The 72,089-nt window shown below is 43.0% G+C and overlaps 1 protein-coding gene and 1 pseudogene across 2 annotated transcripts; one reads left to right on the top strand and one right to left on the bottom strand.

Annotated features, from left to right (window-relative positions):
• Window positions 1-2,273: 2,273 nt before the first annotated feature.
• LOC310815266 (protein NLRC3-like) lies at window positions 2,274-6,606 on the bottom strand (annotated as a pseudogene). Its single transcript has 5 exons — window positions 6,522-6,606; window positions 4,629-6,338; window positions 4,296-4,444; window positions 3,824-3,994; window positions 2,274-2,394 (listed from the first exon to the last, which is right to left on the bottom strand). The product of its transcript is annotated as a protein NLRC3-like (transcript).
• A 13,002-nt stretch (window positions 6,607-19,608) lies between these two features.
• LOC310815267 (tyrosine-protein phosphatase non-receptor type 4-like) lies at window positions 19,609-44,766 on the top strand (the record flags this gene model as incomplete). The annotated part of the gene is made up of 26 exons (XM_083685003.1): window positions 19,609-19,746; window positions 21,593-21,700; window positions 22,004-22,046; window positions 22,136-22,214; window positions 22,406-22,450; window positions 22,748-22,800; window positions 23,923-24,043; window positions 24,462-24,549; window positions 24,792-24,880; window positions 25,261-25,324; window positions 25,752-25,924; window positions 31,253-31,321; window positions 34,385-34,519; window positions 34,667-34,822; window positions 36,564-36,714; window positions 38,326-38,409; window positions 38,491-38,547; window positions 38,840-38,996; window positions 39,244-39,410; window positions 39,859-39,949; window positions 40,065-40,126; window positions 40,334-40,480; window positions 40,670-40,798; window positions 42,184-42,332; window positions 42,829-42,964; window positions 44,683-44,766. The coding sequence occupies 26 exons, from the start codon at window positions 19,609-19,611 to the stop codon at window positions 44,764-44,766; spliced, it is 2,775 nt and encodes a 924-aa protein (XP_083541129.1).
• Between the last annotated feature and the right edge of the window lie 27,323 nt (window positions 44,767-72,089).

The raw sequence follows: 72,089 nt of genomic DNA on the forward strand, positions 1-72,089 counted from the left end.
GCAAGAATAAAATAACTTGGTAACTCAAGCCTGATTACTTTGGATAATCCTAAATATGAAAAGCTTGAGAGCTAGTATAGCTCTCTGCCCTGACCAAGTTCTCAAATACATAACTTTACATAAAATATGTCATGAGAGTTATTGGCCACCAGATAGAAGCATAGACTATTTGCAAATTGCGTCAAAAATTCTGACTTTAGAATATTATATGAATGTTTAACAAAGTGCTTCCTCTCCAGTACAATGTCAATGCCACTCCCGAATGGATACTTATTCAATGGGGCAAACAACAGTTTCACCAAAAAAACTGATGGAAACAGCTTTGGTGGAATAAGGAATGCAATCGGGTACAACGGCAGAGGGTGGATAGTCTAGAGAGAGCGGTGGGAGAACAAGACATACACAAGGAAAAGTCTCAAACGAGGACTCTACAAGAACTGTGTAGCTTACTGTTTGATGGAGAGGGGATGAGATATTTTACTACATCCCTGCTTAGTGCACAAAAAAACATACATCGTTCCAAGACAGCTTCATTCACAAAACAGGGAAACAACCAGTCCAGACCCAGAAACATATTCAGAGACATAGCGAACTTTCAAACCATCCTGATCAGCATGATCCTGGCAAACACTGTGTACTTTACCTAACATATGTCTTGAGAGTTATTGGCCACCAGATGGAAGCATAGACTATTTGCAAATTGTGTGTGTGCGTGTGAGAGAGTGTGTCAGGGTGTCAGGGTTGAGATGAGGAATAAGGTTAAGGATGAGGGCGAGGGTAATGTTAGGTATAGGGCTATAATGGTTAGGGTTAAGGTTAGAGATAGAAATATGGTAAGGTAGGGTTATGCTTTAGGGCTAAGGTTTGGGTTAGGGTTAGACTAACCTTAGGGTTAGACTAACCTTAGTGTACACTTCAGGAGCAAATCAAACCACAACCCTGGTTGTCATGGTGTGAGTGAAGGGAAGGTATAGACCTGGGTGTTCACATGCATCAGTGTATGAGGTGTAGTCTGTGTCCTTGATGATGATGTGTAGGCCTAGAGCTGTTTCATGTCATTCAATCATAAACACGTAGGCTAGGCCAAGCCACTGTAGAATATCCACATGATATTACTGTGTCAAACAGTTTTTACTATAGCTGTCTGTCCCTTTATCCAAATACCAACACAATCAATGCAAACACAAACAAGGTCTTACAGATTAATAGTTAAAATTGCATATTTTTAATAGCATACATTAATATTTGAATCTAGTGTGTATGGAAGTAATGCTGTCGTAACATTCCAGAAAATGAAATCTAAATGATTGGCACTGAAGTCAAAACATAATTGCGAAATATAAGTCAAATGACATATTCAATATAAAAACACATGTCTGTAGATAGGGAACATTATCTGACAGGGGAACCATGACCCTGTCCAGCTAAAGGAGGGTACTTCATAAACACCCCTGCATGTCTCCGGTGGGCGGTGCTGGCCTCACTGTGCCTGATGTGCTGTGCTTTCTCTCTCATATCCACCATCACTGTTATGTACAGCACTGCCCAACGGGCCAATTGCCATGTTTTTAGGGTGAGCTAACGCCATTTGCAACGTAACTGTACATGTTCTGCTACAAAGACCATCCAATGTGATTGGACTTGGAGGAAAGTGTACAGACCAATGCCCTTGTGGACAAACTCCAGGGGTTAATGTCACTGCACAGCAGTGTATCAATAGCTGTTGTAAAGAATATGTCGGACAGTGTTCTGACTCAGACAGAGAAGCATGCAATGGTATGCTCTGAGCTGGTCTATTCCTTTGCGGAAGAATCGGTGAAGCATTTGCTTCTTCCCCTGATTGTCCCTGCCTCATTTCAGTATATAGTATAGAACACATAAACCAATGACATATTAACCAAACTAATGAAGGATTCTATTCTGTAGCTATAGGCCTAGTGAAGCTCATATGAACTCTTTCTAGAACCCAGCACAGTGCCCACAGCTGTGACGACTCCCCATGAGGAAAATGGAGCTTCTAAGACACAGAACTCAAGAGGATGCTCACGGCTGCAAACAGACAATCAATAAAATATGATTCCATTCCATTCCTTTTGATTGTGTATTTTTTCAGATCTTATGAACTTGTTATGCTGAGGATTGTGTAACTAGATACTAATAAACGTAACTACAACCGCGATTACAGCAAAGATGATTGTAATCATCATAAGAATCATATACAAAGTCATATGAAAAATCATTAGAAATATACATTAGCTAGAATCATATATTGCTCAGCAGTCTCTTGTGACCTGCACCGTGGCAGTAGGAATGTCCATCTCCTGTCTCCCTTCCATGGCCATAAGCAGTGCACACTGGGTAATCAGGCTGCCCCCACTGTCCCCTGTGACCAGGCTGTGTTGAAAAGGTCAAGTACAGTAGAACTAACCGCCCAAGTAGTGTACACTCTGTTTGAAGCACTTAACTGTCCTCTCTGTCTTCTAATACTGTACCAGGAGCTTTGTACAAATAAATCATGCCTTTAGATATTGTGTTTACATTTGACACATTTCATTTGTATTGTATAGAAACAGACAAGATGTACAATAGAGTTACAATATGATAGATCCAATATAACAGGTACAATATGACAGGTACAATATGACAGATACAATACGACAGATACAACCATGTTCATGTTTTGACCAGAGTAGTGTCCTGGTTTCACATGTATCTCATGCTTGAGAAATGTTCTCTAGCAGGAATACTCAATTACTTAGCGGGGGACCATTTTTCGCCCAAGCAGTTGGTCTATTTCTTTCTTTATTTTTTTATATCAATAATTGACTACGAATTGACTAAATTTGATAAATATTACACTCATTGTTTAATTTCTAAATAATAGCAGTTTTGCAGAGAGAGGTGTCTGTGTCCTGTGTTTGGGTCCAGTGTGAGCTCACAGGCATCTGATGAGGAAGACCATTCAAGAATAAGTTCACACAAAATATTTCTGGTTCGCTAGCTTTTAGTCTTTCAATATCAACTACTTTACATGTGAGAGCGGAGTCTGAAGGTCATGGTATCAGCACTATGCAGACTACTGTACTGTATGTCACAGTATTTTCAAGACTAAAATGTTACACATCCTTTCACCTCAACAATCAAAACATACATTTCAATGAGTCGCCACTATGATCCTCACTGTAAAAAAAAAGATTGATATAAAGGAATGATTTATAGGGTAGCCAGAACTGTACATATTGAGGTGATTTTCAACAACAAGTTTTAACCTGAGACTCTCCACTTCAGCAGGATAGAATGGGTTGTGGTGCCTCAGGTCCAGGTATCTCAGGTCGGAGGGGTTTGAGTTGTAGGCTGAGGTCAACATATCACAGCTCTCCACTGTAAGACCACATGTGTTGAGCCTCGTAAAACATGTATCATTGAAGTGTTCACTGATTATAACATTATATATATATCTATATGTCTATATCTATATCTATATCTATCTATAGGAGGGAAGCTGCTCTATTTCTATTTCCTTTGTCAAAACAATCCCAAGTGATTTATATTCCCTTACACCACATTCTAATATACTCTGGCGCGTGAGACATACTGCAAGCTGTGAAGGCTGTCCTGATATGATCCTTCAAATGGTATTCAAAATGGAGTGTTTTGACGGACGCTGCTGATTAGGACACCCAAACTGATTATAGTGGGAGATCTATTTTTCACCTCAATGCTCAGTTGCAACGTGGGTAATTAGGATGTGCTGTTAGCCCATGACAAGAAAGACAAAAGTACTGTTATTTTATGTATCAAAATGTTTTATTGAAATGCTGACCTCTGTGTCTCCAGTTTGCAGTCTGGACTCTCCAGTCCAGCAGAGAGCAGCTTCACACCTGAGTCTTGTAGACCGTCACTGAGGTCCAGCTCTCTCAGGTGGGAGGAGTTTGAGCTGAGATCTGAGGCCAGCACTTCACAGCAACTCTCTGGGAGGTTGTATCCACTCAGCCTGAATAAGAATTCAATAAAATGATGCAGTCCGATCAAAAACAATTACAATATGTAGCCTAATAACATTGAAAAACCACTGCAAAAATCGACACTCACAAAGGTGGTAGGTGTAGCCTTTACCTTGATTCCTCGCTTTAAAAAAAATAATTTACATTGCTTTTTAAGTCTACATAAAAATGTAATGGTAGAGGTGCAATCACTATCTGTTTTGCATATTTCAACTTGTTGGGATATTCAAAATGTAATAAATTGATTAAAAGTGAAATACTGGAAAAGTATTTTCCTGTATTTCTACTCACCTCAGTTTCTCCAGTTTGCAGTGTGGACTCTCCAGTCCAGCAGAGAGCAGCTTCACACCTGAGTCTTGTTGACTGTTGTTACTGAGATCCAGCTCTCAGACTAGAGATGTTTGAGAGCTGATGCCAATGCTTCACAGCATCTACTCAGCCTGAATAGAAAACAAACATGTATAACAATTGTACGATATCTGTAGTATTAGTTCTATGGTTCTATTGTTCTTTTCTATTAACATCACTGAAAACAGCAAAACTCAGGGTGAACATGTATTGTTTGTGTGCAAAGTTTTCATTGTTGATAGCAGAAAGCTATTTTTCTTTTAATGAGATACTCACATGGATGTTTTTGAGTCTCGGAACACTGGCAGTAGCCTCAGAAGACCCTCCTCTGATCTGGAATATTGTCTGTCAAATGTATCCAAGTTCTGTCCAGTCAGCAGCATAAAGACCAGAGCTGACCATTGTGCAGGTGAGAGTTTGGCCTCTGAGAGACGTCCTGAGCTCAGGTAGTTTTGGATCTCCTTCAACAGAAGACAGTGGAACAGACTGATGCACCTCTCTGGAGAGGGATTCTCCCTGATCTTCTCCTTGATGTACTTGATTGTTTCCTTTTTGGTCTGTGAGCTGCTTCCTATCTGTGTCAGAAGGCCTTTTAGGAGATTCTGATTGGACTCCAGTGAGAGGCCCAGGAGGAAGCGGAGGAACAGGTCCATGTGTCCATTCTCACTCTGCAAGACCTTGTCTACTGCAATCTTGTGGAGGCTGATGGCTGCTGTCTCTCTGATTGTGGATGGTGTGTTTATAGGATTGGTACTGCTGTCATTGAATGTGAGGAACACATACAGAACAGCTAGAAACTCCTGAACACTCAGAAGCACAAAGCAGTACACTTTGCCTGGGTGCAGTCCCCACTCTTTCCTAAATATTTGTATGCACACTCCTAAGTACACTGCTTCTCTGACGTCAATTCCACACTCTCTTAGTTCCTCCTCATAGAAGATCGGATGTCCCTTTTCCAGCTATGTGAAGGCCAGTTTTCCCAGTCTCTGTATCCCAATCTCTGTCATGGTCACCCAGATACTTTACATTTCTCTGTTTGGTCTGATACACCAGGAAGTGTGTGTACATTTGTATCAGAGTCTTGGGTATTGTTTGACTGTTTCACCCAACAGTCTCTCTAGAACAGTGGCTGAGACCCAACAGAACACTGGTATATGGCACATGATGTGGAGGCTCCTTGATGTCTCAACATGTGAGATGATTCTGATGGCCAGGTTCTCATCACTGATTCTCTTCCTGAAGTACTCCTCCTTCTGTGGGTTGTTGAACCCTCATACCTTTGTCACCCGGTCAACACACTCAGGAGGGATCTGATTGGCTGCTGCAGGTCGGGAGGTTATCCAGAGGAGAGCAGAGGGTAGCAGATTCCCCTTGATAAGGTTTGTCAGCAGCACATCCACTGAGGTTGACTCTGTGACATCACAACATTTCTTATTGTTTTGGAAGTCTAGACGAAGTCGACACTCATCCAGACCATCAAAGACAAATAGAACTTGTGTGTCATAGTTGGAGATTTCTGATGTTTCCATGTAGAAGTAATTGAGAAGTTACAACAAACTGTAGTTTTTGCTGTTGCATAAATTCAACTCTCTGAAAGGGAGTGAAATATGAACTGGACATCCTGATTGGCTTTTCCTTCAGCCCAGTCCAAAATTAACTCATGCACAGAGACAGTTTTTCCAATACCAGCGATTCCCTTTGTCAGCACATTTCTGATTGGTTTGTCTTGTCCAGGTGAAGGTTTGAAGATGTTGTTGCATTTGATTGGTATCTCCTGTGTTGCTGGTCTTCTGGATGCTGTCTAAATCTGTCTGACCTCATGTTCATCATTGACCGCTCCACTTCCACCCTCAGTGATGTAGAGCTCTGTGAAGATCTCAGTGAGAACTTTTGGGTTGCCTTGCTCAACTATTCCCTCAAACACACACTGACAGATTCTCTTATGGTTGAGTTTTATTTCAAGTTGGCACTCCACAACAGGGTCCCCTGACAGAAAAAATTATAACAAAATGCTACAGTATCTCATTAACCATTTTATAACCTTTAAACACACAATCATAGTCAATAAAAACAGGAGAAATATAGTATTTTTGCGCCACAGTCCTTTTCATCGTTGATATTCAGTAAAACTAGTGTACACATGGTAGACGAATAGTAGGAAGCTCTTACTCTCCAGTAGGTCAGCAAGCTCCATTTGGTTCACGGTTCTTAGCATGTGCAGTGTGATCTGTAGAGTCGCCTTCCTGGCCCCCATCCTCTGCCTCTCATCCTCTCCATCCCTTCCCTGGCCATCAGGGTGAGTCTGGTCTTCTGCTTCTGCTGCTCTTCTTTGACAAAGTCCACAACCTTCTGTTCAAGCAACTGAAAAAAAAAAGAAAACCGTTTTTCAAACAAATGGAAAAATGTTTTTTTACTTGTTGTATAGCCATATGGAGATGGAGTCACGATTTTAACTCTAGAAGGCCAGCAAGGCCTCTGTTCTTTACTAAATCAGTCACTCAATACTAGTAGTATTACTAGAATAGTCATCACAGTCGCTGCTGTCCTTGTCTGTTCTGAAGGATAGAACTGAGATAGGGAAAATATATTTTTCCCATAATGCCCTCTCATCCTAGTACACGCTTCAGGTCCTAAAGTCAGGGCCTGTTTTTAAGACTCTGATCAACAATGTTTTGATAGCTGCAGTTGTTTTCTATTTCATAATGTATTGGTGACTTCTGACACTTTGTATTTTTGGAACATTTCATGTACACACTGCTACTTTCCTGTTTTGCCCTCTTTCCAGGTTATCCTTGCAAAACCTCTTACCTAGTTAAATAAAGGTGAGGTAAATAAATAAAATATTTTATTTGTTCCTACACTGTGGAGCCATTGCATGGACCCTGATTAGGTATGCTCTATGACTGGCTTTAAAAATATTAAACAAGACTCACCTCAAACTGAGGATAGGTCAGGACCACTGGATTGGCTACTGTGGAAAAAAAAAAATCTTGTCACAATGTTGCCATTGTGTAATATTCTTGCTTTTGGTTGTTCAGAATACTTATGAATACTTTGTATCATTCATAGGTATGGTGTGCTCTATTCCATAAACATTATTAGAACTGTAACTGTAACCAGATATTCCATCCATATGAGTAGTGTAGTTTGGGTTATAATCATGCCTGCTGAGGCAGGAGTTCCTTTAGAGGTCTAACAGAATTAAAGGGATATTAGTGGTTGTGAAGAGGATGTGATATTACCTTTGCTCAGTGTCTAAGTCTCCTTCAGAAAAGTTTTCCGGCTGGACTATTGACCTATTACTCTTCATGGATACACAGCTGGGGTCAGAGGGGCTACATCCTGATTTGACAGTGCTGTAACAAAAGACAGGCCCTCAATCTGTGACACACACACACACACACACACACACACACACACACACACACACACAGTTCTCTACATAGTGCATTTTATATGTAGAGGTTGTGAGGTGAACACATGATATTACCTTTGCTCAGAGTCAAAACATACACACACACACACACACACACACACACACACACACACACACACACACACACACACACACACACACACACACACGTAGAGGTTGTGAGGTGAACACATGATATTACCTTTGCTCAGTGTCTAAATCTCTTTTGGAAAAGTTAATTGGATCACACACTGACTGATCACTCTTCATGGATACACAGCTGGGGTCAGAGGAGCTACATCCGGGCTGATATATATTGACAGATTCTCAATCTGTGAGTCAAAACACACACACACACACACACACACACACACACACACACACACACACACACACACACACACACACACACACACACAGTTCTCTACATAGTGCATTTTAGAGGTTGAGAGATATTCAATTCTCTCTCTCTCTCTGATGTGATGTAGATGTGTACTTTGGGTTATAATCCTTTCCTTAGGACCTTTCTTGTTATCTTTTTGACTACAGACTACAGTCTGTGTGTAACTTCTTCATACTGAATTCACATATTGTACTTCATATTTCACATTAACTTGATATCCAGGACAGGTCTTACATGCACCTGCTGCTATCCATCTGCTGTTACATAATGTACTGTCCTGGGGATCAGCCAAGGTGACATGCCAACATTTGTCATAGTATTGCCATATCATTTTGCTACCACTAGGGGGTGAAGGAGAGGCATGATACACATGTTAGTGTGTGGAGGAGAGGTAAAAACAGCTCAGTGCTGAATTGATATTAAGCAGTTTATCTGCCCATTCATGCCCTAGCCACCAGTGAAAACATATTGGAAGAACATACAGTAGCTGTGTTCTTTGTCTCAGTCTCCAGGTGATGGATCGCCCTGGTGACTATGTAGAGCCCACCATCATCACAGGGCTGTCTCATGATGCTCCCATCGTCCACACTGAGACCTTCATACCTGTCCTCTACGTCAGTGTTTTTCAACCTTTTTTGAGCCACGGCACATTTTTTACATTGAAAGAATCTTGCGGCACACCACCAACCAAAAATGTTACAAAATGACACTCTGTAGCCTGATACAATAATATCCGTAGACTCATCAAGTTGCAACGCAAATTTCCTACTGATGCGTATCTTTCCCAAAACATGACTTTCGATGTCTGTAGACATGTCATCAATACGCCTGGCAATTGTGTTATCTGAGAGCGGGACTTTAGCTATGTCTTTAACCGCGTCAGGGCCGAGCATCTCGTTGACAATGGCTTTGCAGGCAGGTAGTATTAATGTCTCTGCCACAGAGTGGGACTTTTTTGATTTAGCTACGAGTTCAGCAACTAGGTAACTAGCTTTGAGGGCTTTCTCATTTACCTTTGTGGTTTTTCCTCATAAAAGTTTCTCTGTGTTTTCACGCAGGCGAACAAAATAGTCCATCGCCTTGTTTTGAAGCGACGGGTGTTTTGTTTGGAGATGGCGTTTAAGCTTGCTTGGCACCATGGCGCTGTTGGACAGCTTCTCGCCACACACCAAGCATAACGGAGTCGGTGTCGTCTCATCCCCGGTGAAAGTAAATCCGAACGAAAGATAGCTTTCGCTGTATTGCCTCAAGCTCACCATCTTTGCTTTCTTTTTACCACCACTCATACTAGGGCCTTTACCTGGGTCAGAATCTTGTCCAGGGCCCAGTTCGGAGTTTGCATTTTTCCTTTTTAAAAACTTCTCCATCACTGTCACCACGACCTGTCGCATGCGTCACTAATTCTCTTGTCTCTAAGAAGGAACAAGGCAATTAGCTACCTGCTGCCACCCGGACGAATATTACATTACTCTGCCAGTCACTATATTACAGCACAGACACTCGACAATGGCATATTATTTGCAGATAATAATTAATAAATGTGAATAAAAAAAAAGTGAAATTGGATAATTTCTCACGGCACACCCAACGATCTCTCACGGCACACTAGTGTGCCGCGGCACAGCGGTTGGGAAACGCTGCTCTACGTCCTCAGGTTCAAGGTAGGAGGGGCCTGTGTTCACCTGCACCCTCACCTGATAAAGCCTGCCCCACATGTCAACTCTCTGGTTTGGACAACAAGTTACATCTGATTACATGGCTGAATTTCATTATTACAATATTTGTGGTATGATCAAAGTATAATAACTTCACCTTGCAATTCACTGTACACTTTAAACAGAATGTGAGGAGTTTCTGGTGAAACTCCGGAAGTCCCCTCCATGCTAACTGTTGTCTCTGCTGTCCTTTCAGACGGAGGAGGAATCCTTGTCTGGAACAACAAGGTGAAGCAGGGTCTGTCCAGCAGCATCTTCACCAGGGACTTGGGACGCATCTTCCACTGGCCTTCGGTGAGATAAAGATGGCTGCTGTAGACAATCGTATTGTTGGAACGTGCCGGTTATTGTCGTTCAGAGAACACAGCTCCACAAAGTATGCAGTCAGGTATTGTAAAAACACGGCTAGGTTAAGCCACCTTGCTAGATAAGCAGCTATGGATTTGTCCCGTAACCCAAAATTAGGTTATAAATCATGTATGAATGTAATTTTATCATAGTCAATTCATAGTCAATTATTGATTAAAACTGTTTTGGCCCTACAACCGACTGCTGACGTGAAAAATGGTCCCCCACTTAAAGTAAAGTGTCCCTGCTAGAGAACGTTGGGGGAACGTTGAACATGGGGTACAGCTGAGTTACCAGGACACTACTCTGGTCAAAACTTGAACATGGTTGTATCTGTTATCTTGGATCTATCTTATTATAACTCTGTTGTACATCTTGTCTGTTTCTATGCAATACAAATGAAATGTGTTAAATGTAAACACAATATCTCTTTCCAAAATAAAGGCATGATTTATTTGTACAAAGCTCCTGGTACAGTATCAGAAGGCAGAGAGGATAGTTAAGTGCTTCAAACTGAGTGCACACTACTTAGGGTTGTTAGTTCTACTGTACTTGGAACAGAGTGTGCACTATACAGCTACTTGTATATACTCTATACTTTCTATACAGCCTGGTCACATGGGGCGAGTGTGCACTGCTTATGACCATGGAGGGGAGACAGGAGATGGACATTCCTACTGCCAAGGTGCAGGTCACAAGAGACTGCTGAGCAATATATGATTTCTAACTAATGTATATTTCTAATGATGGCAAGCTAGCTCCTCAACAATGCAACAATCAACAATCAAACAATCAACAATGCAATGCAATGCAATATTAATAATCATAATAACAATAAACAATAACATAAGGTGACATAGTATTAGCAGCAGAAACACAACAACAATATGAACAGTATGTATGTGTGAATGCATGTGCATGTGTGTGTGTGCAAATGTGCAATGTGCAATGTCATTGGAGAATGACGTTGAACTGGGGGGGGGGGGGGGGTCTGGATACACCGGTACTGTTTGCCAGATGGTTACAGAGAGAACAGGGCGTGGCTGGGGTGGCTGCGGTCCCTGATGATCTCCCCAGCCTTCCTCTTGCACCTCCCGATGTCCTGTACGGCTGGGAGCTCACGGCCTGTGATGAACTGCAATGGCAGAGGGAGGATAGACTAGAGAGAGTCGTGGAAGAACAACACATACACAAGGAAAAGGCCATAGGACTACAAGAACTGCATGGCTTACTGGATGATGGAGAGAGGATGAGATATATGCAAACATGAACAAGTTGAATCTAATGTAATCTAATCTAATTTGACTACATCTCTGCTTAGTGTACCCAATTAAATAACCCAAACCCAACCATCTTTCAACAAATAAAAAAAACATACATCGTTCAAAGCCACTTCATTCACAAAACAGGGAAACAACCAGGCCAGACCTCGAAGCATAGAGATAACGCGAACTTTCAAACCATCCTGATCAGCATGATCCTGGCAAACACTGTGTACTTTACATAAAATATGTCATGAGAGTTATTGGCCACCAGATGGAAGCATAGACTATTTGCAAATTCTGTGTGTGTGTGTGTGTGTGAGAGAGAGGGAGAGAGAGAGAGAGAGAAAGAGAAAGAGAGAGAGAGAGAGAGAGAAAACATTAGGGTTGAGTTTAGGCTTGGGTTAGTGTCAGGGTTGAGGTGAGGAATAAGGTTAAGGTTTGAGATGAGGATGAGGATAATGTTATCGATAAGGCAAAACTTGTTTGGGTTTGAGCTAGAAATATGGTAAGGTAGGGTTATGTTTTAGGGCTAGGGTTTGGGTTAATGTAATCTCGGAACCCAAACTCTTATCTGATTTAGAGAGACTAACCTTAGTGTACACTTCAGGAGCAAATCAAACCACAACCCTGGTTGTCATGGTGTGAGTGAACTGCACTACTTACTGCTCATATATTGCACTACCTGTATATACTGTTCATTACACTTTCTGCTATTTTGCACTTCTGGTTAGACGCTAACTGCATTTCGTTGTCTCTGTACTTGTACTCTGCACAATGACAATAAAGTTGAATCTAATCTTAAAAAAAAATGGTGTGAGTGAAGGGAAGGTATAGACCTGGGTGTTCACATGCATCAGTGTATGAGGTGTAGTCTGTGTCCTTGATGATGGTGTGTAGGCCTAGAGCTGTTTCATGTCATTCAATCATAAACACGTAGGCTAGGCCAAGCCACTGTAGAATATCCACATGATATTACTGTGTAAAACAGTTTTGACTATAGCTGTGTGACCATTTATTTCAATGCAAACATGAACAAGGTCTTACAGATGAATACATTCAAATATGCATATTTTGAACAGCCTAAAGTATATGGGAATAACGCTGTCATAACATTCCAGAAAATCTGGAATACAGTCTAAATGATTGGCAATGACAACCCACACTGAAGGCAAATCATAATTTAAAATATGAGTAAAATTACATTCAATATAAAAATCAATAACCGTAATAATCATATTTGGAAGACTGTCACCTGTCTACCATCATTGTTATTTTACGATAATTTGCATTAAATGACTCACACACACACACACAAAAAAACACATTCTGTCTGTCGATAGGGAACATTATCTGACAGGGGAAGACAGGTTGTTCATACCTGACCCCTGTCAAGCTAAAGGAGCGGTACTCCCTAAACACCCCTGCATGTCTGTCGATAGGCAACATTATCTGACAGGGGAACACAGGTTGTTCATACCTGATGCCTGTCCAGCTAAAGGAGGGTACTTCATAAACAACCCTGCATGTCTCCGGTGGGCGGTGCTGGCCTCACTGTGCCTGATGTGCTGTGCTCTCTCATATCCACCATCACTGTCACGTACAGCACTGCCCAACGGGCCAATTGCCATGTTTTTAGGGTGTCTTTTTTTCATTTGGGTGAGCTAAGGCCATTTGCAACGTGACATGTTCTACTACGAAGACTATCCAATGTGATTTGACTGGGAAGAAAGTGTACGGACCAAGGAACGAGAGAGATCCTTCCATTTTTGCGTGTGTGTCATACCACCGATGCTCCTGCGCATTACAATGGTTGCATCCTTTCTTGCCGTGTGCAGGAGTCCACTGTAGCGACCGGAGACCAGGCAGTGTGTGTGTTGGACCGATAGCGAGCGTCCGGCCAGGATGAGGTGTCTGTGGGTCTGCAGTGGTGAATAATTACCCCACCAGCCTCCCCACGCGGATCCCTTCACTCTTATTGGTATCGCTCAAACCTGGACTCTGGAGCTATTTATGAAGGTAAGCACTTCATGTCATAACAGTAGCTCCTACGCGACACTGAGATGGAGTGTCTGGTATTGGCTTGCCGGAGCCTGCGACTTAATTCAAATGTGCTTTACCCGTCATGACCCGAAGCCACGGATGGAAAACTCCAAACATGGCACTCCGCATCGCACTTGCATTTCCGCTTCTTCGTTTGCAATTATGGCGTTTAGCCAATCACCCTCAGGTTTACCTGCACACTACTATGTGGAAATGCAGAGTGCCATGTTTGGAGTTTTTCAATGTGGCTTTGGGTAATGGCGGATATTAAGTTAATTTGTATGGCTATAAAGCCTTTTAGATATTTTGTGGGGCAGAAGATCTCAGATGATGGAGAATACACTATACTAGGAACACTATACTAATACTGGGTAGGGCCTCCCTTTGCTCTCAAAACAGCCTCAATTCTACATTGCATTGATTCCACAAGATGTTGGAAACATTCCTTCTGGTCCATGATGACATGATTGCATCACGCAATTCCTGCAGATTTTTCAGATGCACTCTCAAGCTGTGAATCTCCCGTTCTACCACATCCCAAAAGGTGTTCTATTAGATTCAGATCCGCTGACTGGGAAGGCCACTGAAGAACACTGAACTCATTGTCATGTTCATGACACCAGTTTGAGACGACTATTGCTTTGTGACATGGTGCATTATCATGCTGGAAGTAGCCATTAGAAGATGGGTAAATTGTGGCCATGAAGGGATGCACATAGTCAGCAACAATGCTCAAATAGGCTGTGGCATTTAAGTGATGATTGATTGGTATTAACGGGCCCAAAGTGTGCCAAGAAAACATTCCCTACACCATTACACCACCTCCACCATGAGAAGGTGTACAGGTGTTCCTAATAAACCCCCCCAACCCCCCCCCCCCCCCCCCCCGTTCCGGAACAGGTCTGGATACACTGGTACTGTTTGCCAGATGGCAATGGAGAGAACAAGGCATGGTTACTGTACAGTGGAAACCTAAGAGAGTAAAATCTGATCAAAGTTCAACTGTGATGGGTGAGTCAAGAAGGCCGTGCCATGGAGTTGGATGACCCAGCTAAGGGAGGATACAGGGTAGGGAGTCTCTCTGGCCGAATCATACAGTAGGTGACTGATGGGAATATGGTGCCTGAAGTTCTGAATCAACACTAGAGACACGACAGGATGAATTCAAAGAATGAATATAGTTACGATCATTTGACAGTAGGCTATGTGCTATGATCTAGACAATCTCAAATGTCTCATTGTATGGAGACAAGAGTGTCATTAGCCTATGTTATATTATCTTGGAACCAAAAGGAGAGTAACTTGATTGAACAGACATTTTATAATGTTTATGCGCACAATGAAGAGGTTTTATTGCACAGATTTCTATGATTAATCAGTATTCTACCTGCTGCTACTAGCTCTTACTGAGCGAGCTTCACAGAAATATCACTTTCCCCACTGATGTCATAGCATTCCCCTCTGCCTCCTGTGTGAGAGCAACAATTTGCTATCCTACAATCTTCACTAGCTCTGTTGTTAGGCGCTGTCGGGCTAGTGGAGAATGAAGAGGATCATTGTATATCCACATGATTTCAGCCAAAGCAGTGTTCCTTTTTAAGAGACTGGATCAGTTATTGTCAAATGCATGCACAGATTTTCCCAGCAGTGTATGTGAAAGTGATAGAAAATGGGCCTACGGTGTATGTGATGGGGGAGGGTAGTGGGCTTGACCAGTCGGAACTAACATTGTACTGCAGACGTAAAAGTGTTAAGATGACATGGGCACAAGCTGTTGAATGTGATGAATCCCCAGGGCCTCGTCCCCCCCTCCACTGCTGGGGGTGGTGAGCTACACTGTGGCACAAGAACAAAAATAGATGAATGAAATCAGAAACAACTCCTCCTGGGCTTTCAGAATGGTAGAGGATATACTTTTTTATCAATGGTATTGGTAACACTCTAGCTCACAGTCATTGATAATCTCAACTGTGTTGTTGCTACATACTGTAGACAATTTTGAAATTGCACCTGAGTGCAGCTTAATTTAATCAGCCAGCAGCCTCAAATCTGACTTGTTTTTTAGGGAGGGGGGGTTAGTTTGTTTAGTTTGGAACAGACCTGGTTGTTAGTCCTAAGTCCTTCACCTGATGATGTTGATGTCAGTGTGCCACACTCTAATCCTGGAATGTTTCAACAGCCTAAGTTAGATTTAAAGAGGCTTAGGCTATGTCCCTTGGCTGTCATAACAGTTTATAGTACCCAGGTATGATTGGCTTTGACTTGGAGATGAATGTAAGTATATTAAAGGATTTCCAATTATCCAGAGTGATTACTGTATCAAACAGTTAATGCTGTGATGTACTTGAATAGAAAATACTGTAGTTTGGCACACAGCATATCAAGTTGGGTGCCAAATGAAAGCTAAGACTACATTTTTTACTTTTATGGAAATACATTTCTCATCCATTTTCCATCATAAGAATCAGGATAAGCAACGGCTTTGACTTCTGGTCAAATATATGGAAAAACATAAGAAAAAATCTACCAGAAAAAGTCTTTAAAGGTGTAGATAAAAACATCAAACCTCATTAATGTTCAAGAATAGACCATAGTCAAGTAATATTAACACTTATATTTAGTATTGAGGAAATGGTTTGGCTTCTGTTAGTTTAAGAATCATTGCCTAGTCTCTGGGTCATTCTGTTACCAAAAACCCACATACGTGTAAGATATTTTCAAATGTCTCTGCCTCATGAGGAGCGAGAATAATGAAAGTTAGCAAAGTAAGAAGTGGGGCTGCACGATATATCTCATATAACTATTGTTATTGTGATTGGAACGTGCAATATTATTCAAGAGGCCTAGAGTATTTTGTTTTTAATATTAACAAAGTAGCTCCAAAGAAATGCGCTTAACACTCACTCAATGTGTGTGCAGAGTGCAAAGCTTCCCTGTAGAGTGCACAGCATAGGAGAGAGAATAGTCCACACATCTGCATTTGGCACATTCACTGGCAAGTCGTTATAATGAGTACAACTGATAAAGAGGAGACTGCTACCCGTCAATGATAAAAAAAAAAAAAAAGCCTGTTTCACTCCCTTTCTATCCACAAAGCAGACATCTCTCTTGGAAGGTTTTCTAGTGCTACTGTGTATTCCACAAGCTCCCGCAGACATAAAGACCAGATAGTAATTACACGGCACAAGATAGATCACCAGAGAAGATACTCAGCGTCTGGTGGGATCAATGGGTCACAGACTTCAGGCAGTTATTGCATGCAAAGGATTGTCGACCAAATACTAAACTTGAGTACTTAATTTTGACATTTGATAAATCTGTCCCATCACTTTTGGTGGCCTCAAATAGGGGGACTATGTTTAAAAAGTGTTGTAATGTCTGTTTTTTTTTCATTTCTTATTTTAAAGTCCAACTTGGGACTAATGCTGAAAATTAGCACAAGCTAAAGCATGATGGTGCAATGCATCTGACTCTTGACTACTCAATGTGTCAATGTTTAATTGTATCTGTCCCTATTCAAATAAAATGTTATTTGATGATGGGAAACAGTTTAATCATAGGCCTAAATAAAATATATTAATTAAGTACGAGGTACCAATAGGTACAAATGGTGTGTACTGAATACTCTCCAATATGTGTAGAATCCGTTTTTCTTTTAAAAAAAACACAACCTTTAGAGTAAATAATAAAGTTGTCCTGCGAAAGGGAATGGAGGTGGGTTTCATATGGATACAGGCTATATGAAAATACAGGCTCTACAGTCATTACTTACGCACACCTGATCAGTTGTGTCCCTGCCCATAGGTTAATGAGAGCCCATAGCTACTGTTTGCAGTGTTGCAGTCAGATCAAACTCAACTTGGCTGTTAAAAGCTTTACTATAGCCGATTTAAAGGAGGTGACTGTTAAAATGCTGCATTGCCGACACTGACCTGGAATGGTTTGTTGCTTGACTATTCCGAGCATAAGCTATGTTACCACATCATGTGACATGAAAAAACTACTTTAGAAACAGAATCTTGGATTCAATTGAAATAAAATAAAATAATTATTAAAAAAAATTGGCAGCTAAACCCTGGGAAATGTTTTAAAGGTCAAAGTAGATATTTATGGTACAGTATGTCCACTACGATGGCAATGTTTTGTCCTACACTATTTGTGAACTCTAACTGCATAGCTGGTGCTCTTGGACAGTAACTTTGTTTATCAAAAGAGTAGATGCAGGTTATGTCCAGTTTTAACCTTGGGCCCAGGGGCCAGTGTGAGGGTAGCTTAGTTAGTCTCCTGTTAGTTAGTGCTATGTAGCCTAGTAAACACAAGTCCTAAGTGGACAAAAGACAGAACTGTAGGGTTCAAGACTCTGACCGGTGGCTCTTCAAGACTGATGGCCCTTCAATCTAAAGATATTGGTTAGTTTGACATTTTTTAGTCATGTGAAAACTGACATACTGTAGACATAGGCCCGTACATGTGCATGCATGGATAAGCTTATGGTATTATATAGGCCTAGATGGAATGAAATGGTTATTAAACACAACAGCCAAAATGTCGTTTCCTGACCCGGTAGACTTAAATGGTTAAGTTTCATCTCTCTCAAACATCATGTTTGTTCAATATGTAATGTCAGCTTATTGGCTATGATTACACAAACAGCTTGTCATGTTGAAGACAAAGGGTGGCAAATGGCAATCATAAACATGCTTGAAACAAAAAGGATTGTAGCGAGTGGTTTGGAAGTCTCTACTCCCCCTGATTTGCCTTCTGAGAACCAGACCCGTGACAGAGCATGACCCATGTGGGAGTTCTAGAGACACTGCCATTATGACAGCGCCCTGGCGCTTCATTGTGCATTTCAGTGACATTCACAGGAAGCCATTGTCATAGACAAAAGCTCTGCTGCTGGTGTGGGATGTTTTATTTCTAGACCTTCCATAGCAATGGATGATGTCATGCACTAAAAAGGTCAAAGGCGAAAACATGCAACCCTAATCTTGCCTGTTATTTTGTTTATGTGTGTTCTTTATTGTGTTGACCCAGATATTACAGTGACCTAATGTACTCTCAAAACCAAAGATATTATGAAAAGTGATATTAAAGCCACCCTTTATAGCCTATTCCTGTAGGACAACTAGGCTACACTATTCTACAGTACGTTCCCTAAATTGCAACTCTTGCTGTCTCAACAAGACAATATGCCAAATATTAGAATATTACTTTCTACGTTGAGGTAGTCTCACTAAAATGCAGTGTCTGATGGTAGACTGTGATGCATGTGGGGCCGGAAGGGCCCCCAAATTTTCTTTCAACCAGGAAATTGGATGCACACTGATCACCTACGTAATGATGGTATTGAAAACAACTCCAGGCGGAAGGGGAGGGGCATCGCGAGCGACTCAGGTGGAGCTACAGCAAAAACTTTAGGGGGTGGAGTTGTTGCTGACAACTTCCTGTTCCGAGTGTTCCCTTCCTGCAGTATGGCTATGCGAGACTAATTCCACTCCAATAACCTCTTCCCTAATATTATTACATTTAATTAGCTGACATAGTAACTTTAAGACCTATCAGCCCGACATGCAACATAACTACATTTAACGATAAACCTCAGAGCAGTGCACTAAAAAATAAGAAATAAACTCTTCAATCATCATTCAATTAGTTCAATCCTGAGAAGAGCCTGTTTGTTTTCCTGCCCCTTGCCCTAGCTGTATAGCTTGCAGAAAGCTCAGGGACCAGGTGAGGTAGTGCTTGGGTTAAAGAGCTGGTGTGGGGAATCCCTCTGTGTTCCTCAGTGTTCTGTGGTGATTGCTCGCCCTCCAGGGAAGTCTTCTGGTCTACTTGGTCATTGTTTTACTGTACTGCAGTGCACGCTGTCAGAGGATGGCACATGAAGGATTAAGGGCCATTTGTCAATAAATGTCATTACAGAAAATGCAATGGTGAAATAGGCTACAGTATGCGTGAGCCGCAGATTAAAGTTTTAGTGCGTAGTCGGACAGACGGTTTTCCAGAGCATGGTGTAACATCCTCTCCTGCTGTTGGCCTCTCTGTTGCAGACCTTGTGTGGACAGTAATGACCGCACGCTTCCGATTGCCCACCGGCAGAAACTACAATGACCGAGCGTCAGAGCTGGCACAAGACAGGCAGCACACAGAGGTGGTCTGTAATGTTCTTCTCCTGGATAACACAGTCCAAGCCTTCAAAGTTAACGTAAGTACCACTCCACCCTACACACCTACTGTGCCTCAACATACTGTAGGTAGTTTCTAGGGCTAGGGCTAAGACTTCTCTGTCTTACCAATGCTCTATCAATACACAGTGAAATACAATGTAAACAAATCGCTGTGATGCAGACAAGCAGCTGTGTCCTTCGCCCCTGTTGTGGAATCTGAGGGCTTCCATTAGACAGCTCAAGCCAGGGGCCTGGTAGGGTGGGAGAGGGGGGCAGGCAGGCTTAGCTTTAGTGAGGTCCCCTCTGTGATGTGCCCTAATTACTACACACAGCAGACACTGAACACACTGTGCACCTCCAACTGACCCCATCCCTCTCCGCTACCCTAAGACACTTTATTCTCTGGGAGAGAGAGAGGGAGAGAGAGAGAAAGGGGGGGGGGGGGAGATGCGCCATCCTCTGACAGTGTTGTCTCTCTCTCTCTATCGATCTATCTGTCTCATTGAAATTTGTAGCAGTCATTAAATGGTTGTGTACAGTACATGTCAGTGTGACCTTCTCCACTTCTCCCTTCCTCATTGGCCGATCCTGTTTGACATTCTTATTTAGTGAGTTGGGCCCACCTAGACTTAAGTGCTGAACTTATTCATAACATACATCATGTTTTTAGTCTTTATGCTTGTCCTCTACATGATTAATGACCTTGTGCTATTGACTTGTGCTCCTCGTACCCTGTAAATAATGCATGGGCTCTAGTCTAGAAAGCTTGCATTTGCATGTTGCCCTGACACATTTAGAAAGCTGGCTGTGAGAGCTTGTTATAAAAAGCCCCACTCCAGACTAGCATTACAATTAGGTTAGTTTCCAATGGTAGTTCAATCACTTGCTTGTTTAGGCTGGTCTTATTTGTTTACTCTCTGAGGTTGCATCTTCCCCACCTTGTCTCCTTTCCTCTCGTCATCTGAATGATGTTTTACTTATTTTATTTCACCTTATTTTATTTTATTTCACAAGTCAGTTAAGAACAATTTCTTATTTACAATGATAACCTGTCAATGGGCAAGCACAGCAAGGATACGATCAATGTAAGATCAAAATGTGAAAAAACCTGATAGATGAAAGCTGCTTCTTCACACCACATACTGTTAGAAACCTTTCAGAGCAGGAGTGTCAAACTCGTTTTGGTTGTGGGCCGCGTTGGACCATATGCAACCTCACGCAGACCGGAAAAAATTATATATCATAAAAATAAACAGATTATAAAATAAGCAGTCCACTGCTGTGCGCACCAGCACCTCATATTATTACAATACTCAAAATCACAGCAGCCGATACTCAGCCTACACTCAATGCCTCACAGAGCTCAATATTACAGTGTTACAGTAGCCGTCTCAAACTCAGACGGGGTCAAGATGGGTTCATTCTGTGGGCATCTGAAGAACTAAAAATAGATTGAATAATTCATTAAGCAATATACTTAAGTCCCATTACAAGCATTTTTTTAATATTACATGTACCTTACCAAGTACAAGTAGGAGTCTAACTTTTTTCTTATCATGTTCTCCAATCAGGGGAGGGACTGGTATGGATTAAATAAAAAAAGAAGACATTATGCAAGCAATGCTTTCTGATAAAACTTAATTGCTATCTTTCCATTTCCCATCTGTCCTTAAAAACAAATCGCCCATGGGCCTGATTGGACCACCCAACAGACAGGTTCTGGCCCACGAGCCGTATCTCTGACAGCCCTGTATTAGAGGTTCCCCTTGAGGCCTGTAGGAGGCAGACATCTGAAGTGCCACAGAACGAAGATAGTGAAGGGAAGCTGTATTGGAGTCAAAATGGTGCGCAGGAAATCATCTGGGTCTTTTCTCTCTCCTGCAGAAGCACGATCAAGGACAGGTCCTGCTGGATGTAGTGTTCCAACACCTGGAGCTGACGGAGAGAGATTATTTTGGCCTGCAGCTGGCTGATGATTCCTCAGACAGTCAGGTGAGTTTGTCTCTTATAGCTAGCAGCTGTCAGGAGGAAACTAGAGTATTTCTACACCAAATATAGATATGAAGATTATGGGTTGAAACAGGGGTCAGAGTACAGTATTGTATAGTATAGTCTTTGATTTCAGAGGGTTTGATAATTACAGTGCAATTATACACTTATGTATGTTAAAAGTCATACGCTGTGTAATTTTTTTATGATGCAGTAGTCTGGTTTCTGACTTTTGTTAGTGATTTGAGAAAATGCTGCTATCTTTTCTTCTCTCTACCATGTCTGAGTTGTTTGAGTATTTTACAGCGGTGGCTGGATCCAACCAAAGCTATTAGGAAGCAGTTGAAAAGTAGGTTCAACACATTCTCATATTTTGTATTTTCAGAATATTTATCGCAATTTCAGTTCCAGTACATTAATCTCCTCTTTTGTTTTCAGAGGGGTCTCCACACAGTTTGAACTTCAGAGTCAAATTTTTTGTCAGTGACCCTAATAAACTTCAGGAGGAGTACACAAGGTAAGCACTCAAAGGGCCCACGTCTTCATTGAGAATAACAACAAAGGCCTGTTGAGTAATGAAGCTATCAACATAAATGTTCATCTTCATAGGCTGTCTACTCTCCATAAACACAGTGTGATGATCACAATGGGCATAACTGTAACTGTCAATGATTTGTGTTGATCTTACCTTTTTGGGTATTTTTTTAGGTACCAGTACTTTTTGCAGATTAAACAGGACATACTAAGTGGAAGGTGAGTATGGCTTGATAAGCATATTTTTTTTAAAGTTATTTTTGTGGGGCAGCACATTTTTATTGGATATAGACAGTAGAGAGTAACAGGAAAGTAAGGAAGAGAGGGCATGTCAGCAGGGCATGAGCCATATTCAAACCCATGCCAACATGTGTGTTCACTGTAGGCTGCAGTGCTAGACCACCGGACCACTCCAGGCCACTTGATAAGCATATTTGCGTGTTTTTCATAACATGGTAATCCATTTCATTAGATGAAGTTGAGTGTGACTAAATCTACCCCTCATTTCACCTCCAGGCTGCCCTGTCCATACAATACAGCCACTCTTCTGGCCTCATATGCGGTTCAGTGTAAGTACATGAATGTTATCAGTGAATAACGGTCATATTTGCTCAGCTTCAAACATCGAATTAATGATATGAACTGTCCAGCAGTGTGTATTTATCTTTGTCTTATATCCAGCATGTACTTTGGAGGATATGGGGGTGCAAGGATTAGCTATGAAGGCCTACACAACTCTGTAGTAGCACTTCACACCTACTTAATGGTCCTCCTTTCATCAGTTTGGCTGTGAGATTTTGTTTACAAATTGACCCCAATACGGTTCTGGGGGGCGGGCGGAGGGAGGGGGAGGGGGAGGGGAGGCAACCAGGCTGGCAGCAGCAGACCCATTGGTTGTTTACTTAAAGGGACGGCTGCCCTCCCATGGGACTGTAAACATGCTTTGTGGGAGGTATATAGGTCAGAGAGGAAGTGGTTGTGGCAGTCTCACATAAATAAATGGAGCCATGTAGAATATTTCAAATTTTTCCAGAATGTCACAATTGTGAGGAGGAAATGGAGCCTATGATGTCTTCCCACTGTTTTCAGATTCAGATTTATTTGTCTTGTGTCCTCTTGGGTGTGGTGTACACTGCACCTAGAGTTACTAATGGGGTAACTACAAATGCATTCAGCTACAGCCAGGGCGAACACATACATTATTTTGATTACATGTCATCATATGAAATAATCAAGTAGGGATGTAGCCCCCTTCATCTGAAACAAATATTATTTTCTTGACAAAATATTTTTTTGTTATTTTTTTTGTTTCTATTTGTTATCCACTGTATGAAGTGGTGGTTTAGCGGCGCTCTATGTTAATGAATTCTGTTTACTGTGTTTCATCTGGCTCCTCTCGTGTCTCACTGGCACTTTGCTACCGCCACCTCCTCTCGTCAGTTCTCTTTTCATTATGGGAGACAGTTTATACACTGTGGAACACTCTGATGACACGGACCTGTCTTCCTCAGTCGCTTTTCAAGCATCATAGACAGCCAAATGTTTGGCTCTCTCACAAATGTGTTGCTTCTTTCTTATTGCACAAAGGTGAAGTTTGACTCGGAAAAGAGTGAATGGGAGCTGTGCTTGTGCAGGCCTTGGAGAGGGTGAAGGGCTCATTGTGCTCACACACTGTCCTCTTTGTGTTGCAGCCGCGATGGGAGACTACAGCCACACTGAGCTCTTGCCCGGCTACCTCTCAGAATACCGTTTCATCCCTGATGCGCCACAAGACTTTGAAAAAGAGATTACAAAACAGCATCAGCAACACACGTAAGCCATCGCTCAACACATGAGTGACATAAAGATACAGTAGTGGGGAAGGAATATATGTTGATGTGAAATGGAAAGTAGACATTATAAAAAGACACAAACACACACACACACACACACACACACACACACACACACACATACACACACACACACACACACACACACACACACCACCACCACACACTCACTGACTGCTGCTGAGGCTGGGCCAATTTTGTGCCCATGTCAGAACAAGGCAGTTAATTGTTAGCTTCTCTCTGGGAGTGGGCTTGGTATCCTCTCTATGCTCTGTCAATGGGCTGCATGGAGCCGGAGCCTGCTTTGTCACACAACTGAGAGCACTCTCTCTCTCTCTCTCTCTCTCTCTCTCTCTCTCTCTCTCTCTCTCTCTCTTTATCACTCCTCTTCCTTCCAGGGGACTGTCTCCTGCCCAGTCAGAGTTCAACTATCTAAACACAGCGCAGATGTTGGAGCTTTATGGAGTTGAATTGCACTACGCAAGGGTACGTTTTCAGCCAACCTCTTTGCCCAGTAACTGTACCTGGTTAATACATACTACACTCCCCATTCATCCTAATTCAACTGGTTTTCACTAACAATTTTTACAGTCAGATCTAACTCAAGAACCACGTCCCACCATGAGGGATTTATGTACAATCCAACCCTAGGAAGGCAACAATGATGATCTTTATTGTGACGGAGAATGCTTCCCAAATCCTCACCGTCCCCTGTGTTCTCTCCTCAGGATCAGAGTAACACAGAGACTTTAATGGGAGTGATGTCAGCTGGGATTGTCATATATAAGAACAGGGTACGAATTAACTGCTTTCCATGGTAAGTATGTCTCAAGAATCAAAGCAAAAGTGCCAAAACGATGTTTCGTTGTCTCTCAGGATTGTGATTATCAAAATCAAAAGTACTTAGGGAGGGTTAAAGGAATGTTCATACTGTACCGGTAGCTGTCATTCCAGACACTAGACATTTCATTTGTAAGAGAACAATATTGTTTACCCTACAGCTGCTTATTGTACATTACAAATGAAGAGTTCCCTGCTGTTTTGTCTCGCCATAGTTCCTTGTATAGTATAGTACGAGTACTCTATGACTTCTATTGAAAGTAACAGAGTAATTGTGTCAGATTGTAATAGTACACTCTATATTTAGATGGTCTCTGAGTCATGCTTTAAGTCATGCCATTTATGTTTTTCTTTCAGGCTGAAGATTGTTAAAATATCATTTAAATGTAAACAGTTTTTTATTAAACTCAGAAGAAAATCAGTAAGTATAATTTTAACCGTTTTCACAGCCATCATTTACATATGTTTCTTTTCAATTGATTATCTTTACTGCACTGTATGACTTTCATGACCATTTACGTCTATCACCTTAGATAGGCTTGCATAAAATCAAATGCCCTGTGTCAAATATGATCGTTCTCTGAGAGAATCTCTTCCTTCTTAGTCAACTCATGTTCATGTTCTGTCATTTTCATGTTTCATTAGTCAGCTTTGCGTGACAAATCAGTGGATCCGGTGTGATAATCCAGGAGCCCCATTGAGACCAACAACCCTGAGCTGTCCTGTCTGTCCTGTCCCACACAGACTGAGCAGGCCATTGCTGTTGCTAGGCCAGTAAGCCTGTGTGTGCTGAGCTCACCAATGACCTCTCTCTCTCTCTATTTCTCTCTGTCTCTCTCTCCACCCAGCATGAGAGCCGCGACTCACTGCTGGGTTTCAACATGACCAGCTACCGGGCCTGCAAGACTCTGTGGAAGGCCTGTGTAGAGCACCACACCTTCTTCCGCCTGGAGCGGCCCCTGCCCCCGCAGAAGAACTTCTTTGCACATTACTTCACCCTGGGTTCCAAGTTCCGCTATCGGTGAGTGGGGTTTACTGACTGGGGTCTCCTGAGCAGGGCGGGGAGTATTTATTTGCAGCAGAGACCTATTGATATGCCCCAAGTCACACACTGCATTTGTAGTGGCTACAGTAGGTCAGAGTTTAAAAGGTTCATGCTTGTGTAATGATATCGCCGGGGTACCGCAGCAGTAAACTGGCTTCCTCCAAACATTTTATTTTAGGTATACAACCAGCAGGGGGCCATACAATTATTATTATTATTATTATTATTATTATTATTATTATATATTATACAACCACCATCGTTGAGCAAATCTAATGGATGGGCTTGTTGTGAAACAGTAGCCAATATCTGCGTCTTCACTTGCGCAATTTGTAAGATGATATTGATTGTAACTTTTAATTTAATTCGTTTTATTGTAATTCCTTTTTTTCATTCTGAATTAACAATAATGGCAGCCTGGATTCATTAAGTTAAGAGTGTCAAGGGATAGTGGGAGCAAGCAGCTGGGGCTAGACTGAGGGACAGCGAGGGAGAGTATAGCAGATCAGTCCTCCTCATCTACTGTGATCAGTGAAAGTAAGCTGTCATGTTGACATGCTTGTATTCATACAGTATTATTCTGTAGGCTATAGCCTAATATAAACTCACAACTGTTAATCTGTAAATAAAATATATTTTCACAGTTTTACTGATCATATCCAATGAGTCATTTGTAGTTGCCTAACTGTCTATATTTGACCGTTCTTTTTCTTGCCCCTGTCCGTCATATCATGTATCATAGTTTACATTTACATTTACATTTATGGCATTTAGCAGACGCCTTTATCCAAAGCGACTTACAACAAATACATTTCTTTAAGTAAGTGAATCATCTATCCATCAGTCATCATAAGAAAAAGCAATCTATGGTAGGACCAGGGGCTATTGGCAGTCACAATGCTAAAAAGAGATAAACTTGTACAGGGGGGTAGTGGGGATGAAGAGGTCTTTAGGAGGGACAGTTAAGATCTAGCCTGAAGAGATGGGTCTTCAATCTACGGCGGAAGATAGGTAGTGACTCTGCAGTTCTGACAGCAGTGGGAAGCTCGTTCCACCAGCGGAGCGCCAGGACAGTGAAAAGCTGTGACCGAGTAGCGTGGCTGCTGTATCCATGTAGAGGTGGCGGTGCCAGGCGGCAGTGCCAGGTGGAAGAGCGGAGTGATAGCCCCCAAACCCCTGCTCTGACCATTGCTTGCAAGTAGGGAGGGGCTGTTCCCTTTGCCACCCGGTAGGCGAGCACCAGGGTCTTGAATCTGATGTGAGCTGCTACTGGGAGCCAGTAAAGGGTGCGAAGGAGGGGAGTGACTTGGGAGAATTTGGGGAGATTGAACACCAGACGGGCGGCAACATTCTGGATGAGCTGCAGAGGCCTGATGGTGGAGGCGGGGAGTCCGGCCAAGAGTGAGTTGCAGTCATCAAGGCGAGAGATCACAAGTGTTTGGACCAAAAGTTGGGCTGCTTCTCTGGTGAGGAATGGACGTATCCTTCTGATGTTGTAGAGGATGAATCTACAGGAGCGTGCTGTTGCTGTGATGTTCGCCACACAGGATAAGTGGTTGTCAAGGATCACCCGAAGGTTCTTGGCTGTATGGGATGAGGTCACAGTAGAGTTCTCTACTGTGATGGAGAAGTCTTGGAGAGGGCAGGCTTTCCCCGGGAGGAAGAGTCATCCGCAGACAGGGAGAGGGGAGGAGGTGGGTTGAGGAGTGAGGAAAATGTGGAAAACAGTTTCCTTGGGTCAGAGGCAGCGGATTGAATTTTGGAATGGTAGTAAGAAGCTTTAGTAGCTGATGCAGATGAGGTGTAGTTGAGGAGAGAGAGATAAGGTTCTAGGTCACCAGGGAGGCCAGTTTTTCAGAATTTCCTCTCAGCTGCCCGGAGTCCTATTCTACAACCTTGCTTTCAGACAGCCAAGGAGCGCGTGGAGAGGATCGTGCTGGCCTTAACGTCTGTGGACAGAGAGAGTCGAAGGATGAGGAAAGAGTGGACAGGAGGGTGGAGGAGGCATCTGTGGATAGAAGGGAGAAGGATTCAACAGAGGGTAGGGAGGATAAGACAGAGGAAGAGAGAGCGGTGAGTGAGAGGGTACGCAGGTTGCGACGATAGGATACAGTGTGGGTAGAGACTGACTGGGATTGTGGGATTGGGAATGTGACCACTTAGGTGAGATGAGGAGTCCTGTTCCTCCCCCTCGACCAGAGAGTCTAGGGGAATGAGAAAAGGAGTAAGCATCAGAGAGGGCTGCCGGAGTAGCTGTGTTTTCCGGGGTAATCCATGTCTCTGTGAGGGCAAGGAAGTGGAGAGACATGAAGCAGGCATAGGCTGCGGTCTGGAAAGCCTCTGCTTTCCGGACCGCAGACTGGCAGTTCCAAAGTCCTCCCGCGACAGTGAGGTCGTGGTCAGTGGAGCATGGTGGGTAGATTCAATTATAATGGTTGCGAGGGGAGGTGTAGCGTCGGTGTGTCCTCCTGAGGGATGAAATAACAGGAATGGGGAGAAAGCACATTGTGATATTTGCCGGTATAGAGAGAGAGGGTTTGTGGGCAATACAACATGCTCAATACACACAGAGTAGTGAAAAAAGTAAACTAATAGAAAAAATACTTAGTAGTTTGACCTTCCTCTCAGGCCTTCCTTGATGGACTCCACAGATTGACTCCTTCGTCTTTGTATCAGGAGGCTGACGCTCTATGACCGGAATGACAAAGCGAAAACACATTTTTTGAAATTTCAATAAATTTATTAAAATTGAAATACAGAAATACCTCATGTACATAAGTATTCAAACCCTTTGCTATGACACTCTTAAAATGAGCTAAAATGCAAAAATGTAACCAACATCAGTTGAACTGAGTCCATCTTAATGCAAGGATAATAGTCTTAATATTAATATCTTTGTTTTTATAGGGTCTCTGCATAGGAATCAATTACACACTGTATTGGTTAGGATGTCACTACCAACTCAGAAAATTTCATAATTTTCTCTTCATCCTGACAAACTCCCCAGTCCCTGCCAGTGACAAACATACCCATAACTTGATGCAGCTACCACTATTCTTCACACAAGAGATGGTGCGGAAACTGCATTGCATGTGCTGGATTTGCACCAAACTTAATGCTTTGTAGTAAAACCAAATAAACACATTTCCAGCCACTTTCTTTGCTGTATCACTTGAATTCAGTGTTGCAAACACAATTATGGATATGAGAGAGATTATTTTCCATTAAGGGATTCTTTTTGGCCACTTGATTATAGACCAATTTTATAGAGTGACTGAGATGATGTCCTCTCCGCCATTCAACTTTGTAGATTTTTGTAAGTCTCCCCAGGCCTCAGGGTCGCATTCCTGAGCAGTTTTGTTCCTCTCCATTTGCTCAGTTTGTAATGACAGCCTGATCCACACAGTGTGTAATTGATTCCTATGCAAATCAGAGACCCTGTCAAAACAAAGATATTCATTCTAAATTACATGATCTATTCTCCTTGCATTAATTTCAACTTATTGAGTGATTTGTTGATGACATTTTTGCATTTTAGCTAATTTTAAGAGTGTCATAACAAAGGGTCTGAATACTTATGTACATGAGGTATTTCTGTATTTAAATTGTAATAAATTTACTGAAATTTCAAAAACGTGTTCTCGATTTGTCATTCTGGGGTATTGTGTGTGGATTGATGGCAAATTCTTTTAATTTAAACCATTTTAAATTGAGTCTATAGCACAACAAAATGTGGAAAAAGTGAAGGGGTCTGAATACTTTCCGAAGGCACTGTTGGTGTCATATCATTGCTGTAGGCTTGGACAGTTCTGGATACAGTATGTGTGACATTCATGATCTATAGGCTACACATATTTTGCTGCAGCTCCTGTGTGCTTGTTTGAGGTCCATTAACAAACAAAAGCGTGACAATCTGTCTCGCCACTATTATCTGATGTAATATGGTCGAGGGCAGTCAGAACTGATTTCCCTCATACGCTATGGGTCGATAAACGTGGCATTGGCTTCTCTACACATAAATTCAACATGAAAATGGCATGCTCCTAATTATTTTTTTTTGGACATGCTACAGTAACGTGTCCAATTTAGCCACACGTTAAGCAAACAAAATGCTTTCGGCATATAGTGGCTTCTGTAGTTGATGGCTAGTTCCACATAAGCTATAGCATACAGTAAATCGATCCACTTTTTATTGGAAAGCTGACTACTGACTATCAACAATGACATTACCATATCTAATGAATGACAAATGAAGCTAAATCAATTGGAAGTTTATGCAGTCGATCTGTCGCAACAAGCCAATCTTTGCTAGTTGAGAGAGCCTTCCGCTCGGCCAGCTCGCATGTTTCTTTCCATGACATGTTGGTAGGCAGGCTACGATAGATTTCGGCAGCACTTCACATGTCTTCACAACATGTGTCTGCTGCAGCGAGGTAGACCACCGTTGCGATGGCAGTATGAACCTTTTAAGCATTGGCCCACTGTAACTACAGGGAATTGGGAGCAAAAGTAAGAGATTGTGTTTTTGTGTTTGCAGTATGCTTTTGAAAATGTGAAACTCTATAGAAGCACCATCCAACAGTATTAGTCCAAACCTCACAAGAGAAAACACATTACCACCTCATATCAATTTCTGAGATGAGCACAGATTCTGATTCAGTCCTTCCTGATTTGCATTGCCCACGGCATAATATTATCATTATTGTGTAGAAGCATATTCACATTTCGCACATCGATGACATTTGACCTTTTGTGCTGCTGCATATGACATCAAATGTGTGGGCTGGGTTGCATAAGAGAGGACAAGTTTGGGGCTACAGTAGTCCATTATACCACAGCCATGCAGAGGTTATGATCCAGCTGAGTGTGCTGGAGACAAAGTATACCAATCCATATGAGTGACTCATGAAGCTGAGGAAAGAGAGCCATGGTCCATTATACCACAGCCACGCAGAGGAAGTCTCCAGCACACTCAGCCCTCCTCGGACTCCTCCCTGCTGAATCACTGCACTAGCCTGCAAAAACAGCAGAATAATCTTTACTGACTTAACTGTTATTTGTTTAGTTGTGCTATTGTTATTCCTACAGTTTGGAAGAGTCATTTTCCTCACCTCCCCAGTACACAATGTTGACATTGCAGTAATGTAAAATAATCAAATGGCTTTGAGTAGTTTTGCACGTGATGCAGGATAGTTCTGTTAGACTATGTTGTGTTAACACCTCTAAGATGGAGTAGTGCTCCACAGTAACAGAACGTGTTGAGTGCTGTTGATGATGGGGGTGAAATGTGTCTGTTTTTTCCAGTGGGAGGACTGAAGTGCAGTCTGTGCAGTACGGCAAGGAGAAGGCTGTCAAGGACAGGGTCTTCGCTAGGTAAGACTGAAACTTCAAACTACAGTAAATCTCAACTCACAATAACCTGGAGGTCAGAAACCCATGCACAACTACTTATTCATTGTTAAATAATTATAAAGAGATATTTTATATTAAATCAACATGAATAATCCGGACACAAGTCCTCCAGTGAGGTCATGAGCAAACTACCTTATCAAATCATGCCTGAAGCTGGTCCTGTTACTGGCAAAAGGGAAATAGGTGATGCTTTTAATCAACAGATGGATATATCATTGAAATGTCAAATTCTACTGCTGCTGTTGACCAACAGCCAGGTGATATGACAGTACATACTGTCGACTGGCCTGGATCACATAGTAGTAGTTTGCTGGATAGTGGGTGTCAAAGGTTTTCTTTTAAACAGTTCACAGACAGGGAAGTCCTTGATGCTTTAATTACTATAAGTACTCAAAATCCACTTGGGTGGACTTATTGGATCCTGGTCTTTTACAAATTGCAGCATACTTTATTGTGACAGCGTTGTTGCATAATTTTAAGCAAACACTTCTTTCTGGGACTATTCCTAAAGTATGGAAAATAGCCAATGTGCTGCTGCTTCAAAAGGGAGGAGACACTAGTAACCTGAATAACTATCGCCCTGATCTCAAAGCTCTCATGTTTAGATAAAATATTTGAATCCTTAGTAAATGCTCAACTACGGTCCTTTTTAGCTGAAAAGTGTATTCTGAATGTGCATCAGTCTGGCTGTAGACCTGGTCATAGTACCATCTCAGTGACATCACTGGTCATAATTAGCTTAGTGCTCTGGATAAAAAACTAAAATGTACTGCTCTATTTATTGATTTGTCTAAGGCATTCAATACAGTAGATCATCATATTCTGCTGAATAGACTGGCTTCTATACTCTGGATTAGGGTGCCTGTGATTGGTTCCAGGACTATCTCAGTGGTAGAACTCAGTCTATAGTAGAGGCTGGTGTCAAGTCTGAATTCCTTGAGATCAGAAAAGGGGTGCCACAGGGTTAAATTTTAGGTCCACTTCTATTTACCCGATACAGAAACAATATTGGTGCCACAGTAAAGGATTGTAATGTACATTATGCAGATGACACTATACTTTATTCCTCTACTTCCTCTGTAAACCAGGCTTACTCTAATCTTCAGACTGCTTTTAATGCTATACAACACTCACTGATGGACCATAAACAAGTTTTAAATGCGGAAAAAACCCAAAATACATGCTATTCTCCAGATCCCCAAAAGATGTTTCAGAATTAAATATTAGCACCCTGAGTGAAGACCATATTGAAAACGTCCCATCATATAAATATTTCGGTATTTGGACTGATGACAAGCTATTATTTAAAGAAACTAAAAAATAAATTAGGTTTCTTCTATAGAAACAAGGCCTCTTTCACACTTGAAAACAGGAAAAAAATAATTCAGTCAACCTTCATGGACATATTGGATTATGGCGATGTAGTATATATGCATGCCATTACATCCTCAATAAAACCTCTTGACGCAGTATACCTTAGTACCTTCCGTTTCATTACGGGGGAAAATTAACACACATCATTGCCATCTCTATCAGAAAGTAGGTTGGCCATCTCTCTCTATGAGGAGAAAACAGCATTGCCTTCTGTTTATTTATAAAGCCTTTTTACAAAAACTTCTACATCCAATCTACATCACTCCTAAATTATAGAACCAGGTTCTTCCACCTGATCACAGGAGTGATTAGTTCTTGAGGTCCCGCATGTTTCCACCGACCTTGGAAAAACAGCCAGTATGGTCCAAAAAAGTGGAACGAACTCCAAGCGATACTAAAACTACACTCTCTATTGTAGTACCGCTTGGGCATTTTCTTTCGCTATTACGTTAGTTCCCTATTTTATGGTTGTTTTTGGTTGTTTTGTTTATTTTCTTGTTTGTATCCTATACTCACCGAACACTTTATTAGGAACACAATACTAATACTCCCTTTGCTCTCAAAACAGCCTCAATTCTTCGTGGCATTGATTCCACAAGATGTTGGAAACATTCCTTTGAGATTCTGGTCCTGATGACATGATTGCATCACGCAAATTCCTGTAGATTTTTCAGGTGCACTTTCAAGCTGTGAATCTCCCGTTCTACCACATCCCAAAGGTGTTCTATTGGATTCAGATCCGGTGACTGGGAAGGCCACTGAAGAACACTGAACTCATTGTCATGTTCATGAAACCAGTTTGAGACGACTGTTGCTTTGTGACATGGTGCATTATCATGCTGGAAGTAGCCATTAGAAGATGGGTAAATTGTGGCCATGAAGGGATGCACATGGCCAGCAACAATACTCAAATAGGCTGTGGCATTCAAGCGATGATTGATTGGTATTAATAGGCCCAAAGTGTGCCAAGAAAACATTCCCCACACCATTACACCACCTCCACCATGAGAAGGTGTACAGGTGTTCCTAATAAAGTGCTCCGTGAGTGTATGTATTTGTATCATTTGTATTGCAAGACTCCCTTGAAAAAGAGACGTTGGTCTCAATGTCAGACAAAATAAAAATGGAGTCAGGAAGTGGCCATGTGTGTCAATGTAGCAAAGTAGCCATACATTGGGCTCCTGCTGCTCACCCCGGCTATGATTGATGCTTCTTTACACAGGAAGTGCTTGTTGTTATGGTAGAGACCATGGTAGAGACAGTGTTTACTCATGATGCTTATGAGCTGTAATGTGGAGAGGGCGCTGCTAACTGTTAGCCTATGCTGCTGGTAGCAAAGTAGAGAGCGCATTACCCAAGAGGCTTTCACTACTGGCCTATGAGGATAACTCAGGGTGAGATGAATTTTCACCTTATCATGAAGATAGACTGAACCGTCCCTTTAATGGTTGGTAAGTGTTCTTTTGAAGACAGGACAGGACCCACTAAGCACATTCACAAAGGTTGTGATAGAACAGTGCTTTTTGATGGAATATAAAAAGGTCTCAGTTCCAGGTGTAGATAGAGAAGTTATTTTACTATAGTAATACTTTGAACAGATAATCTGCAATCACACCAATCCAAGTGTACGGTATTCAACCACTCATCCAGGTCTCCCAGCAAGCTTCTGGTCAGGAAACTGATGGGCGGAATGGACTGCGAGTCAGTGAGCAGGACCTCCACGTCTGACGACCGTCTGGAGACCCAGAGTCTACCCACACGCTCACCCCCTGGCACTCCCAACCAGTAAGTATCATTCACTCACTCATTTATACATGAGCATACTCTTCTGTTTAGCAGAAGGGCCATATCAAGTAACACTGATTGCCCAAGATTGTAGTTTGCCTGCAAGAGTATCGTAATGTCACTGTCCCTTCCTGCTTCATTCAGCAGGAACTCCATGTTTGCCCAAGAGGGGACCCGTCTGCGGCCGTCCTCTGTGGGACACCTACTGGACCATGTGATCCACACCTCGCCCTGTGAATCGTTCACTAAACGCAAGTCAGATTCCTCCACCCAAGCCAACAGCATCAGTCTGGACTCAACACCGTGAGTTTTCCACTGTTCCTCTCCTCTCTGTCAGACAGACAGACAGACAGACAGACAGACAGACAGACAGACACACACACACACACACACACACACACACACACACACACACACACACACACACACACACACACACACACACACACACTACGATAAGTCAGAAATGGGATTTAGTTCTGAGTATCTCAGTGACTATTACATTATGAAAAACAAACCTCAAACAAGCTTGTAAAAGGTCATGGACTTGGGTGCCACTTTTGCGTGGCAGCCATATGGACTAAAAAGTCTCCGTTCACTACCACTCAATACCGCTTAGCTTAGCCTCCCATTTTCTACAGCCTCAAATGCTTTGAAGACTATCCTCTTTATCATGGTGGAGGTCTATTCCACCTGGAACTGAGACCTAGAACATGACACAAAAACCTCATTTCGATGGCTAGAGGTTGCATGTTGCCCTTATTATTTTCATCAGTTTTGAATACAACGAAGCATTTAAACCCATCCAAGATCCAGTATTTCTTTCATTATGGCTTGATCTGGCTGAATCTGCTTGTACTGTCTTCTCTCCCCCCCATCTCTTTTTAAAAAAAAAAACATTTGTTTGTATTATGTAAATTGCTCTGGGCTGTAGCTGGCACGGAGCTGTGCCTCAAGACTACAAAATAGGGTCTTTCATGGCTGTCATTCAAGCATCCATAATAAGGTTTGAACTTGGCAGTGCAAAGCCGCAGAGCTGCCGTCTCGGCTGCAGGCACAAAGGTACTGCTTGTTATGCCAATACGCCGTACCGAGCTGCTCCATAACTTAATGTAACAGCAAGAGAGATATGTCCTTCCTTCGCCCTCTTATCCCTCTCTCTCAGAACAGAGGATGTACAGCATGTGTGTTTGACATAGAACAGAATTTGCGGATCTGTTTTGTGTGTGTGTGTGTGTGTGTGTGTGTGTGTGTGAGTGTGCAATCATTCCCCTTTGACAGCTGTCTCTGGCTCTGTTGGCTTGTTGGGGTGGTGGTCTCACAGCGATGTTTAAACACACAGAGACGCTGGGTGCCAGGGCTGTGAGGACCTCTTGAAAACAAGCTAAACTCACTTGGCTGGATTCACAGCTCTTAGCTGCCATGAAATCTCTGTGTCAGAGCATTGAAACCTTTGAGTCAACATGATGCCAGCTCTGGCTATAGTTGTTAGCCCACTAGCTTGTACTTACTCCACTCATTATTGCTGTGAATCAAGCCTTCTGAGTCCTATTGTTAGCCATCCTCGCTATTAAATAGATTCAATAATACTTATAACACGACCGATACAAAGATTTGAGGGAAGAGAAATCATTCGCTGTGGGACTTTATCTGGCCCTCCTGTGTATCGTTGTATGTCTTCCCCCTCAGCCCAGTCTCGTTGTATGTCTTCCCCCTTAGCCCAGTCTCATAGCAAGTCTCAAAACAGTGGAGCCTGTTTGTTTTGGTGAGTACTGTCCCTAACAGTTGACCTCGAATAGGGCTGGTGGACCATGGTGCTCTGAGGCAGATAGGATGCAGACCGACAGGTTCACTCTTTCCAATCAGTGTCTCCAAGGCCTCTACCCAAACTCCAGCAAAGAGCGATCACTGGAAATGTAGAAGAGATGTCTCCAAATGGTTCTGTCAGAAAACTGGAACATTTAATGGTTAATGTGAGCTATGTTCAGACAGGACTCTGTCTAAGTGTGGGTGTATGTGTATGTGCATATATGCGTGTGTCCAGGTCATCAGAGACGACCATCGACAGCCAGCCTCCCACTCTGCCCCCCAAGCAGTCCAGGAAAAACCTCTCCAGCCAGTCTCACTCTCAGCCAGAACTGGACACCCACATCAACGATCTGTATGACGTGCCTGTGGCCGCTGACAAGTCCATGGTATGCCAGATGTTAGCAACCACGCTGTCCATGGTACCAACAAGAACACAGTCTCACTTTTATTGTTGGGAAAATATTATTTTTGATGCTCTCTCTCCACCTACTTGTAAGTAAGTGTATTTTCAGTTAATAATAAATGGACACTGTTTTTTAGGTTTGTACAAATGATACATCACATCACCTTGTTCAAATAGTTTTTGAACACCAGATGCACTCTTTTATGCCAACAGTTTCTTTCTGTGTATGAGACAGGGTTCCCCCGTGTAATAAACACGAGTCTTCCAGGCCTGGAAAACGCATGTACAATTAAAACAACTGGAGAACTTTAGAGGGTCATGGAAAAAAAAAATCATATAAGATAACAAATACAAAGTCTTCACTGTTTTTCTTTGCCGTAACAAATTAGAATAGAATAGATAGAATAAGCAACTGCATCAATGAAAAACGTGTTGGTCATAGCTTGTTTGGGCAGATTCCAGGCAAGGTCAGTTCAGAAGTGCAGGTTGAATTCCTACTTCTGCGTAGCCTACATGCAGCCTGTGCGCAGTGGTGCCATTACACTTCTGGTGGCTTTTATATTACCGATTACTTAATTAATGGTTGAGAACAGCTGCAGTCAAAGTAGGGTAGCAGAAGTCAGACTGTACTGTAGGCTAGTGGCTAGTTAGCAAACAAAGCTAACTAACTAGCTAGTAAACAAAGGCTGCTTGTATTTACCTCAGGATAGTTTGTCTCGGTCTCCCGTGCTTTATGAATACTTCCAGCCGGGAGAGCATAACGAAGAAGGTGGGCGTCCCGAATCTTCTTCCAGTACTGAACTACTTCAGCTTCGCCTCCCTTCACGAACCAACCAATCAATGGTGTGCAACATCTACGCGGCCGGTCGCTCATCGAGAATTTGAGAGAGGTGCGCAACAACCTGTGCAACCTCCTCTGCAACAGTTGTGTGACTGAATCAGCCTTAAGACCATTTGTGCGGCAACCTGCCCCCTGTACTGTACCTAGGCTATGTGAAACAGACGTCAAGTTGTTGCAAACACTATCCCCGCAATCGACATTCTCTGACCAAGCCTCGAACTTGCAACCTCTGGCTTTCCAACACACGTGACCATCTCCTCAAATACCCGATGTTAACCAGCTAGCTATCGAAAAGCTAGCAATTCGACAGCGTGGATGGGGGTATTTTGAGGAGCGAGTTTACCATCTCAACTTGGTTACATATGGTCAGAAAAGTAGGGTAGCCTATTGGATCAGCGCAACTGCAGTTGACGTGCCACACAGGCTGAGCTGCAGTGGTATAAACTGCCACAACTGTCTACAAGCACGCAGTGGTTACCTACTGGTAATTAGAGAGGGCAGGATCAAGGATTTAAAATAACTATAAAAGTAATTAAAACAGCCTACATTAAACTAGCCCTAATTGCATAAAATTATTAAACTTGCCCTAATTGCGTGAAGTTTGGTGATTATAGGCCTCCACACATCATTTTGGAATATCCCTATTTCTATCGTTCTGTTATGTAGCCCATTAGGCCTATTTATCCTAAAATATAAATGATTTCTTGAAACAAGTAGGAACCCTGAGAGTGTCATTTCTGCTCTCGCCCACAGCTAAATGGAGTGGTTCCTCATGACAATCTTGTGTTAATCAAAATGGGCCCTGATGAACAAGGTCGATTTGGATTCACTGTTAAGGTATGTGGTGTGAACCTTGGCAGTACAAGTGTGTCAGTGGATGCTGGTGACTTCACCCTGTGTCCTGTCCTGCTGTTTCAGGGTGGATCCGACCAGAAGATGCCTGTGATGGTGTCTCGAGTGGCCCCTGGAACAGCGGTATGTCTACAACTCTTTCTCTTCTGCCAGGTTAACTGACCTCCCGTCCAGCACTATAAATGACATCCATTGGCTAAGGATAGTTTCTACATGATCTTGTGTTTTTATACAGCAAGGCATATATTTCTGTGTCGGTTATTTTAGTGTTCATTGCTACTGAATTCATTCCTGTCGTTCTACAAAAACCTCTGTATTTTGTCCCTGTCTGACCCCTATCTGCTGCCTTAGTCCCCGTACCCTGTCCCAGGCCATGCCCCTGCCTCACAGCCCTCTGTCCCCTGTCCTGCCCCAGGCTGACCTGTGTATGCCCCGCCTCAACGAGGGGGACCAGGTGGTGCTGATCAACGGCCAGGACATCTCTGAGCACACCCACGACCAGGTGGTCATGATCATCAAGGCCAGCTGTGAGGACCACTCCGCAGAGCTGCTCCTGCTGGTCAGACCTAACGGTGAGAGCACCATGGGCCATTTATACAGATCCGCCACTAGAGGCGCTGTTGTGTTTGTAGCACAGCATTGTTCTTATCGTGTCATAGCTGAGGAGTGAATATCTGAACATGTCCGTCCTCTTGGGACCAACCCCTTCTCACAATTGAATTTTTTTCTTTATATTGTACTTTTTCCCCCACTGCATAATCAATCATGAGCTGTTTTTAATTCTGTTGTTGTTGCTGTTGTTGCTTTGCTCCTGTGCAGCCATCTATGACATGGTGGATGAGAAGCTGGACCTGGAGGGGTACTTCCAGAACATCCCAGAGACGGCTCCTCAGGGCCCGGTCCGGCTGGACCACACCACCTTGAGGGACTCCATCCTCCAGCTGAAGGAGGGCCTGAGCAGTGGAGCTGTACTTGCCCAGTTTGATGTTAGTACACACATACTGTACTAGATTCATTATCCACATGGGCCAAACACACAGTTATACCTCAGTAAACAACAAGCCCCTATGCTAGCCATGTGCAGGGATTTTATAATTCTGCACATTAAATAGCTTAGATTGGCAACATGTGTAATGAAGGGTTATTGAATATTTATCATGTTTTCCAATAGTTCTAAAATAATACAGCACACTGCACATCGCTGAGACTCTTTAGCAATTTACCAGAGAGGTTTTACCAGTCTGGGAAATGCTGTTTGCCATTGAAATTCTATTGCTTCCTGTTAATGTTCAAGCATCCTCATCAGTTTCCTGTTTGTTCCACTGATGTGTTATCACTGATGTCTGGTTAGAGCAACCGACAAAACGCTCAAATGGCCTGAATGGAACTGGATATTAACAAATCATAATAATCTATGTTTATTTAATTTCTCAGCAACTATACCGGAAAAGGCTTGGAATGACAATGTCATATGCCAAATTACCTCAGAACATTTCAAAAAATCGATACAGAGACATCTCACCATGTGAGTATACTACTACATCACCAACATAATTTGTACTGTACTTTACTATGATGCAAATGCTTTATTTCTCACACCATCTCTTTTTCCTTACACTCACTCTTCTTATGTTGCACAGATGATGCAACACGGGTTATTCTGAACGGAGAAAATGACTACATCAATGCAAATTACATCAACGTAAGGGCTTTTTTTCTTTTTGGCATAGTATTCAACATTTCTTGAAACAACTGCAAGCTTTGGTTTTTAGCATTTGAACACTCAGGAATGTCACAAACACACACTGATAGTTAGATTTACACTCATAGATGTAAACACAGTATATGCTTCCGTTTATAGATCTACTGTATGTCATTGCTAACCCTTGTGTTATCCTGTGGTCCTCAGATGGAGATTCCTGCATCCTGTGTGATGAACCGGTACATTGCGTGCCAGGGGCCGTTGCCTGGGACGTGTGCTGACTTCTGGCAGATGACCTGGGAGCAGGCCTCCTCTGTGGTGGTAATGCTCACCACGCAAGTCGAAAGAGGCCGGGTATGTCACCGTGCCCCACCCTAACTCAGCTTTTACTAACCCCTCTTGTCCTGAGCATTTACATGCTTTTGTGTTTTAGATTTTTCTGCACTTTAAATAACCATTACAAAAAGGTTTTTGCCATCAGTTCTTTAGAAGTTTGATACTGACTAATAGCAGACTTGGGTGTGACATTTTTTGTGCTCCCAGGTGAAGTGTCATCAGTACTGGCCCAGCCCTGGTGGCAGTGCCACCTATGGGGGCTTTCAGGTGGCCTGTGTGACTGAAGAAGGGAACTCTGCATTTCTGGTCAGAGAGATGACTCTCACACACCTGGAGGTGAGAATTTCTAGTTTAGTTTGGTTTATTCACACACATTACAAATTACAATACAGTGAAAGGATAAAAAAAAGTGCAGGTGAGGTAGGAAATCTTCACCATAACTTAAACATTTAAAACAATACTTCAATAATAGCAAAGAAAAATACAGAAAAATTCTATTGACATGTATTGGCCAATGACCATGCCCTGTTGTTGATCCTGTGGCAGTGTTCTGTGTACTGTACACACCACACTGGCGCATCCTGCTGCTGACCTTTTGTCTACATGGCTTCTTCACTCGACTATACACTCACCGGCCACTTTATTAGGTACACCTTGCTAGTATCGGGTTGGACCCCCTTTTGCCTTCAGAACTGCCTTAATTCTTTGTGGCATAGATTCAACAAGGTGCTGAAAACATCCCTCAGAGATTTTGGTCCATATTGACATGATAGCATCATGCAGTTGCTGCAGATTTGTCGGCTGCACAGCCATGATGCAAATCTCCCGTTCCACCACATCCCAAAGGTGCTCTTTTGAATTAAGATCTGGTGACTGTGGAGGGCATTGGAGTACAGTGAACTCATTGTCATGTTCAAGAAACCAGTTTGAGATGATGTGAGCTTTATGACATGGCGTGTTATCCTGCTGGAAGTAGCCATCAGAAGATGGGTACACTGTGGTCATAAAGGGATGGACATGGTCAGCAACAATACTCAGGTAGGCTGTGGCGTTTAAACGATGCTCAATTGGTACTAAGGGGCCCAAAGTGTGCCAAGAAAATATCCCCCATTTTACACCACCACCACCAACCTTTAAGTTACTGTTGCCTTTCTATCATCTCGAACCAGTCTGGCCATTCTCCTCTGACCTCTGGCATCAACAAGGCATTTTCGCCCAGAGAACTGTCGCTCACTGGATTTTGTCTCTTTTTCTGACCATTCTCTGTTAATCCTATAGATGGTTGTGCATGAAAATCCCAGTAGATCAGCAGTTTCTGAAATACTCAGACCAGCCCGTCTGGCACCAACAACCATGCCACGTTCAAAGTCACTTAAATCACCTTTCTTCCCCATTCTGATGCTCTGTTTGAACTTCAGCAGGTCGTCTTGACCATGTCTACATGCCTAAATGCATTGAGTTACTGCCATGTGATTGGCTGATTAGATATTTGCATTAACAAGCAGTTGAACAGGTGTACCTAATAAAGTTGCCGGTGAGTGTAGTATCATATTGAGTGTTCGCTACAGTGGAGTGGAGCATGAAAGCGGCATGTGAGAGAGTGTGTGTTTGTCCTTGGGGGACGTACGTGTGTGCGTCTGCACCTGTGTGTGCAGCGTGTGTGTGGTGGTGGTGTGTTGCCATGCATGAGTAGCCAGTCTGACAGTGTTGTGTGGTTCCAGAGCGAGGAGAGCAGACAGCTGACTCAGATCCAGTACGTGGCCTGGCCGGACCATGGCGTGCCTGACGACGCCACAGACTTCCTGGACTTTGTCAGTCTGGTGCGCAGCAAAAGGGCAGAGAGGGAGGAGCCTGTGGTGGTGCACTGCAGGTAACGGCCAGCTCAGCCCCCTCGCAGTCAGTCTGAACCAGCCTCACCTCACCAAGGATCCAGGGGGAGGAGACCTGTCTAGACAGGACTGACATGCTGTCGTTTCATTTATTGTTTATTGTTTGTCTTTCCTGCAAGGCAACTGGTGATGGACACGAGACAGTCACAATTGATTTAATTTGAATGGAACTGCAATGTGCACAAGAAAACATTTGTGGATGTAGGCTGCATGCATTAATATGAAAAGAATGCAGGTTGTAGGAAATGTAGGTTGCAAAAAAAATGTGTGAGGTTCAGAAAAGCCTGGACTATGGTTCACTTTAATACTTTGGCTTCTAAGATGACAGTTATATGGGCAGTCTAATCCTCAGTCCCACTGATGGAATAATGAATAGTCAGCTGTAACAATAGATGGGTCTCTGATTACAATTGTCAATTTTTGTTCACAATTATCTGTAGGCAACCTCACTTCACTCTAATCTCCTGTGTCTCACAGTGCCGGGATTGGTCGGACGGGGGTTCTCATCACCATGGAAACAGCCATGTGTTTGATAGAGTGTAATCAGCCTGTGTATCCATTAGATATTGTGAGAACAATGAGAGACCAGAGGGCAATGATGATCCAGACCCCAGTAAGTACCTCTCTGATCAATGTGTGTGGAAATGAGACCTCAGGAGAAACAGTCAAGGCTCTATTCTATCCTCCCTTCCTTTTAAAATTGGTATAGTCATTACTTACAGTTGTGGTCAGAAGTTTACATACACTTAGGTTGAAGTCATTAAAACAAATTTTTTAACCACTCCACAGATTTCATGTTAACAAACTATAGTTTTGGCAAGTCGGTTAGGACATCTACTTTGTGCATGACACAAGTCATTTTTCCAACAATTGTTTACAGACAATTGTTCACTATATTATATTATATTATATTATATTCACAATTCCAGTGGGTCAGAAGTTTACATACACTAAGTTGACTGTGCCTTTAAACAGCTTGAAAAATTCCAGAAAATGATGTCATGGCTTTAGAAGCTTCTGACAGGCTAATTGACATCATTTGAGTCAATTGGAGGTGTACCTGTGGATGTATTTTAAGGCCTACTTTCAAACTCAGTGCCTCTTTGCTTGACATCATGGGAAAATCAAAAGAAATCAGCCAAGACCTCAGAAAAACAATTGTGGACCTCCACAAGTCTGGTTCATCCTTGGGAGCAATTTCCAAACACCTGAAGGTACCATGTTCATCTGTACAAACAATAGTACGCAAGTATAAACACCATGGGACCACGCAGCCGTCTTACCACTCAGGAAGGAGACGCGTTCTGTCTCCTAGAGATTAATGTACTTTGGCGCAAAAAGTGCAAATCAATCCCAGAACAACAACAAAGGACCTTGTGAAGATGCTGGAGGAAACCGGTACAAAAGTATCTATATCCACAGTAAAACAAGTATATATCGACATAACCTGAATGGGGATAAAGATCTTACTTTTTGGAGAAATGTCCTCTGGTCAGATGAAACAAAAATTTAACTGTTGGCCATAATGACCATCTTTATGTTTGGAGGAAAAAGGGGGAGGATTGCAAGCCGAAGAGCACCATCCCAACCGTGAAGCACGGGGGTGGCAGCATCATGTTGTGGGGGTGCTTTGCTGCATGAGGGACTGGTTCACTTCACAAAATAGATGACATCATGAGAAAGGAAAATTATGTGGATATATTGAAGCAATATTTCAAGAAATCAGCCAGAAAGTTAAAGCTTCGTCGCAAATGGGTCTTCCAAATGGACAATGACCCCAAGCTTATTTCCAAATTTGTGGCAAAATGGCTAAAGGACAACAAAGTCAAAGTATTGGAGTGGCCATCACAAAGCCCTGACCTCAATCCTCCAGAAAATTTGTGGGCAGAACTGAAAAAGCGTGTGCGAGCAAGGAGGCCTACAAATCTGACTCAGTTACCCAAGTTCTGTCAGGAGGAATGGGCCAACATTCCACCAACTTATTGTGGGAAGATTTTGGAAGGTTACCCAAAATGTTTGACCCAAGTTAAACAATTTAAAGGCAATGCTACCAAATACTAACTAAGTGATGAAAGAAATAAAAGCTGAAATAAATAATTCTCTCTACTATTATTCTGACATTTCACATTCTTAAAATATAGTAGGGATCTTAACTGACCTAAGACAGGGAATGGTTACTAGGATTAAATGTCAGGAATTGTGAGAAACTGAGTTTAAATGTATTTGGCTAAGGTGTATGTAAACTTCCAACTTCAACTGTATTTACCATAAGTAATCATTATGCCTGGCCTATACTGTCATGAAACCTCTTTTTGTCCTGTTTTCTTTCAGAGCCAGTACAGGTTTGTGTGTGAGGCCATCCTCAAGGTTTATGAGGAGGAGCTGGTCAAGCCCCAGAGTCTGACCCCTGAGTAGAGCCTGATGCAGCCTGAGCCCTGCAGGACCTGTCCAGGGCTTGGAAGGCCCACAGACACACAGTACAATACAGGCCCCTTCCACAGCATGGCTGGAACCTGCCGCCTCAGCCTCGCTCACAACCTTGGAGAGGAACACCACAGGAGGCTTCAACAGGAAGGGGAACAAAGCACTGTTGCACTTTATATTGACACAAATGATCCTCGAAGATACCTTGGAGAGAAAAAAGGCTAATTTATTATCAACAGGCGTTCTTAGGGATAACAAGTGTTCAGGGTAGAGAGGTCAATAAAACAAAAGATGGATATTGCTGTCAATGTGCCATAACCTCAGACAGGCCTTCAGAGTAAACTTGGCAACTCTGTAAAACGGACAGACTTTCGCAAACCACTAATGCATCACCATGAGTCTGTGACGTTAGATTTGATAATTTATTCTGTGTTTGCTTACTCCATAGTCCTGTCCTTTGGGACATGGTAGGTTTTTAAATCAAAACAGTACTTTATTCGGGGGGGGTTTTCTTCTGTTTTCAGTTTTGTGTTTAATAGCCTTCTGGTCTGCTTTTGACATGCACTCTGTATGTCTAACGAGGAACTCCTACACTACACTACAGTACTTCAGTCACTTATTGAGCTTTAGCTTGTATCTTTTGCTAGTATAAATCGTATTATGTCTGATTGTTTCAGATGAGTACTTTTGAAAAACCCTCACTGCTCTCCAGTGCAGTTGTCATCAACACTCCAAACCCTTGTGCTGGAGTTCTGGGGTGAAGCACTGCTACAGTAGACAAGGAAGCACCCCTCATTAACTTTTGTATCAGATTTGGGGATTTATGATAATTTGGCACTACAGCTGTTATTTTTGTTGTTGTTTTTGAGGCAGCTATTTGATTTAGATTCTAATTGACAGAGATGGTATTGACAGAGATGACAGAGATATTTTATGTTTACTTGCAGACGTTTCACTCTTTTGTTCTTTCCATCACTGCTGCTTTTTAAATGGCAGCTCAAACTAAGATCTACTACCATCGAAGGAACCAGTGTCTCAAGTCGATGCCTGCTCTTCATGGCTCCTCAGCTTTGACATGATGACATCACTGGAATAGAATTCTAAAAGTATTGGTTTCAGTTCCCTTTGAAGGTGTGTTTTTGTACAATACTAGGTTTCGGTTTTTAGGTATGCAGGACTAGATATTCATCCTTTTGAGGCAAATACTAATTAATTATGCTGTCAATATGCTCAGTCATCATTACACTGCTGAGATTGTACTGTAAAAATGTCCCCTACTGTAGAATATGTTACTAGCTAGACTTCCATTCTGCCTGCATTGGACCTGATTCTGGACATCAGATATTTCTTAAAAATGGTTTTAGAGACTGTATTCTACAAAGATGCACAGAAAACAACTGGGCTTTCAGGATGTTTTTTTTCCACATGTACATCCTTGTGAATGTTCAACTATAAAAGGTTTTTGAATTCTAAGTGTTGAAAAGCTATACGCTTTTGCTGTAGATATTTTTGTAAGAGACTCTTTTTGCTTCTTGGAAATGGACAGCACTTTGCAGCCAACTGTGTAGCCTCCTTGCTACCATTTGTTTGAAATGTATTATATTTATATTTATTATTATTAGTTGGATATGAACACCTTAATTATCTTTATATGGTGTTGTTTAGACTTAAATATTCTTGTAAATAAAACAGATTGTGTAAATACTGTTTTTAGAACATTAAATAATGTGTAAGATTAAAAGTTATTTTTGTATTAGAACCGAATAGGTTCAAGAACATCTGAAAGATTGTGTGAATTCCAGTTAGCATTTGAAAAAAATATAGTATAAGAAAACATTTGCAATGGATGTACTGTATGGTGTGAATAAGTGCTCTGTATGTCCAGTGAGCAGAGAGAGATTGGATGACTGAAACCCAGTGCAAATTATTTCCATTCACTTTTGACTTTGCCAAAGCAATAGTTAATTTAGGGCAAGTGAATACAGGGGTTATCTTGTTTTATTTGTTATAGTAACAACATAAAATACACCTTAATGGAATAGTCATTGTACTTGTTTGGAAATTATAATTGATGGATTCCAGGTTCTACAGTTATAGTGTATGTTTTGCAAAGCTGTTCTTTGTCAGATGATCCATTACTCAATAGAAAGAAATGGATGAATTGATCATCATCTTTTTGCCAATTGAAACCCACAATATCTGGTTGAAAATATGTGATTTGCTTTTGACATAAGAAAGATCGCTTAGCTTTGCCTAAATTGTTGCTAAGGCTTTTGCAGTGAACTCATGCAGAATGCTGATGTTTACAATGTTTATCAATTCATGAGTTTTTAAGTGATTTAAGCATTCATACCTTCTCGGGGTGTAACGTTTCACCCAGCCCACGGTTCAGTTCATACTTAATTTTTTGTGTCACAGTTCGGTTCAACAGGAAAGTTTTTTTAAACAAAACTAAATCATTCTCTATCAGTACGCCGATTGGCTTGTGTGACTCATACAGAGCTCATGTTTGGAGCACTGGACTTTTTATTTCCTACTCCTTATAGGGCCTTATAAAATCTATTTTGTTTTTCCACATTTTGGATTTATCCAATTTCTTTCGTTTTTGAAATTCAAAATTACACTTGGAAGCATTAAAATATGACAAAAATGTATATTATGTATATTATGTGTATTATTTCAACGAATGTGCCTATTTTCTTGTGCTTCTAAACAAGCTCCTACAAATGGATCATTTACTATAGTGGAGCAGTTAAGCAGCAATATGTTAATGAATTGTTGTAATGATAAAGTTAGGTTAATGAAGGAGTGCAATGAAATGCAAATGCAGGAGTGCAATGAAGTTCAACAGCAACACACTTCTACATTTTACAATAGACACTGATGCTATGTGTGTATAAGCAATACCAATAGTTGGACTTGCTGAAGCAAAACCACTAATATGAATATGTATGAGCAATAATAATAGTTGGCCTATCTTTGAACGATAGTTAGAGAACCACTCAATATTCGTTGCTAAAACAACACAGCACAAGTCCAAAATGCATGTAGTTGATGAGTAATCCAGCTAGTTCAAGTGACTGGTCATATGTACACAGTATTGTAAACCATACAATGAAATGCTTACTTTGCAAGCTTCCTCTCAACAGTGCAGTAATAACAGAAGTAAACATAACAAAAATACAGTAAGGCGCAATACAAGTACTAAATCAATAGCAATAATTAAAGTATAAGTATCTGGTAAGTGACAGGTATATGTTAATGAAGGAGTGTCCGGGAGGAGTGAGACGAGCTGGACAGATAACTTTTGAACATTATACTCAGATGCTGTTAGGGAAGTTTCCATGGATTTGGTGACTACCATGGGGGTTAGTTCAACCAAAGCATCAGAGGTGCTCAACAGGTCTTGGAGAAGCTTCAAGGGTCCAAGATGGGGAGATCACCAGGTCAGACCTTTTGTAAATATATGGTCTTGTAGGCACAGCAGGTCTCATTACAGCATTTCCAGAGTGCATTTCTTACTGAGAATGAATTAAGTAAATTAGTTAATTAATTCTTGAGTAGTTAATTAGTTTTTTTGTGGTTACATTTCTACGAGACAGTTACAATACAGTTTCTACCTTCGGGCAATAAGACTTTTGAACAGCTAACCCTAGCTGCCCACCTGCACTATCTGCTGCTCACCTGCACCTAAGACAATTTCCTCTCTGCACATCAACCACACACACATGCCCACACTTACACTTACTACCATCACTGCTGCTATTTATCAATGTATTGTATTGTTCACTTTATTTAACATGAATGCCTATTACACTTATTGTCTTATCTGCTATTATTGTATTTTTATTCTTGTCCTGATATTGAACTGCTGAGAGGAAGCTGGCAAGGAAAGCATTTCATTGAACCTTTTAAGGGAAACAGGGCTAATGAGACATTTTACAATGCAGCTTGCATGTATTTAAAAAAAACAAGGACCTTTAACAGTTTACAGGTGAGTGAGTATAGACCAGCAACAGGTTGGTAGAGGCAGTACATGAGGATCCGTGTCAGTTTGCAAATCGTTTTTGAAGTTGATATTTCAAAATATCTTACTTACTGATCCCTAGTTAATTTGAATCAACATTTACTGTGGTCATGTCTACTAACTCTAGTATCACACTCCCGCCCATCGCGCCCTCAGTCAATGTGAGTCAATGTGCTCGCTGTCACTTCAGTCACTAATAAAAAGGTGTCCACTTTCAAGTTGCATGCAAGACATTCCCAATGTTCATGCAGGATCGTATAGACATGTACCTCTCATGCAAATCGTATTTTAAGTTGATATTGCAATCTGCACTTCATTAGACACTTTATTAGGAACACTATACTAATACTGGGTAGGGCCTCCCTTTGATCTCAAAACAGCCTCAAATCTTCGTGGCATTGATTCCACAAGATGTTGGAAATATTGCTTTGAGATTCTGGTCCATGATGACATGATTGCATCACACAATTCCTGCAGATTTTTCAGCTGCAGTTTCAAGCTGTGAATCTCCTGTTCTACCACATTCCAAAGGTGTTCTATTGGATTCAGATCCGGTGACTGGGAAGGCCACTAAAAGAACACTGAACTCACTGTCATGTTCATGAAACCAGTTTGAGACGACTTTTGCTTTGCAATATGGTGCATTATCATGCTGGAAGTAGCCATTAGAAGATGGGTAAATTGTGGTCATGAAGGGATGCACATGGTCAGCAACAATACTCAAATAGGCTGTGGCATTCAAGCGATGGTTGATTGGTATTAACAGGCCCAAAGTGTGCCAAGAAAACATTCCTCACACCATTACACCACCTCCACCATGAGAAGGTGTCCTAATAAAGTGCTCAGTGAGTGTATATACAGGCTATAGCGGTAAGGCATGATTGCTGATAACCATGGTTACAATTTCATGAGATTATCTGTCATTAAAAGCTTAGTTTGAAATGCGGGAACAAGAACTGGTTTCAGCTATTACAGTATGGGTAAAAGTGGAAAAAGAGGCATCATCAGAATCAGAACTTTTATTTGGCCAAGCATATTTGCACATACAGGAAATTGAGTTGGTGAGGTTGGTGCATGGGACATAAAAAACAATAGGAAATATTGACAAAAAAATAGCAAAATATTGACAAAATACCAATAACAAATTTACAAATCAACAAAACAGAACAATAAAACAATACATTTTGTAGGCTGTGCGAGGCTAAGTGGCAATGAGGCTAGAGGCTGTGAAATGGGTTTGCGGCATGTACACTATGAATCATTTTAAATTATAAATTACACTGTCAGTGCATTATGTGTATGTGTGTGTGTGTGTGTGTGTGTGTGTGTGTGTGTGTGTGTGTGTGTGTGTGTGTGACAGGGTCGGGTGGGGTGGGGTGGGGTGGGGTGGGGTGGGAGGTGGAAGTCCCAGAGTCAGTGAGAGGAAGGGAGCTTGTTTGTGTGCCCCACTGCCATGGGGAAGAAACTATTCAGGTGGTGAAGGGTTTGGTCTTGATTGACCGGAACCTTTTGCCGGATGGAAGTCTATGGAAGAGGTGGTGACCAGGATGGGAAGGATCAGCTATGATCTCTCCTGCTCTCTTACTGGTCCTGGAGTGGAACAGGTCCAAGAGAGATGGCAGGTTGCAGCCGATGACCTTCTCTGACCAAATAGTCCGCTGCAGTCTGCCTTTGTCCTTGGCAGTGGAGGCAGCGAACCATATGGTGATTGATGGGCTGAGGATGGACTCAATGATGGCTGTGTAGAACTCGACCATCACTTTCTGCGGCAGGTTGAATTTCTTCTGCTGCCGCAGGAAGAACATCCTCTGCTTGGCCTTCTTGATGGTGGAGGTCATGTTCTGCGCCCACCTGAGGTCCTATGAAACCCACCTGAGGTCCTGTGTTCCTTAACTAATGGCAATAAATACATTTACTACTAAATACATTTTCTACAGACCGCTCCCCCCCCGTCGCACCTCTCTCCATCCAGGAGAGACGTTAACAAACTGTTAAAGAAACAGAACCCCCCAGCTGGACCAGATGCTGTCTCCCCCTCCACACTGAAGCACTGTGCAGACCAGCTGTCTCCAGTGTTTACGGACATCTTTAACACCTCACTGGCTGAATACATGGTACCTGCCTGCTTCAAAACATCCACCATCATCCCAGTTCCCAAAAAGCAGAGGATCACAGGCCTTAATGACTACAGACCAGTCGCCCTGACCTCTGTGGTAATGAAGACCTTTGAGCGCCTCGTGCTCACCCACCTCAAGGCCATCACCAACCCCCTCCTTGACCCACAGTTTGCAGTTTGCCTATAGAGCCAACAGGTCTGTAGACAACGCAGTCAACATGGGACTTCACTTCATCCAACAGCACCTAGACTCCCCCGGCACCTACGCCAGGATCCTGTTTGTGGACTTCAGCTCTGCATTTAACACTATCGCCCCAGCTCTCCTCCAGGACAAGCTATCCCAGCTGAGCGTGCCTGAGCCCACCTGCAGGTGGATCACTGACTTTCTGACAGACAGGAAGCAGCAGGTAACGGCTGGGCAAGCTTGTCTCAGAGCCCCGGACCATCAGCACCGGAGCCCCACAAGGCTGTGTGCTCTCTCCTCTACTCTTCTCCCTCTACACCAACAGTTGCACCTCTCGCCACCCTTCTGTCAAGATTAATTGGATTAATCTCTAACGGTGATGAGGCCGCCTACAGGGAGGAAGTTGACAGCCTGGCTTCCTGGTGCAGCCAGAACTACTTGGAGCTGAACGCCCTAAAAACTGTAGAGATGGTAGTAGACTTCAGGAGAAGCCCAGCCCCACACCTCATCATGTGTGACTCCCCAGTTAACATTGTGGAGTCATTCAGATTCCTGGGAACAATCATTTCAAAGGACCTCAGGTGGGCAGAGAACATCACCTCCACCATCAAGAAGGCCCAGCAGAGGATGTTCTTCCTGCGGCAGCTGAAGAAATTCAACATGCCGCAGCTCATCAATCACCGACTGGTTTGCTGCCTCCACTGCCAAGGACAAAGACAGATTGCAGCGGATCATTCGGTCAGCCGAGAAGGTCATCGGCTGCAACCTGCCATCTCTCCTGGACCTGTTCCACTCCAGGACCAGTAAGAGAGCAGGAAAGATCATCGCTGATCCTTCCCATCCTGGTCATCACCTCTTCCAGAGACTTCCATCCGGCAAAAGGTTCCGGTCAATCAAGACTAAAACATTGCGCAGACTTCCGGTATGATGTCGTGGGGGTGAGACACACATTACAGAGCTCCCAGTGAACTTGTGAAATGATATTGTTTTAACATCGCCCTGGACTTAAATATTTGTTTCTGTGGGATCATACATTTGCGAGATAACGTTTACTACGCTTTATGTTACTGCTGAAATGAGTGGCAAACCGAAATCCTCACAACAAACACGGCAGGCTAGTATTGCTAGCAAACTTTCAAATATGGCGAAGGACAAGGCGAGTGGCAAGGTGGAAGATACTATATCCATGCCTCAACTTGTGACCGAACTAGCTAAGCTCACAGTAAACATCTCCACGTTGATTCAAGACTCGTTAAAACCTCTCCAGACTGCTGTAGATGCTATACGTGACACCGTCAACTCGTTTCAAGCCAGACTAACTTCGACGGAGGCTATAGCTGGTGAAAATTTCGAGCGCTTGAACACTGCTGAAGCAACTATAAACACGCTGAAAGTAGCTAATCAAGAATTGTTAGATCGGGTGGATGATCTCGAAAACAGATCACGCAGGTCTAACCTGCGAATCGTGAACATTCCGGAGGGCAGCAAGAATGGCAAAGATCCAGTTAAATTCATGGAAGAGCTACTTGTGGAATGTTTGGGGTTGAGTGTTTTCGCTGAGCCACCTGAAGATTAGATTAGATTAGATTAGATTCAACTTTATTGTCATTGTGCAGAGTACAAGTACAGAGATAACGAAATGCAGTTAGCATCTAACCAGGAGTGCAAAATAGCAGAAAGTGCAATGAACAGTATTTACAGGTAGTGCAATATATGATCAGTAGTAGTGCAGTATAATATAGCAGTGCAGTATAGCAGTATATGAGTAACAGTAGCATTATAGCAGAATAAATAAATAGTTACAGTATGAACAGTGTAGCAGCATATGAGCTGTATGGGTAATGCAGTCTAGCAGTATATATGTATTAACAGTAGCATGAGGTAGATAGCAGAATAAATATAAATATGGAATGCCGTATAAACAGTATAAACAGGTATGTACAGTATGTGCAGTAGTATTAAGAAAATATAAGGATATGTGCATTATGTGCAGTATGAACAGTATGGACAGGTATGTACAGAAGAGCAGTGGTATGAGTAAGAGCAGGGGAGGGGAGTGGAGTAATAGTGCAATAGTGCAATTGTCCGGGGGGGGGGGGGGGGGGTTGCAGGGGTAGTAGGTTGTCAGGTCGGTGCAGTGTTCAAGTTCAGTAGGGTGACAGCCGCAGGGAAGAAGCTGCCTCTGAACCTACTGGTTCGGGTGCGGAGAGACCTGTAGCGCCTCCCGGAGGGGAGTGGGGTGAAAAGTCTATGGTTGGGGTGAGAAATGTCCTTGACGATGCTGCGTGCCTTACGCAAGCATCGTTTGCCCTGGACAGCCTCGATGGAGGGGAGTGAGGAACCGGTGATGCGTTGGGCAGTTTTCACCACCCTCTGCAGTGCTTTCCGGTCCGATGCCGAGCAGTTGCCATACCATACTGTGACACAGTTGGTAAGGATACTCTCGATGGTGCAGCGGTAGAAATTCACCAGGATCTGAGGAGACAGATGGACCTTCTTTAGTCTCCTCAGGAAGAAGAGACGCTGGTGAGCCTTCTTTATCAGGGTGGAGGTGTTGAGGGTCCAGGAGAGGTCCTCAGAGATGTGGACACCCAGAAACTTGAAGCTGGTGACTCGCTCCACCTCAGTCTCGTTGATGAGGATGGGGGTGTGTACGCCAGCTTTAGACTTCCTGAAGTCCACAATGAGTTCTTTGGTCTTCTTGGTGTTGAGAGCCAGGTTATTGTCGTTGCACCACACTGTTAGGTGCTGGACCTCCTCCCTGTAGGCCGACTCATCGTTGTTGCTGATGAGACCGATCACCGTTGTGTCGTCTGCAAACTTAACAATGGTGTTTGAGCCATGTACAGGTGTGCAGTCGTAGGTGAAGAGGGAGTAAAGGAGGGGGCTCAGCACACAGCCTTGTGGAACGCCGGTGTTCAGGATGAGGGTTGAGGAGGTGTGGTTGTGAAGCCTAACAGACTGCGGCCTGTTGGTCAGGAAGTCTAGAATCCAGTTGCAGAGGGAGGGGTTGATGCCCAGTTGCCTGAGTTTGGAGATCAGTTTGGAGGGGATGATGGTGTTGAATGCTGAGCTGAAGTCAATAAACAGCATTCTCACATAAGAGTTAGTCTTGTCGAGGTGGGACAGGGCGGAGTGAAGTGCCGTTGAAATGGCATCCTCTGTACTCCTGTTCTGCCGGTAGGCGAATTGAAAGGGGTCCAGTGTGGGTGGTAGGCAGGTCTTGAGTTGAGCTAAGACCAGCCTCTCGAAGCACTTCATGATGATGGGCGTGAGTGCCACTGGTCGGAAGTCATTTAAGCTCGTTGCAGTGGAGTGTTTTGGCACCGGCACGATGGAGGTGGTTTTGAAGCACGCGGGGACAGCTGCTTGGGCTAGGGACAGGTTGAATATGTCAGTCCAAACCTTAGTCAGCTGCACAGCGCAGGCCCTGAGGACGCGTCCGGGAATCCCATCAGGACCAGCAGCCTTGCGTGCGTTAGTCCTGCTCAGTGCCGCACACACGTCGGTGGGAGATAGAGTGAGGGGCTGGTGATCCGCAGGGAGCACAGCCTTGATGGCCACCTCCTTGTTGTCCCTGTCAAAACGGCCGTAGAAGTGGTTCAGCTCATCAGGGAGGGAGGCGTCAACGGAGAGGGGTGAGGTGTTAGTTGTTTTGTAGTCTGTGATGGCCTGGATGCCCTGCCACATGCGTCGGGGGTCAGAGTTGTTTCTGAAGTGATCCTCTATCCTCAGCTTGTGGTTGTGCTTGGCCTTTTTGATGCCCCTCTGCAGATTAGCCCTGGATGAGCTATAGGCCCGAGCATCCCCTGATCTGAAGGCAATGTCGCGTGCCTTCAGCAGGAGTCGGACCTCACTGTTCATCCATGGCTTCTGATTAGGGAAAGTGGTGGTCCGCTTGAGTGTGGTGACACTGCTGATGTTGGAATTGATGTAGTCCAAAACAGATGAGGCATATGAATCAATGTCCGTGTGGGAGTCATGGGTGGCCTGAGTGGCAAACACACCCCAGTCAGTGTTTCCAAAACGCTGCTGGAGCGCTGAGTCAGCTCCCTCTGGCCAGACCTTGACTGTCCTCACTGTAGGTTTCACTCGTTTGATGAGTGCTGAGTACTTGGGCAGTAGGAACAATGAGAGGTGGTCTGATTGACCTAGGTGGGGGAGGGGAACGGCTTTGTACGCCTCAGCCATGCTGGTGTATACTTGGTCCAATGTCCTGTCTCCTCTGGTGGGGCATGAGACATTTCGGTGGAATTTGGGCAGTACAGTCTTTAAGTTGGAGTGATTGAAGTCACCCGCGACAATGAAGGCTGCCTCGGGATGCAGAGTCTGTTGTTTGCTAATGGCAGCATGCAGGTCTTTCATAGCAATCTTAGCATTAGCATCCGGGGGGATATAGGCTGCCGTGATAACAGTAGACGTGAACTCTCTGGGCAGATAGAAAGGTCTACACTTAACCATGAGAAACTCCAGGTTAGCTGAGCAGTGACTCTCGGTGATGGTAGTGTCCGTGCACCACGTCTTGTTAACATAAATGCACAAACCTCCACCTCTGGTCTTACCGGAGTCGCCTGCTGTTCTGTCTGCTCGGAGAACGCAGCGCCCTGCTAGCTCGATAGCGTTGTCGGGTACCTCGCTGTTGAGCCAGGTTTCAGTGAAAACCATGATGTTACATTCCTTAATCCATTTGTGGGTGGTGATCCGCAGCTGCAGTTCATCCATCTTGTTTGCCAGGGAACGAACATTTGCAAGGAAAAGGCTAGGTAGTGAGAGTCGGTGTGGAGTTAGCTTTAGCCTAGCTCTCAGCCCACCTCGGCTCCCTCGCCTGTGTTTTCGTTTCCGAGCCGGTCTGGGGCCTCTTCCGGTCGGTGTAGCGGAGTTAGCTGGACCCGCTGTTTTGCTAATCTCGGGTATATCGTCGATAAAGATGACTGGAGTGCCGGAACCGATGTCCAGAAGTTCTTGTCGGCTGTACGATATGTACGCTAAACTGTTTTTAGCGAGAATACTTAAGATAAACAAGCAAATAACTACTAGTTCGCAAACTCTGGAGAGACACTGAGCGTCGCGATGCATGCGCGCCGCCATCTTGGTCACTAGGACTGGAACTGGAAAGAGCTCATAGATCCTTGGCTTCTAAACCAGCTCACGGTAGGCCTGCTAGAGCATTTGTGGTGTGTTTTCGAAGCTTTCAACAAAAAGAAGCAGCGCTACGTTGGGCAAGGAACCATGAGGTTAAGTTTCACGATGCTAAACTCCGGTTTTATCCCGACCTGAGTGCTATCTTGGCAAAAAAACGCAGTGCTTTCAACGGAGTTAAACAAGCGTTGTATGAGAAAGGAGTGAAGTTCCGCCTGATATATCCAGCCCGCCTGAGAGTGATTCTGGGGGAAGAGACACTTACCTTTGAGTCACCTGATGAAGCACAGGAATTCTACAACAAGCGCATTCGGTCCATCGAGTGAAAGGAGGTGGTGGACTTAATGCGAACTCAGAGGAATTGACCATGACTGCATGATAACTAAGTATTTTGCTGTTTGATAAAAGCACAGTTGCTTTAATTATTTTGTAAAATGTATGTCACTTACATAAGGATGTAAATTCGATGACAGATGTTGGGATCTTTGTAGATAAAATAGTTTTTAAAGGATGTTTACCGGTAAGGCATCTTTAGCGAGCCTGCAGTTTATCCCATTTTGGGATTTAGACATAGGCAGTTCATGCACTATGGGTTTCAGTTTGGGTTTTTGTTGTATGAGGGGGAGGGTTAAGGGTATGGGGAGGTGCGTCATGGGTTTTCATTGTGAGTCAGTTTTGTTAAGTACTTATGGCCTATCAGTTTTAAGTTTGTTATGAATAATAGTAGGCTTAATCAAAACTTGGGTGAAGCTGTCAGGTTTATAAGCTGGAATGTAAAGGGGATGAATGGACCTGTGAAACGAGCAAGAATATTTGCACATTTAAAAAATTTTAAATGTGAAATTGCTTTTTTGCAAGAAACTCACTTACTGGTGAAAGATCAGCTTAGAACCCATTGATCACATATTTTGAAAAACGTATGTCCCTTCCTGAGATTCCCTAATGACATGCAAAGCACTAAGTTGGTTTGATGGCCAAGGCCTGAGTCTGCCATATTGTTTTATGTACCACTGGTTTTATTGCTGGATTGTTTATATATTTATTTTATTATTTTATTTGGTATGATGTGGCAATAAGTGTACTTGTGACTTACTGCTGTCTTTTGTTTGACTGATATACTGAGACGCACAGAAGTTTTGATGAGGGTGGGAGGGTGGACAGGGGGGGTTCTATTGTAAGAGTAAAACAAATGTATTTCCTGTAAGTATGTATTTTGGTTATCTCTGGTGAATAAAAAGAGATTAAAAAAAAAAAAAAAAAACATTGCGCCACCTGACCAGTTTCTTCCCCATGGCAGTGGGGCTCACAACCAAGCCCCCTGCCTCTCTCTGACCCCCCCCCCTGTGTCACACAAACAACGCACTGACAGTGTCATTTATAATTATTTAAAATTATTCTAATTTATAGTGTACATGCCCCACAACCATTTCACAGCCTCTTGTGCCTACAAGATGTATTGTTCTGCTGCTCTTTTTTGTAAATTTGTTATTTTTGTTAATACTTTGCTATTTTGTAAATTTCTTGTCAATATTTGCTATTTGTTTTTTATGTCAATGCACCAACCTCACCAAGTCAATTTCCTATATGTGCAAATATACTTGGCCAAATAAAATAATTCTGATTCTGTTTTTCTTTTTTAAGAAAGAAAAAGCAATTTCATAAAGTGTCTTATATTGAGATATTAGAGCTCCTGACTAACTTAAAATGGCCCTATTGGAACAAATGCTCTTGAAAGGAGAAGATAACCTAGCTTGACAAATAGTATCAAAGTTTTCCATTCATTTCAACTACTCGGAATTCCAACCTCCTCCGCCGCTAGGTTGTAAGAAAAGCTTTTTGTCGAGTTAGCGGTTTTCGGGTACTTGTTTAACATAAATGGAAGCTAATCAAACATGATATGGGCACCAATATTTGAAGTCTGTTAATTTTCCTGTGTATATCTCTATCTATATATATCGATCTATATTGTCGAAATGACTGAACAGTTGAATAACAAAAACCGTTGTATTGACAATAGGCAATAGACCCGGAGATCGGGAAGATCCATTGCTTTAAGGATATAAACTGTCATTTTAAAGTGAGTTTAAGATTGATGTGTGTTTACTGGTGTAAATGCTATTGTTGAATACCAAAATATATCATGGTTTTACAGTTTAAATGTTATTTCCCAGAAATCGTCAAAACAGGTTTGACCTGCCTACTAAAGCTAACAATGGCCACTAACGGACTAATAGTCATGCCATTATGGAGACTCTGGAAACGTCACATACCCGCTTCGAAGTCGCTGCTCTATGAACATATGAACAACAACCTGTCGTAGAAACGGCAGTCCGTAGTCCACGCACTCTCGCAGCCAATCGTGAAAAACATCGAGGCATTTTTTAGCACCTTTCGTTGCCAAGGCTAATGGTTAGTAATGCTATTGTTCATGGCTTAGTAATGCTAGCTCTCAGAAAACCAGCGGGGTCTCGTCAATGTAAACATCAACAGAAGTGTGTTGAACTGGATCAACCATTCCATAGAATGCTTCTCGTGTTCTATTTCCAGAGGTCACATGGTAACGCATTTTTTCAAAGTATAATACATGTATCATTATTACTACTTATTTTAAAATGTGTGTTGCTATGCAACCTTTCAATATAGAACATTAGCAACATTCTATGGAATGTTCAATCCGCTCCAGATAACAACAAAGTTCAGTTTAAGTTTACATCTACACAAACCAGCTGATTTTCTGAAACGGACTGAAAAATGCCTCAGTGTTTTTCAGGTTTGACTGCGAGAGTGCATGGACTGCGGCCTGCCGTCTCCACGACAGGTTGTTGTTCCGTGTTTTCTTTTTTGCAGGGTTCGCGATCGTGAAGAGGAAAGCGACAGCGACTTCGAAGAGGGTATGTGATATTTAATTACATTTTACAGTAGACACATATCTAACCTTGTTTGTGCAATGACTATTTTGCCAGTTAGAAGCAATGGTAGCATTGTTCGCTGCTAGGTGGCTAAGTAACCCATTGACAGTTTCTAAGGGCGTTGCTAAGAGTTAGCTCGCCAGCTTTAGCTCGAACTAACTAGCTTGCTAGCCAGCTCCATGCATTTTGGAAAGGAATGTACATTTTGGACTCTTTGCTATGTTGTTTCGTATTCCAGCAACACATATTGAGTGGTTCTACGTCATTATTATCCAGGTGGAGGCCTTGGCTGTGCTGTTGGTGGACGTTGAGCAGGGTGTGATCGTGGAGGATGTGTCACTCATCCTTGAGGATGTCCACGATTTGTAGAGCATCCTTGAGGTTGGACTTTTAAGTTTGAAACAGTAACACAGAAAGGAAAAAAAATCATTGTTTCTGTGAGATTTTGAAATCTTTGTCTGCTTTATTTCTTAGGAGACCACAGGTTGCTGGCAGTTGATTCTTTTCATATTCAGCCCCCTGTACTGTGGGCCTGTCATGATTAGGGTAAGAAATACACAAACACCCAGGTCCATTCCTCACTGTTACAACATCACTGTCTGTTTCTTAGATTACTGTAGTTTATTTCAATGACACTTCTCTTTTGCAGAATTATGCTGGTCCAATGGTCAGAGCGTGGCACATGTTCCACTTCACCACCTGACTCTTACCTGCATGGACCATCCCAGGTATGCCTGCCCTGGTTGCACATGTGTCCTAGGTTGTAATGTCTTCCTAATCTGTCATATTGATGGTATTCTATTACTGTGGTGGCTGATGTCTTATAATTTCTTTCCATAGCAGGTGGATGTTTGCATGGTCCGGGGCCCTGTGACTCAGCTGTTGTGGGCCATTTCTAGAGAGACAGCCAGGCTGAGTCCAGAGGTAGGGAAAGATGCTCTACTAACCTACTATAGATACTCTACTGTTGTATCTCCTGTCATGGGACTGTCACCTTAACTAATGATCTTCTCTGCTTCCTGTTTTGAAGGGGATCCCCGACTGTGCAACAAAGGTGCAGTCTCTCACTGTGATCCAGGTAAGATCTAAACACATTTCTCTTTTACTGAAACAGCATTGGATTGTTATACATTTATTTTTTACTTATTGGTGGTTGACAGACATGTAGCTTGAAATAAGTAAGTGGCACATTCCGTAGTAGTCTTTGTCTGTAATATAGTTACTGAGGTGTTTTTCTTTTTGTCTCCCTCGTTCAGCGTGTGGCTGGCAACGTAACCCAGGTTGTGTCCCACCTTTGCCACAAGACGTCTGTCTCTGTGACATTCAACGACTACCAGGTAGAAAAAGCATTTCCTGACATTTGTTTTACAGACCATGTTAGTTGCTAATGCTAATAACTGAAGTGCTAAAGAGATGTGTGCATGTGTGTGTGTGTGTGTGTTTTGAGTAGCAGGCGGACATCTCTGTGGCCAATACCATCCTGCGTATGGGACCGGATGGGCAGCTGTCCTTCACCGTGTGGACGGAGGCCGGCTCTTTCTCCACACCTGCTCAGCGGCAGTACACTGAGCCTGAGCCAGAAGGCCACAACTGCTGTGAGGTCAAACTTAACACACACAGACTTTTTTTAAACGTTAGATGTCATATTGAATGTCTTAGCACTGGTTACTGCTCCATATGCTTGACGTTGGATGTTTGTTGTTGTTGTTGCAGGGCTGGGAGGAGGACCTGTTTCCTGAGAGAGAGGTTCCTCTGCTACAATGAGTTCCTCTTTTAGCATCTCTTTCCTGTTTACCCATTTCAGGTTTACAGTGTGGGGTGTTTTCATACTCTGTCTATTGGTAAGCCTTTACCATATTATCACTTAGTTTATCTCCAGTTATAAAGCATTAGAAACAGCACAGCCACATATTTTCAAACTATTTGAATTGTCACTATCTATAAATGAATCATTCAAAAGATGCTACGGGATATCGTGACTATTTCTGTATTTTTTTAAACCTCTTGTTTTGTGTCTGAAGTGTCAATGCACAGTTTGTACAAATATAATCTATGAATTGAATCAGTTTTATCTCATTCAGTGACGGAACATCACTTTAATAGTCAATGAAGTCATGAATCCTCATTGCTCATAAATCCTTTGTTATTTCCTTTCAAACCCTTCCTGTAAGTCCCTTTCACATGTCAAGAAGCAACTTACTGTAAGTAACGATAAAATGCTAAGGGTAGCTGTGATCGAAATAGAAAAATATGTTCCAGAAGAAAAACAAATGTGGTTCCCAATGCCTTTAGGATTGCTTCCTGTGAGACCATGGCCCTTTCACATGTGAAGAAGTAACTTCGAAAACAATAAAAAAAAAATCATGAGGGAACTTTGATGGCCAAGGCATAGGATTACTAATCCAACGGGGTCTCCCCGCGCAGGTTCGAACCCTGCTACAGCGCTGGGACAACATCCCTCTGAAAGGATGACATGTTGACATGTTGGTCCACCTTCTGAAACCTGAAAAAAATAACTTGTTGAGATGCAATTGCATGATGGTTGAAGTGGTGGTGTAAAATGCAATTGTGGTTCCCGATGTCTTTGGGACCTCCTTTCCTGTGTAGCCTATGGCCCTTTCAAATTTGAAGAAGTAACTTAGAAACATTTAAACAACAATGAAAGGCTAAGGGCAGCTGTGATGACAGAGTGCTTAAGGGTAAGGACCCGAAATCCAATGGGAGTCCTTTGCTTTCTCAAATCAAAGTGTTGTTTCGCATGTATTTGTGTAATATAAGTTGCATCTTCGTCACATGCCTTCTGTGAATTGATATTCAAAAGTCTCTATATGAGGCTTCCTCAATAAGCAAACTCTGGTCTGTGTCTAGGTCTTGAAAAGATTGTGTCTTTACTACGGACCAGGCAGTGCAGAACATAGGACAGTATATCTGTGATGGCTGAGAGGTTAAGGCGTTGGAGTCGAAATCCAATGGGGTCTCCCCGTGCAGGTTCGAACCCTGCTCACAGCGCACAGTTTACATAATTGAGTCTACGTATTTAAACAGAACAAAGGAAAAACAAGCAATGTTGCTTTCTCAAATTGAAGTGTGTTGTTACACATGTATTTGTGTGATGGAAGTTGCATCTTTGTAATATGGCTTCTGTGAAATCAGATTCGAAAGTCTCTATATCAGGCTTCCTTAACAAGCAGCCTCCAGTCCGTTTCTCGAGCTTGAAAAGACTTTTGTCTTACTACGGACCAGGCGGTGCAGAACCCTGCGAAGGTTCAGACCTTGCTCACAGCGCAGAGACAACAATATTCCTCTTTCTGTACAAGATGTCAGCCCACCATTGGAAACCTGACATTCAGAAAAAATGACTTGTTGCGATGCAATTGCAGGATGGTTCAAGTGATGGTGTAAATGCAATTGTGTTTCCCAATGCCTTTGGGATCTTCTTTCCTCTGTAGCCCATGACCTTTCACATTTTAGAAAGTAACACTGAATTATTAACTAATCATTAATTTCTACTAGGTATCAAAACCAAAAGTCATAGCAACGCGAGATTGATCTCTCAGCACGTGATTGGTGTGAATAGCTGAAAAGTTGTTGGAGTAGCAGGTGGAAGTATTGTAATAATTATAAGTATGTCGAAGAACAATAGTTGGACTTGCTGAAGCAAGCCCACATAATAATAATAAGTATGAGCAATAACAACAGTTGGACGTGCTGAAGCAAGCCCACTAATAAGAATGAGTATGATCAATAACAATAGTTGGACTACCTCTAAACGATAATTAGAGAACCACTAAATATTTGTTGCTAAAACAACACAGCCAAGTCCAAAATGCATGTCGGTGACTAGCACCTGCTCCCACCAAAAGGTGTGTGTGTGTGTGTCTGTATGTATTAAATAACTATGATATCATTATTAAAAACAAATTTTAAAGATCAGTCCTTGCTGGTTTCCCTACTACTGGTCCTGCTGCCCCTCCTAGTCTTCTCCTTGGTCCTGCTGCCCCTCCTGGTCTTCACCTTGGTCCTGCTGCCCCTCCTGGTCCTCTCTATTGTCCTGCTACCCCTGCCTTTCCCGGTCAGGAGCCCGATTCATTCTGGCTGCCGGCAGAGATGAAGAAGACCATTCCCCAGCAAGACCAGCGATGGATTGCATCCACTCTGTGGGAGAACCAGAGGCTGCGGCCGAACTTGAAGCTCTGGTACAAGCCACCGGTACCAGTGCTCATTTATAACCAGGCTCCAACACCAGAGCACTTTTTCACCCACAGGCTCCTAGTGTGTAGGAGGCAGCTCACAGGTTTTTTGTGTTTATTTCAATAAAAATTGTTCCATTTCAAATATATATTATTCAATCAATTAGACACATTGCTATTAGCGAGTGATGCAGTCCACAAGAGAAAGAAACACAGGGCTGATCATTTTATAACTGATCATTTCAGATGCATAAACAAAGTTACAAACGCAACTTGAATAGAGTAACAGACCTGTAGGCCCATAGCACAGTCATTAAACATTAAAACAACAAGTGTATATTTTTCGATTTCAAATATAAATCTTTTTATCTGAGTTCTACACAAGAAAGAAACAGAGGTCTGATCATTTAAAACTGATCATTTCAGATGCATAAACAAAGGTACACACACACACAAGTTGAATAGAGTAACAGACCTGTAGGAGCCCAGTCATTAAACATCATTAAAACAACAGCAAGTGTACATAAACTTCTGTTTGTTATGTCACAAAGAGCAATATATTGGTTCAAGGGATCTTGAATTTACACAAAACAACACTTTGGGAGACTTTGCCTGTTTTTATTTCTGGTGCTAGTGGGATTTGAACCAGTAACCTTCCAATCCACTCTTCCCCCCCCCATTCAAAAACGGAAAAGGCGACATTTTTTATTTTTCTAGAATCGTTTAGAATACATACTGATAAATAAACTAGTAGATAATGGAAAAGAAGCCTAAATTTCTCTCTCTCTTTTGTTTCCTCTTTTTTCTTCCCCCCCCCCCTTAACAGACTATTGTTCCCCAGCTTTGGCGCAGTCGGTAGAGCATCACACCTTGAATCTGTGGGTCCAATTTTCAAGTCCCTGTTCGGGAAAAGGTGCATTTCACTGCAAGATCGACTCCATCAAGAGATTGCTCATCCTCCATTTCTGTATCTTCACAATGAGCATTTGCTTCTAATGGGGGACAAAGGCTTCCATGCTCACAATCAAAACCTCCTGACCCAGCATGATATGAACACTCAGGCTTCTGATCGGGAGTGAGACGTGCTACCGTTGGGCCACAAGTTCTTCTGAATTACACACTGAATATAATTTCTCACAATGTTCCTCCCCAACCCTTGCTTTGGAAGTTGATGAGATGAATGGAAAAGTAGGAAGAGCGTTGGAAACGCAACACCATGTGATCAATTCATCTTCAAGAGCCCGGATAGCTCAGTCGGTAGAGCATCAGACTTTTAATCTGAGGGTCCAGGGTTCAAGTCCCTGTTCGGGCGAAGCTGCATTTCGCTGCAAGATCGACTCCGTCATTGTGAGAGATTCCTCATCCTGCACTTCGAAAACTTCACGATGAGCTTTTGCTTCTAATGGGGGACAAAGGCTTACATGCTAACAACTAAAACTCCCTGACCCTGACGTGATTTGAACACGCAGCCTTCTGATCTGGAGTCAGACGCGCTACCGTTGCGCCACAAGGTCCTTGCAAACGGGCTATCATTTCAGACAATGTGAATCCCAAAACCAAGTTTGGGAAGTTGCTGAGATGAATGCAAAAGTTGGAAACAGAACACCATGTGGTTGCTTTTACTCTGAGGCGCTAGGATTCAAGTCCTTGTTTGGACTGAAGTCCATTTTGCTGCTAGATCGACAACATCCTTGCAACAGTGGAAAGAGATTGTTCATCCTGCTTTTCAATGTCGTCTCAGTGGAATTTTCTTCTCCTGCTGGACAAAGGCTTCCATGCTCACAATCAAAACCTCCTGACCCAGCATGATATGAACACTCAGGCTTCTGATAGGGAGTGAGACGTGCTACTGTTGGGCCACAAGTTCTTCTGAATTACACACTGAATATAATTTCTCACAATGTTCCTCCCCAACCCTTGCTTTGGAAGTTGATGAGATGAATGGAAAAGTAGGAAGAGCGTTGGAAACGCAACACCATGTGATCAATTCATCTTCAAGAGCCTGGATAGCTCAGTCGGTAGAGCATCAGACTTTTAATCTGAGGGTCCAGGGTTCAAGTCCCTGTTCGGGCGAAGCTGCATTTCGCTGCAAGATCGACTCCGTCATTGTGAGAGATTCCTCATCCTGCACTTCTATAACTTCACGATGAGCTTTTGCTTCTAATGGGGGACAAAGGCTTACATGCTAACAACTAAAACTCCCTGACCCTGACGTGATTTGAACACGCAGCCTTCTGATCTGGAGTCAGACGCGCTACCGTTGCGCCACAAGGTCCTTGCAAACGGGCTATCATTTCAGACAATGTGAATCCCAAAACCAAGTTTGGGAAGTTGCTGAGATGAATGCAAAAGTTGGAAACAGAACACCATGTGGTTGCTTTTACTCTGAGGCGCTAGGATTCAAGTCCTTGTTTGGACTGAAGTCCATTTTGCTGCTAGATCGACAACATCCTTGCAACAGTGGAAAGAGATTGTTCATCCTGCTTTTCAATGTCGTCTCAGTGGAATTTTCTTCTCCTGCTGGACAAAGGCTTCCATGCTCACAATCAAAACCTCCTGACCCAGCATGATATGAACACTCAGGCTTCTGATAGGGAGTGAGACGTGCTACTGTTGGGCCACAAGTTCTTCTGAATTACACACTGAATATAATTTCTCACAATGTTCCTCCCCAACCCTTGCTTTGGAAGTTGATGAGATGAATGGAAAAGTAGGAAGAGCATTGGAAACGCAACACCATGTGATCAATTCATCTTCAAGAGCCCGGATAGCTCAGTCGGTTTAGCATCAGACTTTTAATCTGAGGGTCCAGGGTTCAAGTCCCTGTTCGGGCGAAGCTGCATTTCGCTGCAAGATCGACTCCGTCATTGTGAGAGATTCCTCATCCTGCAGTTCTATAACTGCACGATGAGCTTTTGCTTCTAATGGGGGACAAAGGCTTACATGCTAACAACTAAAACTCCCTGACCCTGACGTGATTTGAACACGCAGCCTTCTGATCTGTAGTCAGACGCGCTACCTTTGCGCCACAAGGTCCTTGCAAACGAGCTATCATTTCAGACAATGTGAATCCCAAAACCAAGTTTGGGAAGTTGCTGAGATGAATGCAAAAGTTGGAAACAGAACACCATGTGGTTGCTTTTTCTGCAAGGGTCTGGATAGCTCAGTTGGTAAAGCATCAGGCTTTTACTCTGAGGCGCTAGGATTCAAGTCCTTGTTTGGACTGAAGTCCATTTTGCTGCTAGATCGACAACATCCTTGCAACAGTGGAAAGAGATTGTTCATCCTGCTTTTCAATGTCGTCTCAGTGGAATTTTCTTCTCCTGCTGGACAAAGGCTTCCATGCTCACAATCAAAACCTCCTGACCCAGCATGATATGAACACTCAGGCTTCTGATCGGGAGTGAGACGTGCTACCGTTGGGCCACAAGTTCTTCTGAATTACACACTGAATATAATTTCTCACAATGTTCCTCCCCAACCCTTGCTTTGGAAGTTGATGAGATGAATGGAAAAGTAGGAAGAGCGTTGGAAACGCAACACCATGTGATCAATTTATCTTCAAGAGCCCGGATAGCTCAGTCGGTAGAGCATCAGACTTTTAATCTGAGGGTCCAGGGTTCAAGTCCCTGTTCGGTCGAAGCTGCATTTCGCTGCAAGATCGACTCCGTCATTGTGAGAGATTCCTCATCCTGCAGTTCTATAACTTCACGATGAGCTTTTGCTTCTAATGGGGTACAAAGGCTTACATGCTAACAACTAAAACTCCCTGACCCTGACGTGATTTGAACACGCAGCCTTCTGATCTGGAGTCAGACGCGCTACCGTTGCGCCACAAGGTCCTTGCAAACGGGCTATCATTTCAGACAATGTGAATCCCAAAACCAAGTTTGGGAAGTTGCTGAGATGAATGCAAAAGTTGGAAACAGAACACCATGTGGTTGCTTTTTCTGCAAGGGTCTGGATAGCTCAGTTGGTAAAGCATCAGGCTTTTACTCTGAGGCGCTAGGATTCAAGTCCTTGTTTGGACTGAAGTCCATTTTGCTGCTAGATCGACAACATCCTTGCAACAGTGGAAAGAGATTGTTCATCCTGCTTTTCAATGTCGTCTCAGTGGAATTTTCTTCTCCTGCTGGACAAAGGCTTCCATGCTCACAATCAAAACCTCCTGACCCAGCATGATATGAACACTCAGGCTTCTGATCGGGAGTGAGACGTGCTACCGTTGGGCCACAAGTTCTTCTGAATTACACACTGAATATAATTTCTCACAATGTTCCTCCCCAACCCTTGCTTTGGAAGTTGATGAGATGAATGGAAAAGTAGGAAGAGCGTTGGAAACGCAACACCATGTGATCAATTCATCTTCAAGAGCCCGGATAGCTCAGTCGGTAGAGCATCAGACCTTTAATTTGAGGGTCCAGGGTTCAAGTCCCTGTTCGGGCGAAGCTGCATTTCGCTGCAAGATCGACTCCGTCATTGTGAGAGATTCCTCATCCTGCAGTTCTATAACTTCACGATGAGCTTTTGCTTCTAATGGGGGACAAAGGCTTACATGCTAACAACTAAAACTCCCTGACCCTGACGTGATTTGAACACGCAGCCTTCTGATCTGGAGTCAGACGCGCTACCGTTGCGCCACAAGGTCCTTGCAAAAGGGCTATCATTTCAGACAATGTGAATCCCAAAACCAAGTTTGGGAAGTTGCTGAGATGAATGCAAAAGTTGGAAACAGAACACCATGTGGTTGCTTTTTCTGCAAGGGTCTGGATAGCTCAGTTGGTAAAGCATCAGGCTTTTACTCTGAGGCGCTAGGATTCAAGTCCTTGTTTGGACTGAAGTCCATTTTGCTGCTAGATCGACAACATCCTTGCAACAGTGGAAAGAGATTGTTCATCCTGCTTTTCAATGTCGTCTCAGTGGAATTTTCTTCTCCTGCTGGACAAAGGCTTCCATGCTCACAATCAAAACCTCCTGACCCAGCATGATATGAACACTCAGGCTTCTGATCGGGAGTGAGACGTGCTACCGTTGGGCCACAAGTTCTTCTGAATTACACACTGAATATAATTTCTCACAATGTTCCTCCCCAACCCTTGCTTTGGAAGTTGATGAGATGAATGGAAAAGTAGGAAGAGCGTTGGAAACGCAACACCATGTGATCAATTCATCTTCAAGAGCCCGGATAGCTCAGTCGGTTTAGCATCAGACTTTTAATCTGAGGGTCCAGGGTTCAAGTCCCTGTTCGGGCGAAGCTGCATTTCGCTGCAAGATCGACTCCGTCATTGTGAGAGATTCCTCATCCTGCAGTTCTATAACTTCACGATGAGCTTTTGCTTCTAATGGGGGACAAAGGCTTACATGCTAACAACTAAAACTCCCTGACCCTGACGTGATTTGAACACGCAGCCTTCTGATCTGTAGTCAGACGCGCTACCTTTGCGCCACAAGGTCCTTGCAAACGAGCTATCATTTCAGACAATGTGAATCCCAAAACCAAGTTTGGGAAGTTGCTGAGATGAATGCAAAAGTTGGAAACAGAACACCATGTGGTTGCTTTTTCTGCAAGGGTCTGGATAGCTCAGTTGGTAAAGCATCAGGCTTTTACTCTGAGGCGCTAGGATTCAAGTCCTTGTTTGGACTGAAGTCCATTTTGCTGCTAGATCGACAACATCCTTGCAACAGTGGAAAGAGATTGTTCATCCTGCTTTTCAATGTCGTCTCAGTGGAATTTTCTTCTCCTGCTGGACAAAGGCTTCCATGCTCACAATCAAAACCTCCTGACCCAGCATGATATGAACACTCAGGCTTCTGATCGGGAGTGAGACGTGCTACCGTTGGGCCACAAGTTCTTCTGAATTACACACTGAATATAATTTCTCACAATGTTCCTCCCCAACCCTTGCTTTGGAAGTTGATGAGATGAATGGAAAAGTAGGAAGAGCGTTGGAAACGCAACACCATGTGATCAATTCATCTTCAAGAGCCCGGATAGCTCAGTCGGTTTAGCATCAGACTTTTAATCTGAGGGTCCAGGGTTCAAGTCCCTGTTCGGGCGAAGCTGCATTTCGCTGCAAGATCGACTCCGTCATTGTGAGAGATTCCTCATCCTGCAGTTCTATAACTTCACGATGAGCTTTTGCTTCTAATGGGGGACAAAGGCTTACATGCTAACAACTAAAACTCCCTGACCCTGACGTGATTTGAACACGCAGCCTTCTGATCTGTAGTCAGACTCGCTACCTTTGCGCCACAAGGTCCTTGCAAACGAGCTATCATTTCAGACAATGTGAATCCCAAAACCAAGTTTGGGAAGTTGCTGAGATGAATGCAAAAGTTGGAAACAGAACACCATGTGGTTGCTTTTTCTGCAAGGGTCTGGATAGCTCAGTTGGTAAAGCATCAGGCTTTTACTCTGAGGCGCTAGGATTCAAGTCCTTGTTTGGACTGAAGTCCATTTTGCTGCTAGATCGACAACATCCTTGCAACAGTGGAAAGAGATTGTTCATCCTGCTTTTCAATGTCGTCTCAGTGGAATTTTCTTCTCCTGCTGGACAAAGGCTTCCATGCTCACAATCAAAACCTCCTGACCCAGCATGATATGAACACTCAGGCTTCTGATCGGGAGTGAGACGTGCTACCGTTGGGCCACAAGTTCTTCTGAATTACACACTGAATATAATTTCTCACAATGTTCCTCCCCAACCCTTGCTTTGGAAGTTGATGAGATGAATGGAAAAGTAGGAAGAGCGTTGGAAACGCAACACCATGTGATCAATTTATCTTCAAGAGCCCGGATAGCTCAGTCGGTAGAGCATCAGACTTTTAATCTGAGGGTCCAGGGTTCAAGTCCCTGTTCGGTCGAAGCTGCATTTCGCTGCAAGATCGACTCCGTCATTGTGAGAGATTCCTCATCCTGCAGTTCTATAACTTCACGATGAGCTTTTGCTTCTAATGGGGGACAAAGGCTTACATGCTAACAACTAAAACTCCCTGACCCTGACGTGATTTGAACACGCAGCCTTCTGATCTGGAGTCAGACGCGCTACCGTTGCGCCACAAGGTCCTTGCAAACGGGCTATCATTTCAGACAATGTGAATCCCAAAACCAAGTTTGGGAAGTTGCTGAGATGAATGCAAAAGTTGGAAACAGAACACCATGTGGTTGCTTTTTCTGCAAGGGTCTGGATAGCTCAGTTGGTAAAGCATCAGGCTTTTACTCTGAGGCGCTAGGATTCAAGTCCTTGTTTGGACTGAAGTCCATTTTGCTGCTAGATCGACAACATCCTTGCAACAGTGGAAAGAGATTGTTCATCCTGCTTTTCAATGTCGTCTCAGTGGAATTTTCTTCTCCTGCTGGACAAAGGCTTCCATGCTCACAATCAAAACCTCCTGACCCAGCATGATATGAACACTCAGGCTTCTGATCGGGAGTGAGACGTGCTACCGTTGGGCCACAAGTTCTTCTGAATTACACACTGAATATAATTTCTCACAATGTTCCTCCCCAACCCTTGCTTTGGAAGTTGATGAGATGAATGGAAAAGTAGGAAGAGCGTTGGAAACGCAACACCATGTGATCAATTTATCTTCAAGAGCCCGGATAGCTCAGTCGGTAGAGCATCAGACTTTTAATCTGAGGGTCCAGGGTTCAAGTCCCTGTTCGGTCGAAGCTGCATTTCGCTGCAAGATCGACTCCGTCATTGTGAGAGATTCCTCATCCTGCAGTTCTATAACTTCACGATGAGCTTTTGCTTCTAATGGGGGACAAAGGCTTACATGCTAACAACTAAAACTCCCTGACCCTGACGTGATTTGAACACGCAGCCTTCTGATCTGGAGTCAGACGCGCTACCGTTGCGCCACAAGGTCCTTGCAAACAGGCTATCATTTCAGACAATGTGAATCCCAAAACCAAGTTTGGGAAGTTGCTGAGATGAATGCAAAAGTTGGAAACAGAACACCATGTGGTTGCTTTTTCTGCAAGGGTCTGGATAGCTCAGTTGGTAAAGCATCAGGCTTTTACTCTGAGGCGCTAGGATTCAAGTCCTTGTTTGGACTGAAGTCCATTTTGCTGCTAGATCGACAACATCCTTGCAACAGTGGAAAGAGATTGTTCATCCTGCTTTTCAATGTCGTCTCAGTGGAATTTTCTTCTCCTGCTGGACAAAGGCTTCCATGCTCACAATCAAAACCTCCTGACCCAGCATGATATGAACACTCAGGCTTCTGATCGGGAGTGAGACGTGCTACCGTTGGGCCACAAGTTCTTCTGAATTACACACTGAATATAATTTCTCACAATGTTCCTCCCCAACCCTTGCTTTGGAAGTTGATGAGATGAATGGAAAAGTAGGAAGAGCGTTGGAAACGCAACACCATGTGATCAATTTATCTTCAAGAGCCTGGATAGCTCAGTCGGTAGAGCATCAGACTTTTAATCTGAGGGTCCAGGGTTCAAGTCCCTGTTCGGTCGAAGCTGCATTTCGCTGCAAGATCGACTCCGTCATTGTGAGAGATTCCTCATCCTGCAGTTCTATAACTTCACGATGAGCTTTTGCTTCTAATGGGGGACAAAGGCTTACATGCTAACAACTAAAACTCCCTGACCCTGACGTGATTTGAACACGCAGCCTTCTGATCTGGAGTCAGACGCGCTACCGTTGCGCCACAAGGTCCTTGCAAACGGGCTATCATTTCAGACAATGTGAATCCCAAAACCAAGTTTGGGAAGTTGCTGAGATGAATG

The sequence above is a fragment of the Argentina silus genome (assembly GCF_951799395.1).
Source record: "Argentina silus genome assembly, chromosome: 14".
Classification (NCBI taxonomy): Eukaryota; Metazoa; Chordata; class Actinopteri; order Argentiniformes; family Argentinidae; genus Argentina; species Argentina silus.